The sequence below is a fragment of the Helianthus annuus genome, chromosome 11 (assembly GCF_002127325.2).
Source record: "Helianthus annuus cultivar XRQ/B chromosome 11, HanXRQr2.0-SUNRISE, whole genome shotgun sequence".
In the NCBI taxonomy this organism is placed as follows: Eukaryota; Viridiplantae; Streptophyta; class Magnoliopsida; order Asterales; family Asteraceae; genus Helianthus; species Helianthus annuus.
Window position 1 is genome coordinate 64818857 of NC_035443.2, and position 72089 is coordinate 64890945.

The 72089-nt window shown below is 38.4% G+C and overlaps 1 protein-coding gene and 2 long non-coding RNA genes across 15 annotated transcripts; 2 read left to right on the forward strand and 1 right to left on the reverse strand.

The window, feature by feature from the left end:
* The first annotated feature begins 7353 nt into the window (after positions 1-7353).
* LOC110892162 (glycine-rich RNA-binding protein 2, mitochondrial-like) lies at positions 7354-9430 on the forward strand. Its single transcript, XM_035979737.1, has 4 exons — positions 7354-7774; positions 7860-8316; positions 8636-8742; positions 8814-9430. The coding sequence occupies exons 2-4, from the start codon at positions 8112-8114 to the stop codon at positions 8922-8924; spliced, it is 423 nt and encodes a 140-aa protein (XP_035835630.1). The 5' UTR covers positions 7354-7774; positions 7860-8111; the 3' UTR covers positions 8925-9430.
* Positions 9431-9633: 203 nt separating this feature from the next.
* On the forward strand, positions 9634-11129 carry LOC110888464. Of its 2 annotated transcripts, XR_004872435.1 has the most exons (5): positions 9634-9883; positions 9995-10121; positions 10212-10304; positions 10612-10674; positions 10793-11129. It is a non-coding gene; the product is annotated as an uncharacterized LOC110888464 (long non-coding RNA). The 2 variants fall into 2 exon arrangements; XR_004872434.1 differs by having other exon boundaries at positions 9634-10121.
* Positions 11130-13257: 2128 nt separating this feature from the next.
* On the reverse strand, positions 13258-17292 carry LOC110890566. Of its 12 annotated transcripts, none has more exons than XR_004872439.1 (5): positions 16846-17292; positions 15011-16754; positions 14760-14849; positions 13595-13721; positions 13258-13500 (listed from the first exon to the last, which is right to left on the reverse strand). It is a non-coding gene; the product is annotated as an uncharacterized LOC110890566 (long non-coding RNA). The 12 variants fall into 12 exon arrangements; XR_004872437.1 differs by having other exon boundaries at positions 14741-14849; XR_004872436.1 differs by having other exon boundaries at positions 14930-16754.
* Positions 17293-72089: the final 54797 nt, after the last annotated feature.

A 72089-nucleotide genomic window follows, 5' to 3' on the forward strand; every position in this document is an offset into this window, starting at 1 on the left:
GGGACATGGACTCACTGTGGTGCGTCTCTACCAAGTATACCTCCAATCAAGCAGCTGTGCGACGACCTACATGTACTAACTCTATTAGACGGACGGCCGTGCCTTAGCTTTATGGTTTAGGTTTTAGGGAATAGTTAGGCAACTATTTCGTGTTTACATGCTGTGCATACTTGGTATTCATTTCCTTCCCAAGGATGGGGGATTTAATACATGTGCGTTCGAAATATATTATTAAGTCCCACTTAAAATATATTTTATTTCTAATTTCAAAATATAGATATTTTTCTCAAAAATATTATATTTTCTATTACATAAGATTTTCCCAAAATAGTACTTTAACAAAGATACGCGTTCATAAATATTTCCTTAAAATGCGTAAGTTACGTTTTAACGGTCAAGTGGTAATAATAATTACGGGTGTAACTCATGTATTTATCGTAGAGGCGTTCGTATTATTTTGGATTCGTTAACATTCGATAATATTATTTTTACCCTAAAAATAATATATGTGTACTTCACAAAAATAATCATAAAACTCCACAAGTGTTGTTATGAAAATATATACTAAATATATATTTATCATGTTTAATTTTGTGAAAATCTCACCTCCGATATTTTGTAAATAAAGTCGTGGCCAAACTTATATTTGAAAACATGTCGAAAAGTATTTCTAACACTTATAGTGAAAATAATTCTAAGTGTTAGGTTTTTTTTTTTTTTGAAAAATTTCGCCAGAGTTTCCTCTGTAACTGGAGGTGGCCACGCTTTCAAGCGTATCATTTTCTTTTATAAATCAAATCAACCATTTTCTTATTTAACCAAAACAATATTTAGAACAACAAACTAGTCAATAAACATGTAAACCGCAAAAATTCCATGAACTTGTAGTTTTTTCCAAAACTATGATGTAAATCCCATCACTTTTAGCGGATTTTTATATAAAAAAATCCGATCTCGTAAAAACCTCGTTTTTAGAGAAATTCCGTCTTTACAACTTCTCGTCATCTTTTACAAAAATAGTTATTTTGTCGAATCTTTGTGCTACACAAGTGTTTACACACTTGTGTGTTCTAAATATCATTCTTGTTAGTGTAAGATCCGTCTATAGAAAACATGATTTCTTTGACACTCGGTCCTTTGAAAATACCCCTTGTAGATCCGTAGATCTACTAGTTTTAAACACTATTTCACAAACAAAATCGCTTTTACACAAGTTCATGGTCCGTGTGTGGTAGAGTTTCATCCTTTAACCCTTGTTACTTCCAAAACAACCTTATGTCATGATCCCTGATCATGACCAACCCGGGTTAAATGACGATCCGAGCTACCACAACATAGATCGAGTTCAAATAACCACACAAATCAAATACTACATGATTTACACAACATATAAGCTTTTAACCATCACTTTTAGTGTTTTTAGTAGACTTTAATGCATCAACTTGTAAGATTACGAGTTTTAACCGTTACAACTCATTTTAACCATCTTAAAATAGTTCGAGGAGGTGATTCAAGCAACTAACTACTAGCTCGAGGCTAGGGAAGAATCTAGACGTAAAATGAGAGGATAAAAGCAAGAGAGTGAGGTCCTTCGCCTTCCGATTGCACCAAGCCTCCTTATACGTGATCCTTAACGTTTGAATGGTCTTGAAATGTGTTGAAAGAAATCGAAAGACGGATGGTTGGAGGTGTGGGTGCTCGGCCGAGAGCTCTAGAGGGAGAGAGAGGAGAGTGTTGTGGTGATGAGTGTAGTGAATGATCATAATGTGCATATACTTGAACTTATAGACAAACTTTAGGGTTATGATCCAATGGATCTTATGTTACCAAGATATTAAACATAATTGATTAATTTAATCAACATGGTACAAGGTATGTCCCCAAGGGGACCGAATTCGGTTTGGGGGGGGGGGGGTAGTTTGGTTAATTTTCAACTATTAGTTAGATAATAGTTAGGTTAGTTAAGTGCTTAACCCGGTTAGTAGTGCGTTGTGCTTTATGGCGGGTGTTAGGGTATTCAGGGACCCTAACTGGCTCAGAAAAGGGTAAATATTGTTAATGGCAATATTTTCATGTTCCGGGTAAAGTCCGGTTGTTCGGTTGGATAGTAATCCGTTAAAGCGTTAAACAAAGCTTTAAAGTGTTGTTAATATAAATTTTAGTGACACAACTTATTCCCGACACTTTGGAAAGTGTCTAGTAACATTTTTCTCATGTTTTGGCACTTTATTAGTTAGCTAAAAGCTGAATTGTTAATTAAAGTGCTGAGTTTTGCGCTTTAGTGTACGTTTTAGGCACATCCAGTCATTGTAACTTATTCCTAGAGACACAGTTCTACAACCCTTGTATCCCTACACTCTCTACTAGTGTAGTAACTATCTCTGGCTCGTACAGGCCTTAGAGGCAGTATCTGCCTGGTGCTGGCTATGACAGCACGTTCAATAGGTTATCCGTTCATAGTGCTACTGTGCTTTTGTGCATCATGTTTGTCACTAAGGTTCAGCTTGTAAATAATGTAGTGGCAGTAAATAGAGTATGACGCAAGTATGTACATGTATCAGCATTCAAGTAGCAGTCTATCCATAATTTCAAGTAAGCACGGTAATTAAGCAGAATTCAAATATTAATTAAGTCGTACGGAAACCTGGTTTAGTGAGGGTTGTCACACAGCTGGCTAATCAAGTCATCCACTTCGGCATTAGATTGTGCCAAGGCATTTTCCACCTCCTTCAGTCGGGCAGCAGACGATGTAGCAAGCATGTTGTTCTGGGAAACAAGAGAATCACAATGGCCCTGAAGTTCTTTAACTTTCTCCTCTCGCTCTTCCAGCTCCACCTATAGTAATCGTGATTTGGCATGGGAGGCTTCTACTTCAGCAGTCAATCCCTGGTACCGCTCTTGCACCTGAGACACAAAATCAGTGCCAACTCGGAACTTTTCCAACTGAGTAGATAGTTCGAATCTCACCTTTTGAGCTTCAGCTATAGCCTTACGCTCCAATTCTTCCTGCACACTCTTCGCCTGAGCCAGAACCCGGTCTTTCTCCGCCATATCGCGGGCCCACATTATTCGTTCCTCAGCAAGGTGGGCGGTCACTCTCATCAAGTCATCCTCGACTTTGTTCTTCTCGGACAAAAACCTAGCCTCCCTTAACCCGACGGCCTGAAGTTGACTCTCCAAGCGATACTTGTCATCTTTCAGCTCTTGGATAGTAGACCGCGCCTGGTGGAGCTGGGTGTTATCGTGCATCCACCTGCGCCGGATCTCTGTTAGCCTCCGGGGTTGGCTCACGGAATCCGCTATAGTGGAATTCATCAGATTTTCGTTGTTCAAACCTTCAACATATGTCGCCTCAGCTGGAGGGTACGCCCGTTCAACCCAGTGTTAAATCACCGGGGGAAAAATTAGCCTAGAGGACTCGACGATTTTCCATTGGGGTTGATAGCGTTTATCCCGGGCATTGGGATCCCAGCTAACAGTGTGCAGAAACAAGTCATCAATCAGACGGGCGCCGTCATCAGCAATGCCACTACTTGACCCCCGGCTTCACTAGCGGAAGCACCCCCGACGTTGGTGGCCTCCTGTGCCGCGGATACGGCGGTAACCTCCTTATCAGCAGCAGAAAAAATACTCAGGGGGTGAGTCAAACAGGGACGGATCAATGCTAGAAGTCCGTGGTGTGGAAACGAGATCGACTGTAACAACCACAGAGGCGGTAGGTGTCGGAAGCGGCATGGTACAGCTAATAACAGCGGTAACGCTGGCCTGGGCTTTGGGCTCCGTAGCGCCGCCAGTACCGGAACTGGGAAGCGACACCCCCACAGATGACACAAGGATTGATGTAACATTCTCAGTTTGAGTCCCGCTAGAGATACCTGCATATAAAGCGGCAATGTTTAGCAACATGAGGCTCATAACTCATATTAACGTTTGAGGATGAGCAATACATAGCTAGCGGCAAGGCATAGGCAGCCTGCACAGCCTGGAACGCACTCAGAGTAGGAGCAATAAATGTTTTCCGTTTTTTCGAGGCATGAACAGGACTCGTTATAACGGTGGTAGCGGGAGCATCTCCTCTAGGAAACGCGGTTTCACCAATGGAAGAAACAGCTACACCGGCCGCCATGTACTTCCTCCCAATAAGCTTTATCCGGGTGGGCCTCTTTTCCAAAGCCGGAACACCGGTATTTGGGACAGATGGCAGGGGGGAAATGTATGCAGCAGGGTCCACTGGTATAGCGGGTAAAACAAATTGCTCCAGATGCATCCCCAACACACCCAATTCCCCTTCATCCAGAGCGCGGTCTGCGGGCCTCAACGCAAGGTGCCACGGAGGATCAACAAAATCAAACATGCTCCATTCCCCTGTGAATTATACATACATCATTTCTAAATATGCGACATATATGACCGAAGATAAATAAACATACATGCATCATCCCTCTGAAAAGAAGGATACTGCCTAATATCACGCCACAACAAACTCATGCCTGCCATCACCAAGGCACCTTTAGGGATTACTGTGCACTCGAAAGGACGGCCACATAATTTCGTGTACAGGGCGTTCGACACATATGCGTCCTCAGAAGGACCGTCATCCTTGACCTTGTCCTTTGGCCCCTTTTCCCTCCAGTACATCTCACCAGGAATCACAGAGGCATCAATATAGAAAAATTTCTTTTTCCAATCCTTGTCTCTAGAACTGGCAGGAATGTCTCTAAGACAAGACACGTCGGTATCCCTCCAGTCAAAGGTGAAAAAGGGGGATTTCCATACAAGAACGAAGAAGGCCCTAAATACAACCGGTTCCGGAATATGACCTAGGGCTACACAAGCGAATTCGAATTGGCGAAGTTTCACCAACCCAAGTGGATGTAGTTGGGAAATGTGAATACGGTAATAATCAAGCACCAATTTAAGAAACTTGGTAACAGGCAATCAAAAATTGCAGAATTTGAAGAAATCACTAAACAATGTGATTTTGCCCGCTTTTAATGGAAACGCTGTGTCCGTTTTGGATGGCAACACAGGATTCCATTCAGCCTGGATGCCATAGTCTTGCACAAGGTTGCTGTAAGATGTAACACCCCACTTACAGAAAAGAGCATCGGTGCTGGCGGAAACAGAAGAAGAAGATTCACCGATTTTAGAGGCCATTTTTTATGAATTGAGGAAGTGCAAAGAAAAGGATGTGAGGGAATGGAATTTGAATCCTCACAAATAGAGGTGTTACTTATATACAAAGGTAACTTCTCAAATTCAAAAAGACGTACGGACGGCAATACGTGTCAAAACAGGGTAAATACAGTTGTCATCCCAATGATGACCTAATTGTCACGTCCTATCTTGTCGCCGTCGCTTCCCCACAACGTAACGGCACTACACCCGACGAAATTAGTACCAAACAGGATATACCAACTTTTTTTCTCTTAGTCCGATTTCATGAAATTCATTTCATAACATCGGACTAGGGGGACATGACGAGGTATGACCCGCATCGGCCAACCCGGCCCGGTCATTACCTATTATTTTATTATAAACAGATAATTATAAATGATTATTCTAGAACCTTCCATCTCCGCATGGAAGTTACACAACCAAATCTCCAACTTTTCGGGAAGATCATGCAAATCCCTAACTTATCGGAATCTATCCTAAGTTAGGAGAAACCCTAATGGTAAAACTATAAATAAAGGTAAACGTATAAGGTATAGATCATCTTGTTCTCATACAACTTTCTCTCTTAATCTTTACTCCCATAAACCAACCGAGACTTATTCTCACGCCGGAGGGTGGTTACAGGAATAACCCGATTCTTGTAACGAGTCCTAACGGTGTTTCTGTTTTGCAGCCAACCGTTCGGGTTACAGATCATTAAAGTCCTAGCCAGATACTACCGTGTAGGTCAGTGTTTCTTCAGTATATGTGAGTGTAATAGTTGATGATATATTTTGATAATAATTAACACTTAATATGTGTTGGTAGCCACACTTGGTATTGGTGGGAAATTCCCCCCCCCCCCACCTAAAATTGCCTACACATGTAGCAAATTTTCGTCATGTGTAGCTAAATTATCTACACATATGTAAAAAAAACTAATATATATGTAGGTAAATGATTATGCTTACTGACACATAAGAATTTAAAAAAAATTATGTAGATAAACTAAGTTAATATATACTTTTTTATTTTTGAAAATGAGGTGGCAAATTAAATACCTACACATGAGTAAAAATGTATAATATATGTAGATATTACATACCTATAAAGTAAGTAAATATATATTTTTAGATGATGTGACAAAACAAATATCTATACATATTAAAAATGTACAATATGTGTAGATATTGAATACGTATAAAATAAATAGTTAAATCTTTTTTAAGATGACGTGGCAAAAAATGCCTACACATATTTAGAAATGTACAATATGTGTAGATATTGGACACATAAAAAATAGAGTCATTTACATATATCCCCTTATTAAAGTCACTTATTATATATCTACCCAATCCTTAAAATCAATTACATATTTTCCCTTCCTAACCCAATGTTTTAAAAGCTGGTAAATACCGGCCGGTAATACCGGTATTACCGTTTTCCGATGTAAAATCTGGTCCGAAATACCCCGACAAATAGAAGAAACGGCATAGACTTTGTACCACCAGTAAAACTCGGTATACCGGTTTGAACGGTTATATTGGTACCGTCTCAAGTCTGTTTTTGGGTTAGGATTTACTTTTTATCGTCCCATCTCCATGTTTACTTTTAGCTTTAACCTAATAACTTTTAGTATTTTATCTCCATCGATCAAAATTCAAAACTCGCTTCATCACTACATCATCATTCGTGACTTTTTCAAGACTTCCATCACCCCGTCGTTCGTTCCAGATTTCCATTTTAATCCAATTTTGGATTATTTTTTAACTTAATGTTGTAATTTATTAAATAATACAATTAACTAGTCAACCCGTTTGAACCGCCCGACACAACTCGGTTCAACCGGTTAAACCATTTTTGTGCCTAATCCGGTATGATTAAAAAACCGGATTTTAAAACATTGCACTAACCTGTATATATTACATATATCCCCTCCTTAATCTATACTATCTATACTATATATATAATGCATATCCGAAGGGCAGAAATGGCCATTTGCCACTTTTTCAACATTTAGAAGCCCTTAAAGCATATTGTACAACTCTTTATGCACTCAACTTCAAAGGGACTAGCTGTCTAATTTTGGGCGGGCAAATGTTGTTCCAATTTTTTCACTTTCCGCTCATCCCCACATCCCCATACATCATTCTATCTTTTCATTTGAAAACTCATTTTCAAAATTCAAATCAGTGCTTCTCTTCCTTTCGATCTCTCCCGCTCTCAAAACCATCTCCAACTCTCATTTAGCTTCTTTTGGATCCCTCATCCAATAACCCTAATCCTAATCTCCTCATCAGCTTTCATAAATTTTAAGGGCTTTGATTATGCTTCACTTCCATTCTTCATTCTATCTCAAAAGCTGAAATAAAATTTCTTTTCCTTTGGTTGGAGGAGATTAGGAATTCTCGGGTTTTGGAGATTGTGGCGAAATCATTTAGGAATTATTGGGTTTTGGTGTTGGTGTTGGATTCGTGTGTGTGGTTTAGTACCGATGGGGATTCGGCTTTTGATTCGTGTGTGATTCGTGTCTTGGTGTTGGATTCGTGTGTGTGATGAAGATGGAGCAGTGGAGATACACAATCCTGGGGAACTAACCTCATGAAAGAATGAAACTGTAAGCCTTTGCACATCATGATTATTATATTTGAAGAATTGCATGACCTCGGGTTAAAATATTTGTTGATCAAACTGTTTAACAGTGTTTCAAGTAGCATTGGTTTGTGAAAACAAGCATACGGGCAGAAGACGTTATGAATGGCGGCTTACTTGATAAGAAGACTAATATATAAAGGAGATGGGAGAAATTCGAGTCCGCTTGTACATAGAGCAATGCCTCACGTACGTGAAGCTCTTATCTCTTGCCCCGCGCCTCATCTTTTGGGACCTAAACATCTCAGAGTGCCCCGCGCTTTCCAAAACCAAGTTTATAGTAGTGAAACATGTCTTAATATATGTTTTTAGGAAGCATGACAAATCTGGGAAAAGAGTTTGGGTCTTTGGGATTATTAGATATATTGCAGAACATCATGCTTGTTATCATGTCTTCCTTTTTTTTTTTTTTTCGTAACAATATATGTATGGGCACAGGCCTTTCCTATGATACAAATGAACCTGTGTTGAAAGAGGTTTTTGGGCATTATGGAGAAATTATTGAAGGTATGTTACATCTCTAACGCGCTAAACACTTCAAAAAAAAAAAAAAAAAAAAAAAAAAACTAAGAAGGGATCGGGTCAAGCGTGTTTTAAGTTTCCAATAGTGTATATCAATGCAGATAACCTTTGTTAAAATATAGAACTATTAAAAAGTATTTTACTTTCATCATCATATCTCACATACACATACTGATTGTTTGACAAAATTGAAAATTGTTTCCCGCACCCAACCCGCTCATTTTGCCGACTTTACTTTCTTAATAGACTAGTAGTTAATCCTAATTCCAAACAAAAGGTTATATTAATGTCATCATCTTTGTAGCAAAAGTTATATGTGATCACAAGAGTGGCAAATCAAAAGGATATGGATTTGTGCATTTCATTTATAAAGATTCTGCCAGCAAAGCCTTGGCAGAAATGGATGGTGAGGTACATTGGATTCATGCTCGATACATTTTCTTGCTTGTTATAATGATTATGGTGTTATGTCTTCTTATCAGGTACTTGGCGGTAGAAATATCCGCATCCAAAATGTAAACAAGAAAGAAGGATGCTGCAATTTGAATTTGGAGGTGAGGCCTATTTCTTTGTACACTTCAAACTTTACTTGAATAGTGTCCCATTATTATATATTTTTTCTTGGAATATCTAATATTATATCATATACTTTTTAGTAGATAATTTCCAAATAGAAATGTAATTAACTCAATAATTACTTGCTTGAATCTAACAAACAAAAATATGTAGCAACAAATTCTTATGATACAAAAAACAAACAAAAAGCAAACCAAAAGAATAGCCTATTGGGGAACTCCAAAGACACCAGTGAGGATGATTAAGTCTCTGAGGGTCGTTTAACTTTATCGATATGGATGTTCTATATATAACATATCTATGATCACTGGGCATTGTGGTATAGAAGGCTACTATAAAACTATATATTTAGTATTTAAATAATTTGTTATGTAAATTATTGACATTAAAATGAAAAAATACAAAAGAATGTGTTTTTTTGTAGAATTTTGTCGATCTAGCGGGAAGTGAACGTGCTTCGCAAACCAATTCAGTGGGTAAACGATCGAAAGAAGGCAGCCACATAAACTGCAGTTTACTAACACTAGGCACAGTTATCCCTTTTGTCCCGTAGAAGATTTTCCTACCAGGTTTTGTCCATGAGATAAAGTCAAGGCTGGTCAAATATTTTAAATACATATTTTGATGTTTGCATGTCTGAAATGGTCGGTATTAATATGTTTTTCTATTGACCAGGTTGTTCACTACATGATGTAGAGATTCAAGAGTTGGGTTTTCTAAGTGAAATGATGGTGGGTCTGCAGTTGAATGGAAATAGGGATAAGTGGGATTGGGAACCTGAAGCATCTGGGTCGTTTTCAGTCAGCTCGTGTAGGAAATTGTTGTGCGTTGGAGGGGTCCCCTATTATCCTTTTGAGTGGGTGAAATGGGTCCCTAAAAAGATAAATATATTTGGGTGGCGAGCGGAGAAAAACCGGTTGCCTACGCTAGCGGAACTGTAGAAAAGAAACATATACCGGGGTTTTATTATGTGCAGGTTGTGCAACGAGTTTGAAGAAACCTCAGAGCAGTTGTTCACTTCCTGTTAATGAATATATATTTTCTAACAATTTTGCTGTATTTGTGGCTAACATTTGATTGGTTGTAGATCTTCGTGGGAGGGTTGACCCAACAGTTAGTGACGAGGACCTTAAGCAGCCTTTCTCTGAGTACGGTGTAGTTTCAGTTAAAATACCCATCGGTAAAGGATGCGGCTTTGTACAATTTGCCAACAGGTACACCTTTTGTTATGAAATTTCGTTAGTTCATTAAAAAATCAAATCGTTGACCACCTGTTTTGTTGCCCTTCTAACATATATTGGCAGAAATAATGCTGAAGAGGCACTGCATTAAATGGCACCACGATTGGCACGCAGATTGTGCGGCTTTATTGGGGACGTACCCCAACAAATAAAAAGGTAACTTTCTTGTTGCTCCTATGTAGGTATTATGGATAAGTTATTTGATCTTATGGATAAGTTGTTTTTAGAGCTTAAACTTCTTTTCATACTTCCTTTTGCTGGTGGCTGGAATAGATTCCTACGCACGTGTTGGGTTTATTTTTACTCTGCATTTTGTTCATCCATCATGTTTCACTTGAGCATGATTTCATGGTCATTATATATCCGTGTTATTTCTCTCTTTTGACTGCTATAGAAATTCCATTCATATGATATTTCATATATGGCTGTTTAAATAGTATGTTACTATATGTCAACTCCGCAGGAGGAAGATATATAATTACATATCAACTAAAGACGTGTGGCTACCACAAGCTTCAACCTATTGGTGAGTGCTTATTATGCTATATATGCAATATGCTGAAATACATATTTTGCTTATATACTTATGAGTTTAACACCATATACCATATAAAAGCATTACTATGTTTTGATGCCTTTTGCAGGCCATGGTGGACTTGGAGATGTCGCTATATGCAAGAATAGGTTGGATGGAAGACAATATGATGTTAAGAAAATTCAATTAAAGGGCAGAAGTCATCCTTCAGATGATAAAATCAAGTATTTAGTTGGAATTGCTAACAACCCCGCTTTTCTAGTTCTGTACCCGTCCGGTGGACGGGAATATTAATGGTATAATGACATAAGTTATACCATGATTATGTTTTAACCTCTCTTCTAGTTTTGTTTTGTTTGTTTTAGTATTTAAATTTCTATAACTAGTACTTTTATTTGGTTGTTTGTTAGATTAATGTTTATTAGTTTAATTAAGAATCTTAATTTGTTCACCTATGTTTCCATAATGCTTTGGTATTTGTTTGTACATATTAACCACTTGGGCTAGCTCAAGTGGCCACCAACATCCTTGCTAAAGTCTCTCGGGGACCCTCATTTGGAGAGGTCTCGGGTTCGATCCCACTCACCAGAGGATATTTTCTGCCAGGGATCTTTGTCGGGTAGTGAACTGGGAGGGGAGATCCCCTCCGCGGTCGGGGTTACCGTGCAAATTAACCTTTTTTTTTGTTTGTACATATTGAACATTTTTATCTACATATAGTGTGGTTAATGTCTACACTTTAAAATATATTTACCAACACATCAACGTTTTTTTCCACACAAATTAAGATCAACACCTACACATCTTCAACATTTACCTACCCATAAGATTACTTTTACCCACACATATATTCATGCCACGTCAACTGCCATGTCGGATGCCACGTCAACTGCCACGTCAGATGCCACGTTGGATGCCATGTCATATTCCATGTCAGCTTCCACGTCGGATGCCACGTCAGCTGCCACATCAGATGTCTTCTAAACAAATTGTTGTACTTTTAACCACACATATAAATGGCCTTTAGCCACACATATAAGTGTAGGTACAGCTTGCTATATGCCTACATATAACTTATGTGTGGATAATGACCTATATCCACAGTCATGAGCCTACACATCATTATACTTATTTTATGTGTAGGTAAAGAAAACTAACAACGCATTATATGTTTTTTCCCACATATACTATGTGTTGGTAAAGAACCAAATTTCTTGCAGTGATATCCACATAAATGTTTGTATCCATAAAGCATTGACTTTGCAAAACATAACTTTTGATTTAAACTATGGTTTATTCAAAGACATTGTTTTGTACATGACATTTGGTTACACATTGACGTTATACATATTGTCACACCCGACCACGTAAAACAACAAAATGTGGCGGAAACGTTGGGGAGTGTTGTAACAGAATCATTGTTTCACAACCAGGGAATAAATAATTTTGTTTTATTGAACAAATGAACTCATTGTTTTAATACAACCAAATAAGTGCAACTATTATCTTTCAAGTTTTAAAGTCGCTAAGGCACGAGTCCATCCTAAGTGTAGCATATATCATCAATCATCACAGAGCAGTACAGTACCTGAAACATGTGTAAAAATAGGTACGTCAGCATAAAAATGCCTGTGAGATACATAGGTTTTATTGATTTAGGATTCATGACTTATAAGTTTAAAAAAAAGGTTTTAATAAAAGTAGTCATGATCCTTGTAATAGGTTTTCTTTTAAAAATCATTTATAAGAAATCAGATGATATAAAATAATAATACATAGGAAATTAAATAAGTAAATAGGATAAGTTTGTATAAAAATATATTGTTTGAAAAACAATATTTTGATAAAAAGATTTATAGTATATATAAAAATATACTTCGGTTTTAAGAAAGTCGAATAAGTAGTATATTAAAATATATTTCAGTTCCAAAACTGTTAACCCAAGTGTACTAAATAACGCCACGGTATGTAATGCGATGAAAACACTTATATATAAGAAGTACCAGCGGCGTATCTACCATGTTTTCATCACATTACACCCGTCCCGTTATCTAAACAATAAAAACCAATTGTAAAACAAATAGTATATTAAATTTACTTTAGTTGTTAAAAATAATAATTTTCAGTAGTATATTAAACGTATACTTTGGATTTATAAATAACATATTGAATTATGTTTTTGGTTTGAAAATAACATATTAAAACTATGCTTTGGATTATGAAAATAACATATCAAACTATGTTTTAATGATTAACAAAATATATGTTGGTTTTGTACAATATCTCATATGAGAGTATATCAAACTATACTTTTGGGAGTATAACTTAATATACAAAAACTAGTCGTTTACCCGCGCGATGCGGCGGGAAATATATCACCTAGGTTGGTGAGTTCGGGCTATGTACGGGGCGGTTCGGTTTTGAGCATAAACAAAACCAAATTCGCGATGCAACGGAAAACACAACACTTGTTAGTAATTGTAAGGGTGTGCATGAGAAGGTTCAGTTCAGTTGGGTCATAACTAAAATCTAAATTTTCGGCTAAGGTACTTCAAAACCGGCCATGGGGATTTAAAGAGTTTTAAAAGGATGTAAACAACTGAACTGCGCTAAACCAACAACAGCAAAACCATAAGCTCAAAACTAATCAAACAAATCCGCCTTGGATTGTTTTTTCCTAACATGCTAAAACGTTCAACCAAACTTGTCTTTCTTAACATTTCGTGTACAACTCACAAACATATCAAAAGGTTAAAATTCAGACAAACTTGCACCAATACAGAAGTTCCATGAATAGAATGTTGCTTATTAACGATCCTGCAAAGCAAACACAATATGTTCATCATCGGAAGCCGAGCTTATATAATAATCAACTCTTTCTATGACCCATTTGGAAGTGAGTTAACAATACCTGGGGCCACATAACAACTTGTAAAAGAACCAATAGTGTTCATGGAGCCTAGTGCCACCATTTCTTTGTTTCCATCCAGCTGATAATCTTTCATTCACGTAAATGTTCTTCTAATTGCAACAACTTCCTGAAATTTACACAATGAATATAACTCATGCATATCTCAATGTTTTTAAACTACATGCAACTCGAAGGGGAGAAAATATACCGTGAGTGCGATGGGCTTTTTTTACAAATGGGTCTTTTTTTATTTTTGGATTAGTCGCGGGTAGAGATGGCGACACACCCTGCGACCGTCCGCATGTCCCTCATTCACCCCAAACCCCTCATCCTACTTAGCTTTCTCTTTCTTTTTTAATATAAAGTTATCTTACATTTGAATTTATTTTAACTTGAACTTTATTTGGTTTAGGGTGTCCTTTTAATTATTTTTAACTTGTTTAATATTTAACTTCTTAAATATTATAAATATTTTTTTTTGACGGAAACTTATATAGTAATCTTTGAAGAGAGTGCACAATCAACCATGAAAGGAAATTGTTGGTTAAAGTTCAAAAAGCAAGCCCGCGATCCGTCATTAACCCCTAGATACTATGTATTTACCCATAAATTAAGCTTAGATTACCCAATGGTTTGATTGGAAACAAGTTAATCTAGAGCCCACATTTATACAAACAAGTTTGGACATATTTAAACTAAGCTTAATTGTCAAGCCAGATTAGTGACAAACCAAAAAAGTGGTTCAGTTGATGCTTTTACCAATCAAAACATTAGATATTTAATACATCTCATTAACTTGAGAGTTTAATTTCTCTTTTCAACTCGTTTGAATATTAATGTACTACTATTTTGTGACTTGATTTATTCGTGACAACTTTTTTAATTTATTAACACAATTTTAAAGTTGTTTATAAGTATAAAACTATAATCAAATTGTTGTTAATTTCTTTAAAGGGTCATCGTTATTAAACACAATCAAGATGATCTTTAAAGGGGCATCGTTATTAAAGGGGTCTAGATCAGCTTTTTGCCTCATCAAAAGCATGTTTAGCCAAATGGCAAGCCCTGTAAATTAGTTTACAGTCAAACTCATGCACATTTTTATCAACATACAATGATAAGTTACATTAAAAAAATGAAAAACACCTCTAGAATGAATTCATACTTGGCTCCATCTGTCTTCTTTCCGACATGCGTTTCTTTTCATTTCTTTCCACATTCATTTGTAGCGAATCAACTGCAGGTAACTTTTGACCTGTTCAACCCACTTAATTTATTTAGTTAATCAATATATAAAACTATAATTATAAAAATATATTTCAGGTCACATCTGACCGTTCGACCCATTTGACATGTTCCATTTTTACCCAGTAGACCCATTAGATTTCAGATACAACCATGTACTCCAAAACTGACCAAAAAAGTATATAAGCTCGTCATGGGTGATGCAATGGCACTTCCTGTCCTGCACCCGTTACTGTCACGAATGTTAACCATTATATATTTGTTGAAAAGAACGCCATGAGTGATTGGAAACGGCTACAAGCACACCCAATTATAAGTCAAGATTAGAAAAGTCTATAAAACATGAAAACAAATAAATAATTAGTAATTATAGACAAGCCTAATTATGTGACCAAGGTAACTCCAATCCACCAGTAAGAATCCCTTATTCAGCAGGTTCCAAAGAACAAAACTAACATGTTACTTCTTTTAAGAATCTTTTACTAATGAAAGGGTGAGTTCGAGTTATAATGTTAGTAGCTAATCTCTGTGTAGAATAAAGTAATATAAATATAACTTAAAAACAATTGGATCAGGCAGATTGCAAGTAGTCCAAACCCAAATCCTTATATTTAAAAAATCCTACAGAATTGAATAGGGATGAGCATTTGGTACCGGGTATCGGTACCCACGTTCTCCATTTTTTGGTACCGGTACCGTGCTCATCCCTAAATTGAAATACTTTTTGTAATCACATTTGACCCATTAAACGTATTTGAAAATTGCTTTTTTAATGTTTACAGTCGGTCAGTCAGTCAAACCCACAACCTGCATAAAAAAATTTACGAGTTTGGCATGTTATCAAACCAGCCAATTTTACCCTTTCTACTACCATGCACATTGTTTTTCCCCAAAGACATTTTAGGAACACATGGTTGGTACAGATAGAAGAAGAGAACAAAAGATAGTTGAACGTAAGATGAAATTGGCATTTGATTTCCATGTTAAACATGCATCATTTTGTATCTTCCAAAACTTTATAGCTTCCTGTCAGCAGGGCTACGATTCAGAGTAAAATATAAACTATCAAACATATGATTTATTTTTGAAAATGATTTAGTATTTTGTGATTACCTTAAGTCTTGGTAAAGACATAATTTTGTAACTAAAATTCCTATTTTCTGAAAAAGTAGAAAGGTACAAAGTTTTTATCTCCTGTTAACAACCAACTACCCAAAACTTTTTCTTGAATCCCCTTTTGTTCATGTTAGCTTTCGCCAGAGTTGGATAATTACCACAAAATGCTTTTTAATCCTCCAATCACCTTTAAACCCTTATAGAAAATCAGAAATATGATGAACTTGAATTTTAAACCTTACCTTGATAACTTGGTTCTTAGTGACTGGATCTACAACTCTACCCAGATTAGAGTTTTGGGACTTTATTCTCTTAGGCATATTTGGCAGCTAGTATATCTAAGACATGACTTCTTAAGCTACATTTAAGACATGAATAATCATAATCAAACAAAAATAAGATATAAAGTCCTCCCGGAATGGCAAAAACAACAGAACCCTAAATCCCCAAATCTTCCATTGCCGGAATCCATAGCCATCGCTGTGTCAAGTTCGACTCGCCAGAACCCCACCCATGCTGTTCGTAGAACACCGTCAGCCACCATATGTGCTGCTCTGGGTACTTCGTACCCTAGCCCAAACATTAAAACCTAACTTCAAAAGTTCCCTGCATAAACCATCCGTCATTTAACAGTTCTGAAAATCAAGTGCAAAAAGCATCAGTCATTTAACAGTTCTCAAAATCAAGAAAGGGGAAACAAAAATCATAACATACTAGAAGATTAAACCAGAAATCTGAGATTTTAAAATGGATGCTTTAATCCATTATGAAATTAGAACGTGGATGGATGAGAGATGAACTGCAGACACAAGACAATAGGGATTAGGGTTCAAGTTTGACAGAAATGGCTACCAAATCCTAAACAACAAAATTCGAAAATTTTAACTTACTTGAACGGCAGATCTGAGATAGAAACGTGGATGATTGACTCTGTGATGGTAACGAAACAAACGTGGATGATTGATTCAGTTAGGGTTTCTTCTAATCTGTGTGTTTCTGGTTCTTCGCGTGCAGGGGAAGAGACCGGATGGAGAATATTGGAGATGTGGAGGAGGCTAGGGTTTGAGAGAATAGATTGTTGTTTACTGAAAAGGTGGGTTTGAATTTTGGGGAGGGGAGAGATGTAGGTTTTGTTCGGGATTTGAAAAGTTGGGGCTTTTGAAATTTGAAAAGTCCGCCCAAGATATTTCAAGGTTTTGAAAGCCAGCCCAAGTTACTTCAGGGGTGTTGAAAGATTCAAAATCATTCATGCATTGAGCAATTGTACAATGTGCTTGAAATGCTTGTAAAGTGGCAAATGACATTTTTGTCCTTCCTATATGCTTATTAAAGTAGTATAGATAATGTGATTTAAGAATTCATTCAGACCTAGGGCATCAAAATATACCTTTGAGACTATAGAAATACCACAAAGGCAATCCCTATTTGGATGGAGCAACAAATTGGTTTCAGACATTCCATGACAACAGGAATGGGGTGTCAAATCCTATAGCGCTATATCATACTACCAACCGGTCTGGTGAATAAAATAAGTACCATTCCAAACATTTATTTTATAATCTTTGAAAAATTAGAGTTTAAATCATAAATAATCATCCAGATTATAAAAAGATAAGTAAAATATGTATAATCAATTATACTTTTGAAAACATGAAAATAACAGACAGGTATACATGCTTCACCCCAAAACAGTTTGAAAACAGTAAAAGAGGGGACTATGTACTCCCTTGAGAGTGCTTAGGAGTCTTGAACAACTACCAAGCAAGCTAGAGGGAGCACAGAATCAAACGGCACCTAATATTGATAACTACATAAATAAACCAGACCTAAATCGGAAGATTGGATAGGATGAGGTCTCGTGAACCAAATGAGCGTGGGAACTCATATGATATGGTCTAAGAAGGCCTACACACTAAAATGAAACCTATCCTAAGTGCTTCGACCCATTACGACCCATTAAGGTAGCTTACACTACTTTAACGCGTCGCGCGCGCAATGCGCGTTCGAGACGTCTAACTAGCCCTGTGACAAGTATTATATGCCAAAACATGTTTAAATATGTTACCTAATCAGTTATGTGACAAAAATTTAGGTTACATATGCTTAATTACCAATTATGTATGAAAAGGGCATTTTGGTAATTTACCTAAGGCATATAAACTACTTATCATACAACTACTTAAACTAGGTGACCATAAGGTATAACCTCGGAAGCTTATTCCCTATGCAACTATGGTCACCTAATGTGCTTGGTCGGATCCTAATGATCGACCAAACGGGTCTAGTTCGAAAGTCTAAGCGGGTGTTTAGTCCGCTTTACTTACGACTCTACACAAGCACTAATCTAAAAAGTGACGAGCTAAACATGCTAGAACATGTTTAGTTAAGTTAGAAAACAGGTTTTGATATCAAAACAAACGGTTTTGATATCCTAGAGTAGTTTGGTTACAAAATACGCGTAAATACGCATTTTGTCCGAAACTACGACTCGTCACTGAGCCTAGATAACGTGGTAATCAGTAGGTATAGTCACTCGGGACTATAATCATCGTGATTACGCTCACGTTATGAAGTTCAAACGAACTTCGTATTGACCATAAACTGGTCAATGTAGAAAGTCAAACGCAATTTGACTTTTAAGCGAAAAACGAAGGAAAAGAACGAAAGAATACTTACAGAAGGTCCCCGCAAGATTTGAACCCGATTCTCTCTCAGGAAGGCAGCATATACTTCCACTTAGAGAGCTTGAATCAGATTCAAATGTGAGGAATGAATGAAAACATGGTGGGTATTTATAGGAAATCTAGAACCGTTAGCATCGTTTATCAGGAAACGAGCTTCGATCCTAGCCCTCCATGTGTGCCCTTTGTTTTGTAATACCATTAGAGCCCCTAGAATGAGCCCATGGTGTCCAAAATACGATTTGCAAGAGGTAAAACCAGGTGCAACAGCTGTTAACAGGCTGTAAATTGATTTTTGCATATCTGACATGCTCTCGCGCCCCGTGTAAGATTCTATGGGGGCTTACACGGTCCGCCTGAGGTCCCTGATCTGCACATAAGTTTCAGAAATTGCAGTTTTGGTCCCTGCATGCTTTTAAGGCCATTTTTGACACGTTTAAGCCCCGTTAACCTTGTTTCAAGGCTCTAAAATGAAGTTAAAGTATTGGGAACTCAAAACATGCTAAAAAATATCTTGGATGTTGGTTCGTTCGGTCGTACGGTTGCGTTATTCGCTTAATTATGACGGAAGTCGTAACGAACGCAAAAACGATCCAAATTAAGCGACGAATGGAATTTTATCATGACAAACACTAAAATAAAATATTTTAATGCTTACATAAATTTTTGGATGTCCGGATATATTCAGGACGTAAGATATGCGCGAAAATGCAAACTTGTGCACTTTTTGACGCTTTTAGTCCCTTTTGATCAAGAAAATTTATTTTTGCGTACCAAACACCTCAAAGCCTATTTCTAAGCTATATAAAGGATATTTAGGGCATATTTAACTTATGATCAAGTTCCGGAATGTTCGTTACTATACGAATCGGTATAGTTTCGTAGTTTGACACAAATAGTCCCTTCGATCGAACAAACTTGATTTCAACACACCAAACCATCCAAAACTTATTTCTAAGTTATGTGGAGGTTATTTAAGGTATGTTAAGCCTTTTTCACTATTCCGGAGTGTTTGTTGCGTTAAACTGGTTATATTAACGCATTAGTGCGCGTATAACCTTCCAGAAAGCGATTTAGAGCTTGAAATCGGACAAGAATTGATATGTGCAAATGATACACATATTTTTACAAATCCCAAGTATGAAATACAATATTTCATTGGTTTGGCATTTTTTTGATGGTTGAAGTGACACAGGTGTCACAGTCTCCTCTACTTTAGGAAATTTCGTCCCGAAATTTAATTTTAGAGGAAACTTGTGAAGACAGCTGTGACGGTTTCGCTTTCAAATAAATCCATCGAACACTAAGTAAAACTCTGGGCAATGTTAGGATTCTTAGCGAAATTGCCAACTCTCAAAGTGAAGTCCTTGTAGTAACAAAACATGGAGTTTCGAACTATGAAGTCTTATCATAGGAAACTTGTGTATGCATGAAATCAGAATTGGGGAGTGTAAGATAAAATGACATCGGTCAAGGTCTAAGACTTCTCCCGTATCATTTCTCTTGTCACTAGAGGTCTTAACACATGATAAAACTTCCTGTGGTTTCTGTGCACTGAATTCCATAATTGTGTAGGCCTTCATAATTACGTAATTCCTTGCACAGTCCGCACAGTTCATTTCATAATGCGTAGGGGAAGAATCAATTTAATAAACATGAAGCGACTTGACTAGACCACCAAAGGATCTTTTTAACTAGATCAACGAACTACCCTTTTAACTAGATCAACACATGATCTTCTTAACTAGACCATCGTACGATCTCCTTAAATAGACCACTTAAGGGATCTTTTCAATTATATCATCACATGATATTCCTATCCAGATTTTCAAATCAATCTGTTTAATTAGACCATTCAAGGGGTCCAATATTTGAATAGTACTTTAAAACCCAAGGGACTTTAACTACAACGTAGAAGTCCATTAAGGATTTAAGATAGTACCTTTAAATATCCTACTATGAATCCCTCATATGAGATATGGAAGATTCTATGAGGATTTGGATAACAAAAATTTGGATCACACAAAAGCATAAAAGGGAATACATAAGCACATAATCACATAATTGATTAACTTGATTATTAATTTGTTATCTTTGGATACGGATATATAAAGCACACCAGGAATCCAATTCGTGGATTTCATTTGGCACTTTAAACATAAGAATCTAACTATGGAGAAAAATAGGAATTCGGATTTATCCTTATTGAATCATAATATACATATTAAGGCATACGAATAATTCAATTGAGGTCTCCGTTTTGATTGATAATCATCCATAAGGATCTAATTATGAGGATAGAAAGATCCTATTTTGGAATTTGGAATTCTGTGTAACAAGAGGTGTTTCGGCACCTTGCACTAGGCGTGCTTAAGTCGATACACAAGGTAGAAAATTCAAGAGGTTGAGGTGCTAGATATGCCAAGCGACATATGAAGCAGAGTTTGAAGGTTTGAACAGCAGCAGGATTTGTATCAGCTCTGCTTTGGATTGCAAAGCGGTACATGTTAATCAAATGTCCCCATCGTCCACTGTGGGTACATTTGAAATAGAGTATCTGATTCGGATGATGACGGTTGCATTGATTGCTCTAAGGAGCGGTTCCCTTGTATGGCTTCATCCCTGAGACGAGTCACGGTGATAGCTAAATCAACGGCCTTCTGGTAGTACGACGCCTAATTGATGGACAATTGCAGCACCTAGTTCGGACATTGTTGTTGCGATAAAGAGGCACCATGAATAAAATGGGAGACATGGGAGGAAACAAGGGAAATGAAAACAGAATAACAATGCATAAAATTGCGATCATTTGTTTCTTACCTAAGGCAAACAAATGAGATGGTGACTAATCAAAGTAAATGGGTCAATATAATGTATCGCGAAGACATGCTCGCCTATAAGTGCACACTCACCCCAAGAGTTCCCAGGTAAGAGTGACTGGTCCGATACTGCGGATTTGTACGAACACTCTAGCCATACACAGAAGACCCAGGGTACAGGCACCCACCCTTCCAGTTTGCACGTGTTCACATTATTTAGACCAAACTTTGATGAGATTTTGAAAACTTAAAGGGTTCAAAACCTTATAATAAATCATCCTAGAACAGATGATTAGTTTTCAAGATGGAAACGAAATTTGTGTTCTTATTGTGGTTGTCACCTAAGAATAAGTGACGGTATTGTTTTAAAACTAAACACAAGATAACTTGTGTTAGGGTCCTAGGAAGGTTATAGTCTAGGTCAAAGCATTAATAATAACCTAATTCCCTATAACCATTGGCTCTTATACCAACTTTTCTGTCACACCCCGACCACGTAAAACAACAAAACGTGGCGGAAATGTCGTGGAGTGTTGTAACAGAATCATTGTTTCACAACCACGGAATAAATAATTTTATTTTATTGAATAAATGAACTCATTGTTTTAATACAATCAAAAAAGTACAACTATTACCTTTCAAGTTTTAAAGTCGCTAAGGCACGAGTCCATCCTAAGTGTAGCATATATCATCAATCATTACAGAGCAGTACCTGAAACATGTGTAAAAATAGGTACGTCAGCATAAAAATGCATGTGAGATACATAGGTTTTATTGATTTACGATTCATGACTTGTAAGTTTAAAAAAAAGGTTTTAATAAAAGTAGTCATGATCCTTGTAAAAGGTTTTCTTTTATAAATCATTTATAAGAAATCAGATGATATAAAATAATAGTACATAGGAAATTAAATAAGTAAATAGGATAAGTTTGTATAAAAATGTATTGTTTGAAAAACAATATTTTGATAAAAAGATTTATAGTATATATAAAAATATACTTTGGTTTTAAGAAAGTCGAATAAGTAATATATTAAAATATATTTCTGCTCCAAAACCGTTAACCCAAGTGTACTAAATAACGCCACCGTATGTAATGCGATGAAAACACTTATATATAAGAAGTACCAGCGGCGTATCTACCATGTTTTCATCACATTACACCCGTCCCGTTATCTAAACACTAACGAAAAACCAATTGTAAAACAAATAGTATATTAAATTTACTTTAGTTGTTAAAAATAATAATTTTCAGTAGTATATTAAAAGTATACTTTGGATTTATAAATAACATATTGAATTATGTTTTTGGTTTGAAAATAACATACTAAAACTACGCTTTGGATTCTTAAAATAACATATCAAACTTTGTTTTAATAGTTAACAAAATATATGTTGGTTTTTGTAACAGTATCCCATATGAGAGCATATCAAACTATACTTTTGGGAATATAACTTAATATACAAAAATAATGTGATTTAAGAATTCATTCAGACCTAGTGCATCAAAATACACCTTTGAGACTATAGAAATACCACAAAGGCAATCCCTATTTGGATGGAGCAACAAATTGGTTTCAGACATTCCATGATAACAGGAATGGGGTGTCAAATCCTATAGCGCTATATCATACTACCAACCGGTCTGGTGAACAAAATAAGTACTATTCCAAACATTTATTTTATAATCTTTGAAAAATTAGAGTTTAAATCATAAATAATCATCCAGTTTGTAAAAAAGATAAGTAAAATATGTATAATCAATTATACTTTTGAAAACATGAAAATAACAGATAGGTACGCATGCTCCACCCCAAAACAGTTTGAAAGCAGTAAAAGAGGGGACTATGTACTCACTTGACAGTGCTTAGGAGTCTTGAACAACTACCAAGCAAGCTAGAGGGAGCACGGAATCAAACGACACCTAATATTGATAACTACATAAATAAACCGGACCTAAATCGGAAGATCGGATAGGATGAGGTCTCGTGAATCAAATGAGCGTGGGAACTCATATGATATGGTCTAAGAAGGCCTACACACTAAAATGAAACTTATCCTAAGTGCTTTCGACCCATTACGACCCATTAAGGTAGCTTACGCTACTTTAACGCGTCGCGCGCGCAATGCGCGTTCGAGACGTCTAACTAGCCCTATGACAAGTATTATATGCCAAAACATGTTTAAATATGTTACATAATCAGTTATGTGACAAAAATTTAGGTTACATATGCTTAATCGCAATTATGTATGAAAAGGGCATTTTGGTAATTTATCTAAGGCATATAAACTACTTATCATACAACTACTTAAACTAGGTGACCATAAGGTATAACCTCGGAAGGTTATTCCCTATGCAACTATGGTCACCTAATATGCTTGGTCGGATCCTAATGATCGACCTAACGGGTCTAGTTCGAAAGTCTAAGCGGGTGTTTAGTCCACTTGACTTACGACTCTACACAAGAACTAATCTAAAAAGTGACGAGCTAAACATGATAGAACATGTTTAGTTAAGTTAGAAAACAGGTTTTGATATCAAAACAAACGGTTTTGATATCCTAGAGTAGTTTGGTTACAAAATACGCGTAAATACGCATTTTGGCCGAAACTACGACTCGTCACTGAGCCTAGACAACGTGGTAATCAGTAGGTATAGTCACTTGGGACTATAATCATCGTGATTACGCTCACGTTATGAAGTTCAAACGAACTTCGTATTGACCATAAACTGGTCAATGCAGAAAGTCAAACACAGTTTGACTTTTAAGCGAAAAACGAAGGAAAAGAACGAAAGAATACTTACAGAAGGTCCCCGCAAGATTTGAACCCGATTCTCTCTCAGGTAGGAAGCATATACTTCCACTTAGAGAGCTTGAATCAGATTCAAATGTAAGGAATGAATGAAAACATGGTGGGTATTTATAGGAAATCTAGAACCGTTAGGATCGTTTATCAGGAAACGAACTTCGATCCTAGCCCTCCATGTGTGCCCTTTGTTTTGTAATACCATTAGAGCCCCTAGAATGAGCTCATGGTGTCCAAAATACGATTTGCAAGAGGTAAAACCAGGTGCAACAGCTGTTAACAGGCTGTAAATTGATTTTTGCATATCTGACATGCTCTCGCGCCCCGCGTAAGATTCTATGGGGGCTTACATGGGCCGCCTGAGGTCCCTGATCTGCACATAAGTTTCAGAAATTGCAGTTTTGGTCCCTGCATGCTTTTAAGGCCATTTTTGACACATTTAAGCCCTGTTAACCTCATTTCAAGGCTCTAAAATGAAGTTAAAGTATAGGGAACTCAAAACATGCTCAAAAATATCTTGGATGTCGGTTCGTTCGGTCGTACGGTTGCGTTATTCGCTTAATTACGACGGAAGTCGTAACGAACGCAAAAACGATCCAAATTAAGCGATGAATGGAATTTTATCATGACAAACACTAAAATAAAATATTTTAAAGCTTACATAAATTTTTGGATGTCCGGATATATTCAGGACGTAAGATATGCGCGAAAATGCAAACTTGTGGACTTTTTGATGCTTTTAGTCCCTTTTGATCGAGAAAATTTATTTTTGCGTACCAAACACCTCAAAGCCTATTTCTAACTATATAAAGGATATGTAGGGCATATTTAACTTATGATAAAGTTCCGGAATGTTCGTTACTATACGAATCGGTATAGTTTCGCAGTTTGACACAAATAGTCCCTGCGATCGAACAAACTTGATTTCAACACACCGAACCATCCAAAACTTATTTCTAAGTTATGTGGAGGTTATTTAAGGTATGTTAAGCCTATTTCACTATTCCGGAGTGTTTGTTGCGTTAAACTGGTTATATTTATGCATTAGTGCGCGTATAACCTTCCAGAAAGCGATTTAGAGCTTGAAATCGGATAAGAATTGATATGTGCAAATGATACACATATTTTTACAAATCCCAAGTATGAAATACAATATTTCATTGGTTTGGCATTTGTTTGTTGGTTGAAGTGACACACGTGTCACACATATGGTTTGAGTAAATACTTTTTACTTGGCATACAAGACATTTGATTATACAAGACATGGCTTACACTTGACATTGGACATTGTTTACACATAACATTTTGGCATTGGTTAATGATGTGTGTCGGGTGAATATATTTTTTATGTATATTTTAAGCCCTTTTTAACACTTTAGTCAAGTTTTAAATTTATAAAACACGATATTTTACTCACACTAAACACACATATGGGCAAGTGCACCCATCATGAGCGTAGTATAGCGTTGGTAAGATACCGAGGTCGTCCAAGGACACAAGAGCTTTTAGTACCGGTTTATCCTAACGTTTAATCAAATCAAAAGTTTAGAAAAAGTTTTTAAACATGAAAATAAAAACTAAAAATGTCGAAAAATAAAATAAAAATAAAAACAGATAGACAAGATGAATCACTTGGATCCGACTCACCTTTAGTGTAACCTTTGATGATTTCCTCACGTTTGCACTTTTTAAGAGATTATCTTAGTTATAGTAGTAGGCCCCTCTTTTGATGGTGACGTTACCCTCAACCTAGTAGTTTGAGTCAGCAAGGATACAATCCTAAAGGGTCGGAATATTAAAAGATAATTAATTAAGTTATTAATGCGTAATGTGGTAGGCCCCTCTTTTGAAGGTGACGTTACCCTCGGCTAAGTGGTTTGAGTCAGCGGGGATACAATCCCAAGTAGCCGGGTTAATGTATTAATAATAGTTTACATATGAGGGGATCAAGCTATTCGCACCCCCGCCATCCAATACCAGTGGGTATTGAAGAAGGTCCTAGTAAGCTTGACCCAGGTCCTTGCAGGATCTATACACTGAACATGGCAAGAACCTTACCAAACCATTCCCTTAACCCCTGACCAGGTAGTGAACATATCTCTATATAGGCTGTAGAGATATGAATGGTGTAAATCTTTTATTTTATATAGACAGTAAAATAACGCCAAGACACCACAGACAAATGATAAGGAAGTTTCACCTTCAACATAAGAAACTAGTTATAAAAGTCATTAATACAAAACCAAATAAAAAGTGCGAAAAGATTAAAAATCAAAAGTATTACACTAATTGCTTGTCTTCACCAAGTGATGTAAGAGACTTAGGCAAACATGGCCTTTGATTTTCAAGAACTCTTACTATCAATCTTGGATCCCGAGACTACTACACACACTCTATGATGGATGATGGATGATGGTGGTGGATGTGGGTTGTAGTGGTGGTGGAGTGTGGGTGAAGTGGGAGAGAGGTGGTTTGCCAAGGGATGCCTTTGAAGTGAACCAAGCACCTCTATTTATAGCTTGCACAGAAGCCCGGACACGGCCCCGTGTCCATCCACTTTCTGTTTCTTCATTAATTGCAATTTGTCTGCATTAGCTCCACACGCCCCCGTGTACGCTGGGCACGGCCCCGTGTGCAGAAGCGTATCTGTACTATCAAGATTTGCTTGGATTCTACGAATCTTAGCGTTGACCATGGCCGTGTTGAGCTGGGCACGCCCTCGTGTCGGGAAATAGAAGCTTCTATAGCTTTGTCCTTTCTGCAGACACCTGGCCACGCCCCCATGTCCGCTGGGCATGGGGCCGTGGCCAGCCATCTGTTCACTTGTTTTTGCTTGGGAAGATGCAGTCGAGGGGTCGGGCATGCCACGTTTATTCCTTTTCTTGTAATTATGTTAGATTTTGCTGCATATTTGATCCTTTTGTTCATTTACGCTCATTTAATCCTGAAAATACAAAAGGAAGACAAAAGCATACTTTTTCCAACATTAGTATTAAAAAAAGGGTTAGTTTTATGCCTCATTTGATGTAATTTATATGTTGCATTTTACCACATCAAATACCCCCACACTTGAATCTTTGCTTGTCCTCAAGCAAAACTCTTTATAATGTGGCTTACACTCCCAAATGGAATGGGTAGAAGAGAAGTTTTTGGGCTTGTCTTGAGTGTTCGGAATCCAAGATCATTACTAGGATTTATTTTTATGTTATTTACAATCCTATTCGTTATGATTTATTTTGAACGTTTCATAAGAGAAATTACTTATTTGGGCATAACATGCCTTTTTAAAATTCCATTTATATACAAGGTCACATACCTCACGGGAGATCACTCAACACTCGGCCGAAGATTTATTTTTGTGAAACGCTCGAGACCGGTATGGAACTTACTTCTACCATATGCTTGCCAAGCAATCAATCCTCCTCCTTTTTAACTATACACCTTTGTAAATATCAAGAGGACTTGGGGAAGGGTTAGGCTTGGGTCAAAGGTAGGTGGTTTTGGGTTAGTGGTTAGTAAAAGGGCTAAAAGCGTAAAAAGCGTCGGTCGTCGTAAAACTTTTTGTTTTTGTGACTTTTTTCAAACGAAGCATTTTCAAACAAAGTTTCTTTTGAGGAACTTGTTTGTTTATTGCTATGCTTCATTTTTTTTTCATACAGAATGTCACATGAAGACCGAGATTTTTACTAAAATAAAGGGTTTAAAAATAAAAAGGTTTTGGGGGGGGGGTAAAGGGTGTTTGTTTTGTGGGTTTAGAAACGAAAAGGTTTAGGCTCAAAGGGGTTAACTAGGGGGATTTTGGGTAGGTGGTAAAAAAATGAAAAATAATGGTGTTGAAAAGAAAAAGGGTTAGTCCTAATTCCCCCATCATTTACTTACTTGGGTTTAAGTTGGTAAGGACCGGGAATGTATCGTCATGGCAAGTTCTAGAGTCGTAAGAAACCAAGCGGCTATTCACACAAGAAACGAAAAATGAGCGTTTAATCTAAAGATGTGTATTTGTATGCACAATAAAGGCTCAAAACTCACTTTTTGTGGGAATGGGTTTTTAATGTGATCAAGTATATATAATCAAATTTTAACTAGATTTGTCATGCCGTTCCATAATTTTCTTATGTTAGTTCTTTTTATCACGACGTTATCGGTTGTAAATTTGTAAAACATAACCTTTTTAGAACTTGTTCCCAACTTAAACCAAGACAAGTAAAAAAAAGAAAAGTTTTTGAAAAAAATTTGGGTTGATTAGCGGTTCCAATAGAGTTTTGTGTAAGGCTTGTTATTAGGACTTGCAAAATTCAAGGTTTTAGCATCCCCTGTGACAACCCGAGTTTCCGCAGGTCTTTTCCGACACATTACTTGTTACAATTCTGTTTGATAATTTGTTGTGTTGTATCATGTGAATAATTAATTAAGTTAGTGGATGTGTGGTTGATGTATATAGACCTGAGAACTAGTCCTTATTGCAGGAAACCCTACTCGACATAATGCTGGGTTTCGTCCTCATCCTTGCCTGACGAAACCTCCACTTTGTCCGACGAAACCTTGATGTTTCGTCATAACCCTGCACGGCGAAACACCAGTTGGGCTGTCGGCCAAAATAAAGCCCGCACACGACTCAGGTATATGTTATTTGTGTTGCTTGTATGTGCGGCAGTTATCATTTAGCAAACCCTAAACTCCGTATCATCTTTCCTCTTCTCCATTGAAACCAACGGCGAAAAACTCAAGTATATTTTATTTGTGTTGCTTGTGTGTTGCTTGGTGTGGTTTTAGTGTGTAAACAATATTCATGATTAGATCGTATGTTAAGGATTAACCTGTTAACTGTATTCATGATTAGATCGTATGTTTAGGATTAACCTGTTAACTGTACTCATGATTAGATCGTATGGTAAGGATTAACCTGTTAACTGTATTCATGATAAGATCATACGAGAAACTTGTGTATACATGGGTGAAAAACGAATTCTGGTAGAATTGACGAATTGATGATGATGTGACTGGATTGATTATGATTCATAGTGAATGATTGGGGTTAATGAATAGATGATGATTGAAACTCTGTGCAATAAAGAATTAGGGTAACTATTATGCATGTGGCGAAACATCCTCTTCCCATGAAACTTATATGTTGACGAAACATGAACCTTTCGTCGACAGGTTTCACAGCGAAACATGGGTCTTTAGCCAGTAGAGTGAACGAACACTATAACTAAGTTGATCTTGTTGAGGACTGATTATGTTTCATGAAACCATGGTATCTACTGCTGAGGATGTTTAATTATGATCAAGTGACATGAGTAGGCTTTTACATCTAGCACACTTAACTGTTAAGTATTATTACGGAACATACATACGAACTGGGGACTTGATGAAGTTATGTAACTGCTGTTGTTATTCAGAAACTATTACTTGAATGCATGCTACGATTATAAACGTAAAGTTGTACATTGTGAACGCAAACTGATTACGTGTACGTGAACACCATAGGCTTCGAATAACTGAGTGTGAACAAGTAATTAATCAAACCCAGCAAACCAAGGTGAGTTCACTGCTCTTTTCCAAGCACGCATCCCGGGGAGGGATATTAGGTAACGTTCCGGGGAGGAATGTCAGGTTAGTGGGATGTTTGTTATTACTCATTTCTATCATATAAGACCCCTTACATCTACCGATAGTTACCGGGGAGGCAACGAGGTTATTAGTTGATAGCGCTATTAGGCTTGGCACCCTCACACCGTATCGGGGAGGATGGGCGTGAACTAATTACCTTAAAGCATGACCAATGTTTTGATAGAGATATTGGGTTTGGGCAAATACATCTTGTAGCCATTGTGATAATCGAGTTAATAACAACATCAAATCTAATCGTTGAACTGTTTTATACACATATCTGGTAACTAAACACGTTAACAAAACTTTGAACTCACCAGCGACGTCTGACACACTTGTCTGCATGCTTGCAGGTCATTAGATTTCTGATTATGGACTTGCTATCTGGGAGCGCTGGAGTGGTCATGGATCGAGACTCTCGGATACTTGTCACATAGGTTCTTGAACATTTGTTTTGAAACAATTGATTAACTGTTACTATATGCTTCCGCTGAACATGTACCTTGGTTTGAACTTATGACTTGGATTTATATTTTGGAATGGAATGTTTTATTTAAATTTTATACGTAGTTCAATGTGATTGGTGGCTTGGATCCTTGTACGTCACACGTCCCGCAGTGATTCTTCATGTGGTATTTTGGGGGTGTGACAGTTTGGTATCAGAGCCACTGATTATATTGAACTAGGCTATAAAACGTTTTTATAAAACCAGACTATAACCGAACAACTTCGAAAATCGACCATGACACTTAGCTCCAGATTGCAAGGGTCGTCTTCAATTTACTTTATGCATTACTTGTTTAGTAATCACACACTCACAACTTGCATGAAACGATATATTAGATACTATGGTGATTTGATAGTGTGACACTACTTTTCGACTCTTGTGATTCGTAATCCAATAATACCTTCTGTTTTACTACTTGAATGCGGGGGAAACATTTAGCGCAAGTTAAGAGGCACTGAAATGAGCATGCAAGTTGCCTTATTATTATGGGTGCACACATAATAATAACACGAGGTGCATGTAAGTCCCAGTGAGGCTTAACGAGTGTGAGAAGCGTTCTGCCCTATTGTGTGTAAACTTGGTGGTTTGTAGATTTCAACGTGATACTTGACTTTTACCTCATCTCGACTCCTAAATTTGTTCCCTCTCCTTATATAGAATCATGAGCGGACGAGTTCATGGACGTGGTCACATCACAATGACCCAGGCTGAACTGACTAATTTAATCAACACCTGTGTGGCTGAGGCTTTGGCAACCTACCAAGTTGGTACGATATGTACCAATTATCTTTTGTTCTTGTGTCGCGTACACAACTCTTACCTCTGTAATATGTTTTCCTTCGTCCATTAGGTCAGCAAGCGTAGAACCAAAACAATCCACCTGCTTGTACGTTCAAGATGTTCATGGATTGTAAACCACAGACCTTCAGTGGGACTGAAGGGGCTGTAGGACTCCGGCGATGGTTTGAGAAGGCAGAATCAGTATTTGCAATGTGTAACTGTCCTGCTGGGGACAGAGTGAAGTATGCTACGAGCACACTTGAGGATGGTGCTCTGACATGGTGGAATGCCTAGGTTCAGATGTTAGGCATCGAGGTGGCAAATGCCACTACTTGGGACGATTTTAAGGAGTTAATAATGGAGGAGTATTGTCCTCGGGATGAGATTCAGAAACTGGAGAATGAGTATTATGATCTGAAGATGGTGGGATCCGAGATTGAGGCATACGTGAAGCGGTCTCATGAGTTGGCTATCATGTGCCCAAACTTTTCCCGACCTCCACACCGAAGAATTGAATTGTTCATCAAGGGATTAGCTCCATGGGTGAAGGGTTTGGTTACTGCAGCTAACCTCAACAACTTACCTCAGAATGTCCGTCTGGCTCACAAGATCACCGATCAGGAGGTGGAGAGTGGTTCACTACCACCGCGCGTTTCTGCCACTACTGCTGCTACAACCACAGCTACTACACCTGCTAGTGACAACAAGCGAAAATGGAACGACGCTGACAAGGCAACCAGTGCCAGTCAATTGCAGAAAAAGAACTGACAGCAGCAATAACCGCAATTTCAGTCAGTCGTCCGCAGTTAATCAAGGCCAGGGCAGCAACCAGAATTAGGGCTCTTATGTTAGGAAGAAGCCACAGTGCAACAGGTATGGCTATCATCACTATGGGTAGTGTGTCCGAACATGCCATAGGTGCGAAAAGTTGGGCCATGAGGCCAAAGACTGTAGAGCTCCGCAGCCAAAGCAGCATCAACAACAAAATCAGAGAGCATCAGCGACAACAAAGGCAACAACCCCATCAGAATCAGGGCTTTAAGAAGGGGTGTTTCCAGTGTGGGGATAAGGGCCACATCAAGCGGGATTGCCCTCAGTTGAATCAGAATGCCAACGACAACAACCTCCAGAACAATAACGATGCTGGAAACAACAACAATAATGGTAACAATGGGGGCAATGGTGCTCGTGGAAGGGTGTTTACGATCGGTGCTGGTGATGCTAGGAACAATGGCAATGTCGTGACTGGTGCGTTTTCTGTGAACAAACTTATTGCTTCTGTGTTATTTGATTCTGGTGTCGACTGGAGTTATGTGTCCCTAGAGTTTGGTCAACGATTAGGGTTAACCCCAACGCCTTTAGAAGTTAAGCATGTGGTAGAGTTAGCCGATGGTAAAACGATTGAAGCTTCGCATGTCCTTTTTGGGTGTAAGTTAGATCTTGTAGGTCAAGTGTTTGATATTGATCTCCTTCCTGTTACCCTCGGTAGCTTTGATATAGTGGTTTGTATGGATTGGCTGTCTAAGCACCAAGCTGAGATTCTGTGTAAGGAGAAGATTGTACGTATTCCTCTCCCTTGTAGAGAGTCATTATCGGTTCAGGGGCATCGCAGTGGTGCGATGCTTGGTATCATCTCGGCTATGCAAGCGCAGAAATGTCTACGAAAGGGGTATCCTGCTATTTTAGCACTTGTTACTGATACTTCATCAGGAGAAAGAAAGATCGAGGATCTGCTAGTTGTACGCGAATTTACCGATGTGTTTCCTGAGGAACTTCCTAGTTTACCTCCTCACCGGCAAGTGGAGTTTCAGATTGATCTTGCACCAGGAGCGGCCCTAATTGCTCGTGCTCCCTATCGTTTGCACCTGGAGAGTTGCAGGAGTTGTCTAACCAGCTACAAGAGATATTGGACAGAGGCTTTATTCGACCCAGTTCTTCGCCTTGGGGAGCCCAACTTTTGTACGTAAAGAAGAAACACATGTCCTTTCACATGCGCATCGATTATCGGGAACTCAACAAAGTGACTATCAAGAAAGGTTATCCATTGCCACGCATCGGCGACTTGTTTGACCAGTTGCAAGGGTCAAGTTTTTATTCGAAGATCGACTTAAGGTCGGGCTATCATTAGGTGAGAGTCCGGGAGGAGGATGTTCCAAAAACGGCTTTTCGAACGCGTTATGGGCACTATGAGTTTTTTGTTGTGCCATTTGGGTTGACTAACGCGCCAGCGGTCTTCATGGACCTCATGAACCGTGTACGCAAGCCGTATCACGACGATTTCGTTATAGTATTCATCGACGAGATTTAGATCTACTCGAAGAGCAAGGAAGATCATGAGCGACACCTGCGTCTTATTTTGGAACTTTTGAGAAAGGAGCAACTTTATGCGAAGTTTTCTAAGTGTGACTTCTGGATTCGGGAGGTACGCTTTCTTGGACACATTGTTAATGAATTGGGGATACACGTGGATCCTGCAAAGGTCGATGCTGTTAGAAATTGGGCGACACCAAAGAATCCTTCGGAGGTACGACAATTTCTTGGTCTCGCTGGGTATTATCGAAGATTTATTAAAGACTTTTCGAAGATCGCTCAACCTCTTACCTTGCTGACACAGAAAGGTATTGTGTATTCTTGGGGATCGAGGCAAGAGGGTGCTTTTCAGTTGCTGAAATAGAAACTCTACAGTGCACCGATTTTGTGTCTACCTGAAGGTACCGAAGATTTCGCGGTATATTGTGATGCTTCTATTCAGGGTCTTGGATGCGTGCTGATGCAACGCAACAATGTGATAGCTTATGCTTCTCGACAGTTGAAGGTTCACGAGAAGAATTATACGACACACGATTTGGTGTTGGGAGCCGTAACATTTACGCTTGAAATCTGGAGGCATTACCTGTACGGTACTAAATGCCCTATTTACACCGACCACAGGAGTCTTCAGTATATTTTCGACCAGAAGGATTTAAACATGCGACAACGTCACTGGGTAGAACTTTTAAACGATTATGATTGTGCAATCAAGTATTATCCGGGTAAAGCTAACGTTGTAGTTGACGCTCTCAGTCGAAAGGAATCGAAACCCAAACGTGTTCGCGCCTTGTAGCTCACCATTCACTCTAACCAGCCTGATCAGATCCGTTCGGCTCAGGCCGAGGTGTTTAAGGAAGAAAACTATGAAGCTAGTACTTACGGTGTATGGAGAAACGACTCTAGCAGAGATCAGATGGCATTTACTATTTTATGGAGCAGATATGGGTTCTGTTGTTTGGTAACCTTAGAGAACTTGTGATGGATGAAGCGCACAAGTCTCGATACTCTTTTCACCCAGTTTCAGATAAGATGTATCAGGATCTCAAAGTCATGTATTGGTGGCCAAAGACGAAAGTTCACATCGCGACTTATGTAAGTGTCTGACCTGCTCGAATGTTAAAGTGGAATATCAGAAACTGTCTGGATTGCTGCTACAGCCAGAAATACCCATGTGGAAATGGGAGCAAATTGTAATGGATTTTTGTTACTGGGTTACTGAGAACTCAAAACGGGAACGACACAATTTGGGTGGTCGTTGATGCTCTCACGAAGTCAGCACACTTTCTAGCAATCAAGGAAACAGATAAGTTCTCGCAACTAGCTGCTGTCTACCTAAAGGAAGTGGTTTCTAGGCACGGGGTGCCGACATCTATTATTTCTGACCGTGACCCGCGTTTCATCTCAGATTTGTGGCAGTCGATGCACAAATCATTTGGTTCGCGTCTCGACATGAGCACAACTTATCACCCGCAGACGGATGGTCAAAGTGAGCGAACCATCCAGACACTTGAAGATATGTTACGAACATGCGTGATTGATTTTGGCAAGGGTTGGGAGAAACACTTGCCTTTGATAGAGTTTTCGTACAACAATAGTTACCATACCATTATTCAGGCAGCCCCATTCGAAGCATTGTATGGACGAAAGTGTCGTTCACCTCTCTGTTGGGCTGAGGTGGGTGACAGCTAGGTCACAGGCCCTAAACTTGTGTTGGAAACTTCAGAAAAGATTCTTCAGATCAGGAACCGGATGGCAGCAGCACGCAACCGTCAGAAAAGCTACGCTACTAAGCGTAGGAAACCTTTGGAATTCGAAGTTAATGATCGTGTCATGTTGAAGGTCTCACCCCGGAAGGGCATGGTGCGTTTTGGGAAACGCGGCAAGTTAAACCCTCATTATGTAGGGCCATTCAGAATTCTTGAACGAATCGGTAATGTGGCATACAAGCTCGAGTTACCTGCTGAGTTGCGTAACGTCCACGATGTTTTCCATGTTTCACAATTGAAGAAGTGTTTGTCGGATGAAACACTAGTAGTACCGTTTCAGGAGCTCAAAATTGACGACAAGTTGCAGTTTATCGAAGAACCAATTGAAATTATAGACCGGGAAGTTAAGATTCGTAAGCACAGCCATATTCCGATCATGAGAGTTCGTTGGAACTCAAGACGTGGACCGGAGTTCACGTGGGAGCGTGAGGATCAGATGAAGCTCAAGTACCCACATTTATTCCCAGATGACAAGTCCAAGTCTGGCAAATCTAAATCTAACACAACTAGCAAATTTCGGGACGAAATTCCCATTCAAGTTGGGGATGATGTGGCACCTGAGGAAAATCCACAGTCATCCTGATTTGACACCTTGCCGCTTTCGGACTACTTATCAAATTTCGGGACGAAATTTCTTTCAAGTTGGGGATGATGTGACAACCCGAGTTTTAACAGGTCTTTTCCGACACGTTACTTGTTACAATTCTGTTTCGTAATTTGTTGTGTTGTATCATGTGAATAATTAATTAAGTTAGTGGATGTGTGGTTGATGTATATAAACCTGAGGACTAGTCCTTATTGCATGAAACCCTGCTCGACATAATACTAGGTTTCGTCCTCATCCTTGCCCGACGAAACCTCCACTTTGTCAGATGAAACCTACAACGAAACCTTGATGTTTCGTCATCACCCTGCACGGCAAAACACCAGTTGGGCTGTCGGCCCAAATAAAGCCCGCACACGACTCAAGTATATGTTATTTGTGTTGCTTGTGTGTGCGGCAGTTATCATTTAGCAAACCCGGAGTTTCATCTTTCCTCTTCTCCATTGAAACCAACGGCGAACTTTTACCCTTCTCAATTCGGGTTATCTTTCATCTCTCGATTTTCATCTTAACTGAGGTTAGTTTATGTTTCCCTAATGTTCTCTCAAACTGCTTGTCATACGTGGTGATGTGGTTTTAGTGTGTAAACAATATTCATGATTATATCGTATGTTAAGGATTAACCTGTTAACTGTATTCATGGTTAGATCGTCTGTTAAGGATTAACCTGTTAACTGTATTCATGATTAGATCGTATGGTAAGGATTAACCTGTTATCTGTATTCATAATTAGATCGTATGGGAAACTTGTGTATACATGGCTGAAAAACGAATTCTGGTAGAACTGATGAATTGATGATGATGATGTGACTAGATTGATTATGATTCATAGTGAATATTTGGGGTTGATGAATAGATGATGATTGAAACTCTGTGCAATAAAGAATTAGGGTAACTGTTATGCATGTGGCGAAATATCCTCTTCCCACGAAACTTATATGTTGATGAAACATGAACCTTTCGTCGACAGGTTTCACGGCGAAACATGGGTCTTTAGTCAGTAGAGTGAACGAACACAGTAAACTAAGTTGATCTTGTTGATGACTGATTATGTTTCATGAAACCATGGTATCTACTGCTGAGGATGTTTAATTATGATCAAGTGACATGAGTCGACTTTTACATCTAGCACATTTAACTGTTAAGCATTATTACGGAATATACATACGAACTGTGGACTTGATGGAGTCATATAACTGTTATGTCTTATTCAGAAGAAACTGTTACTTGAATGCATGCTACGATTATAAACGTAAACTTTTACATTGTAAACGCAAACTGATTACGTGTACGTGAACACCATAGGCTTCGATTAACTGAGTGTGAACAAGTAATTAATCAAACTGAGCAAACCAAGGTGAGTTCACTGCTCTTTTCCAAGCACGCATCCCGGGGAGGGATATTGGGTAACGTTCCGGGGAGGTATGTCAGGTTAATGGGATGTTTGTTATTACTCATTTCTATCATATAAAACCCCGTACATCTACCGACAGTTGTCGGGGAGGCAACGGGGTTATTAGTTGATAGCGCTATTAGGCTTGGTACCCTCACACCGTACCGGGGAGGACAGGCGTGAACTAATTACCTTAAAGCATGACCAATGTTTTGATAGAGGCATTGGGGTTGGGAAAATACATCTTGTAGCCATTGCGGTAATCGAGTTAATAACAACATCAAATCAAATCGTTGAACTGTTTTATACACATATCTGGTAACTAAACGCGTTAACAAAACTTTGAACTCACCAGCGTCGTCTGACACACTTGTCTGCATGCTTGCAGGTCGTTAGATTTCTGATTATGGACTTGCTATCTGGGAGCGCTGGAGTGGTCATGGATCGAGACTCTTGGATACTTGTCACATTGGTTCTTGAACATTTGTTTTGAAACAATTGATTAATTATTACTATATGCTTCCGCTGAACATGTACCTTGTTTTGAACTTATGACTTGGATTTTTATTTTGGAATGAATGGAATGTTTTATTTAAATATTATACGTAGTTCAATGTGATTGGTGGCTTAGATCCTGGTACGTCACACGTCCCGCAGTGATTCCGCATGTGGTATTTTGGGGGTGTGACATCCCCCCACACTTAAATTACACATTGTCCTCAATGTGTCCCAAAAATAAGTTTTTAGGTTGATTGAATGTGTAAAAAGGTGTTTAAAAACAAAAATTCGTGTTACTGGGCGTCTGGACACGGGCTCGTGTTGATCCAGGCACGGCCCCATGTTCAGATTGCCAGTATCATAGTTTACAGAAGGCTGGGCACGGGGGCGTGTTCAATGAACACGGCCCCGTGTCCAGTTACCTGAACTGGGCATTTTCTGCAGATCATCGGGCACGAGGCGTGTTGGCTGAGCATGACCCCGTGCTGAACTTGCTGTAATGAAGAAAAATTGTCGGGTGGCTCTGATTTTGTGCATAGGGTGTGGGTTCAAGTTTCCCTTAGTAACCTCCATCATCCCGAGTCTGACAACTCAAACTTTCAAGATCAATATCATTTACTTTCGTGATTCTAACTTTTCCTAATTCTCTCATTTCCCGTCTTGGATTTATTAAACATTATGTTAAACGTTTCATTATGATAAAATGGTTATGTGTAATCATATTTGGGGTATGTTTGATTGTGTAGTTGGGTCAGCTTGGACCGCGACACACATATTAGGCCACACATGTATTTGGGTCATGAAACACGTAGTGGACCACACATGCATTAGGATCGTGACACTTGTAGTCCGGCTAGCACTTGTACTTGGGCTGAGACACTTGTAGTCCAACTAGGATCACTTGAGCCCAACCTCACTTAAACCCAACCCATCTGAGGTTATATATATTAATAAGGAATAAGGGATATGTAAACCTTATGTTTTTAACAAAAAGGAAAACCCTAGGGCATCATATTCTAGTCGACAACCAGCCCCCCACCCCCCACATCGAAGCATATCTTCACTCTCATATCCGCCTCTCTTGTCTAGCAACACTCATATTTCAATTAGTATGCTTGTACTCGTTCTAAACTTGATTGATTGTTCACAGTTACGTGCGATTTGCTATGAGATTTCAGTGATGTTCATGAGTTCCTGTGTGAGCTAGGGTTGCTGGAATTATGTTTTCTTATGGTTATGATAGTATGAATATGGATTTCTAACCAATCTGATATAGTAAACTGATGAGCCCATGTGACTCAATATGGATGTTTTGATTTTGGTTAATTGATGATTCATTATAAGTAAAAATCATTAGATCGATGTCAATTGTGGTTGGTTCTGTTAAATTAGGATTTTATGTTTAACATGAAGACTTGTAACTATCAATTAGGTCCATATGGATAAGTGGGAGGATTGGAATTCCAACCGAGTGTTAGGGATTGCATAAGGGATAAGCCATGGAATTATTGTTATGTTCTTGTGATTGAACATGGAGCATGATCATGAAACTATTAGAAAATAATTAGAGTTGTGCACATTATGTAAACTGGTAATAGTTGCTTTTACAAAGAGGAAACTACTATGAAATTGATAATGAGAAACCGTCATAATGGTTGTATTATTTGATCAGACGAAAGTCAAGGGTTATGCTAAATTAAGTTAATTAGTTAATGGTAAATTAAAGTTGCAAGGTGATTTGGAAAAACCTGATTTGGGCCGGTGATATATAAACAAATTTGGGCTATTAAAGTGAACTGATAATTTACTTGCTGGGTTGGGCCACATATGGGTAACAGGGTCGTGTGAATAAAAAGGCCCATCATGTTATATTGGGCTACAATGGGTTCGGGTAAGAGGGGTATTGTGCAGCCGCAAAAACATGGGCCGCACCCTTCGCAAAACATCTCGTTTTTTTATTTTGGGCCCTCATACACCTTTACGTGATAACTAGATTTCATGTTATTGGGTTGATGAGTGAACAGTTAAGGTATTATTTGAAATAGGAAATGGATAATGTGAACCTATGTGTAACTTGAATACCTACGAGGTAATGACGACTAACAGATATGTAAAAGAGTAAGTGTTAGCTAGTAGTACGTTATGTGTATTTCTAGTATGCTAATGGTTTGATGACGTGTGTAATACTTGAACGCTATGTGTGTACAGAACTGACTATCTTTCGTAACCACGGTAGGGATTGGTTGATTATCTGGAACAGGTACTTAATCTTACCGAGCAAACCACAGGTGAGTTAACTACTTTGAGCATGCGTCCCGGTGGTTTGGGACAGTCAGTGGGTATCCCGGGAAGGGATAAGTCTTTTGGGTAAAACTGGGATGTTAGATAATATTCTCACTCTCTATCTCTTAAGCCCCATCTTTTGCTATCGTGGGTGGTAGCGGGGTATTAGTTGGTAGCGCTACTTAGGTTTGGCACCCTCACCCCGTTCCTGAGAGAGGGCGGGTGTGAACTAATGACCCAGTCGGGCCCAGTGCTTTGATAGGAGCACTGGGGAACGAGCAAAACATACATTAGGAGCCGTCTTGTTCATTATCGAGATATTATCAACATTACTTTCGGAATTAAATTCAATGGATTAACTAAACACTTGGTAACCAACGTTTTCGTAAAACTATGAACTCACTAGTGTTGTCTGATACACTTGTTGCATGCTCGCAGGGCGTTAGATGTTTTGGATTGGGACTTGCTGTCTGGAGTAGCTGGAGTGGTCATGGGTCGAACTGGATAAATACACACATTGGAATTATTGATATGGCACATTGGTTTTGAAACAGTTAACTATGGTTTCTTTTATTTGCTTCCGCTGAACATGTTGGTTTACATTTAAACTTATTGATGTTACTTTTCAATAATAATTGGCATTTTCATTTACAAACTTATTATGAGTTCAACATGATTGGTGGCTCGTTATTGGTACGTTGCATACCTAGCAGGGGTATTCCCTAGGTGGTATTTGGGGGTGTGACAGTTTGGTATCAGAGCCACTGGTTATAGTGAACTTGGTTTTAAAACGCTCTTATAAAACCAGACTATAACCGAACAAGTTCTGAATACGACCATGACACTCAGCTCCAGACTACAAGGTTTGTCTCTCATATACTCATGGTACTGCGTAACTAGTGAACGCTTACATATGATATTGCATGTTTAGAACAACAGTATGAATTCATGTATTACCTGCTTGTGTTTTGTGATTATTAGGGTGGTATTTCCCTAAACATTCATGACTTACATTTCGTAATGCTGTTTGTTTGCTACTCGAGTTTGAGGAACCATTTGACATGAGTTAGGAGGAGCTGAGATGAGCATGCAAATCACAAAATTATTGTGTGTGCACACATAATAATAATGCGGGGTGCATGCGAGTACCAGTAAGGCTTAACAAGTGAAAAAAGGGGGTTCCGTTCCGTTATTTGATCAATGTGAAACATAACATTCTATAGGAATCATAGCAGTGATTGTCTCTTACTCGAACATGATCCTTTCACTCCTTTCTGAGCCCTTATGAATCTCGATGCTATCGAGTACTACTTGAACATCCTTGAGTTAGGTGCTTGCACGAACGTCCTTGAGTTGGTTTATACCTTTTTCGCTTCTCTATGTTTGATGGAACTCTATGTATTGATGTCTTAGACTTCGAAGTGTGATCACTTCTGCAACACTCTCGCAGCATACCGCGTATTACCCAATCGACTTGCTAGATCGATGGACAAAAGGGTGAACGTAGTATCTTACTGACCTCAATAATTGGACAACCCTGATTACCGGCAGCGAACACCAGCAAAGTGACTGCCATCGAATCTCCAACCCTAGTCAACGACTAATGGGAGTCAACCTTTACAAACCAATCAGGACATGAGCAATGACAACTGACTGTAGAATGGAATGTGAAACTCCCCGCATAGTGAGTAGTGCCTTAGCGCGTACCATGGAATGTGAAGAGGTGGACCTTGTCAGTGAAAGATTATAGGGCTCCGTTTCAAACAACAACATTAGAGGCAACAGTCATGGTGACATCAAGGTACTCGTAATCGTAGCCTACAGTATAGAAATGATATTGACTTTGACAAGGATTGACTGTTAAGTCAAAATGTCAACAACCAAGGGAACAATGACAGTAATTGGGAATCCACGTGATAGTAATAGCAACACTAGAAATGGTGCTCGTGGAAGAGCATTTAGGATCGACATGGACGATTCCAGGATTATAACAACATGGTGGCCTACATGTTCTTGGTAACTAATCACTTCATCACTGTTCTGCCTAACCTTGATGCTTCTTGAAACCAAACCTGTTGTGGAATCAACTAAGGGTGAGTCAAATGAAACCTTATATGTCCGTTGGGATGTAAACTCGACCATGTGGGACAAGTGTTCGACTTTGACCTTCTTTCTGCCGTCCTCGATAGTTCGATGCAGTAGTTAGTATGGATTGGTTATCTTGATATCGCGCAGTTATATGTGGTGTGAAGGTTAGCATCATATCAACAATGAAAGCAAGAAAGCGTCTACAGAGGGACTACCCCGCTAAGTTGGCAACTGTTACTAATGTTTGGACTAAGAAAAGAGGATCGGGGATCCACCAATTGTTCGTGATTCCACTCAACATGCTACGGGAGGAACTATCAGGTTTACTTCCACAACTATTAGACAGACTCTCAATTTGATCTCACGCTAGAGGCAGCCCTGATTCTTCGTATTTCTTACCGTTTTGCACCAGGAGGGTTGCTAGAGTTGTCAAATCAACAACAGGGACTGTTGGACAGGAGCCTTGTCGGACCTAGTTTCTGCTTTGAGGAGCCCCAGTTATATCCAGGAAGATAGATTGTATCGTTGGATATGTGTACTGATTATTGAGAACTTAACAAGGTAACAGTTAAGAACCGCTTGCTTCGACCATGTGTTGAAAACCTATCGACCAGTTGCGAGGGACAAGCTTCCATTTGAGGATTGACTAACAACGAACTACCGTCAGATGGAAGTCCAAGGGGAGAGTGCTCTTAGAACGGCATATCAAATGCAATGCGGCCATTTCGACTTGTACACCATGATCATTGAGTTGATCAACATACTAGCAGCTTTATGGACCACAAGAATCAACCGTGTTTGTTGATGATGTTTTGAATCATTGCCAGGAGGAAGGAACAACATGGGCGGCATATGTATCCTATTCTAGAGCTCCTGAGGGAGGAGTCACACCAGGCGAAGTCTTGTTAAAAGGTAACTTCTGGATTCGAGAGGTACATTTTTGGCCATGACAACAACGAAGTGGGATACACGTGGAAACAACAATCTCCTTAGTCTCGCTAGATACTATCGTAGACTCATCAAGGGATTTTCGAGGATCGCGCAACTCTAATCTCAAACACAGCAAGGTGATGTGAACTCGTGGGAGATAAAAACATGAGGACATTTCTTCAGCTTTAGAAACTCAACTTGTCACACCCCGACCACGTAAAACATCAAATCGTGGCGGAAACGTCAAGGAGTGTTGTAACAGAATTATTGTTCCACAACCATGGTAATTAAAATAATATTTTATTCATCACCCAAGGGTGGAATACATCGTTCAAAACAAGAACCAAAATGTTACATTGTCTTAAAACTACTGAAATAAAGAGTACATAACGTAATTAAACTAAGTCTAGCTCTGCTTTATGTCACTAAGGCCCGAGTCCACCCTAGCGTGTCATGATCATCCTATGCATTAGCTCCTGAAACACATGTGAAAATAGGTACGTCAGCATAAAAATGCCTGTGAGATACATAGGTTTTGTGAAAATAAGATTCATGATTTGAGTTTAAGAAAATGTTTAATAAAAGTTAGTTATGAACCTTGTAAGTTGTTTTGTTTAGTAAATCATTTGAAAAGCGATAACATCAGATGATATGTATAAATAAAGAACAAAGTATGGTTAAATGAATAACCAAGTGAAAATAAATTGTATAAAAATAAACTGTTTTGTAAAACAAAGTCTTGTGAAGAATATGTTATTTGTGTAAAATGTACAAGTCCAAATTGAATGACTTAAATAACGCTACGACATGTAATATGATACAAGCACTTATATATAGGAAGTACCAGCGGCGTATCCACCATGCTTGTATCATACTACACACATATCGTTACTTAAGTCACTTAAACAAACCACCAATGTATAAAGTCCATGTTTAAACCAACCATCAAATGTTCTTGTCTAAACCATTGTCGTATGTTTAAAGTCCAAAATGTAGTCATGTATGTGTAACAAATGTCATGTATGTTAAGTAAAATGTGTTCACTTAAACCAAATGTAAGAATGTACAAAACAAAGTATTTTGAGTATATCAAAAAGTTAAGTTTTGCAAAGTAAAAGCATGTTTTAAATGATACAAACATTTATGTGGTAAGTTAACGCATACATTCAAGCCTTGAGACAGACGGATAACCTTAAGTAAAGGTTATCAAAAGAAATGTTTTCGGATTCAGTCATTCCTTTCATCCAAACCAACCCAGGATGTCAGGAACGGGATTTGTCAAGTCCAATGGTACCATTACTTACTACCGAGCGGCGTAGCTAAAGTTAATGGATGTATATAAGTCCTGTTTATGCAAACCAAATGTCATACCAAATGTAAACATGTTATATGAAAACAATGTACTAAGTATGCTAAGTTAACATACAAAGCAGAAAAGTCATGTAAATCAATGTGCTAGCATGCTCAGTCAACATACATAGCAGAAAATGTAATGTAAAACAATGTGCTAATATGCCAAGTAAACATATGTAGCAAAGCAACGTAATGTAAATTAATGTGCTAGCATGCTTAGTCAACATACATAGCAAAACAATGTAATGAAATCATGTACTATAACCGTACTAAGAACATAGCAAGCATATGATGTGAAAACCAGAAAGCACGAAAGTAACAAGTAGGCACATGTGTTTCACCCCAAAATGTTTGGAAAACAGTAAAAGAGGGGTACTGTGTACTCACTTGAGATTGCTTAGAAGTCGTAGGATAACCACCAAGCAATGCTAGAAGATCACGGAATCAAACGGCACCTATATAGGTATCTACATTAATAAACGGACCTATCGGAGGATCGGGTAGTACGAGGGGTCGTAAACCAAATAAGCATGGGAACTTATGTAATATGGTTTGACAAAGCCTATGTACTAAAACGAAACCTATTCTAAGTGCTTTTGACCCGTTACGACCCGCTTAGGTAGCTTTTGCTACTTTAACGCGTCGTTCGCGTAAAACGTATTTGGAAAGCTTAACTAGTCCTATGACAAGTAAGATATGCCTTAACATGCTTAATATTGTTTCTAAATCAGTTTAAATGTCAAAAATTATGTTACATAGGTTTAAAATGAATTTTGGCGCAAAAAGGGTATTTTGGTAATTTACCTGTAACAACTCTCATTAAAATTTAAATAATTAGGATAGTAATTAGCTATTAAGAAAACCCTAATTGAGACACCCAAGTAATTCTGCACTAGCCCTAGAATTTCCAGAACAATCAGAATCAGGATCAGGGGCCCTAAAACTCAGGGGGGGCAAAACCCTAATAACGATTATCTTCATAACTCATTATAAAATTCGAAATTAACAAAACCGTCGACACAGCAAGCCTACATGCACGAAGGGCTACTCTATGAAAATAGGGTGGTCACTCGCGTAGCGCGACGCCTAAGGGGGTACCCCCTCGCGCTACGCGACGGTGTCAAAATTTCAGTATAAATAGCAGGGGTTGGGACTTGAATTTTGGCACTTGAACGACGAAAATCGGAGTTACGTAGGCCGAGTCATAAGCAAAACAGTCCAACACACACACACAATTATCGAATCGCTGCCGCAGAACAGGGTAATTATTCAATCGCTATTACGATTCAGTTTCCAGGATCAATATACCCAAAGAATGTCTAAGTGCCGCCCACATTGGGCTATGCTTTGTCGTTGTCGATAATTCGATAATGAGTTGAAGCATTGTACTTTGTCGTTGTCGATAATTCGATACACGAGTTGAAGTATCGCACTGGGTCATTCATTGTGAATATTTGATCTCGGGAAATTATCGTAACTGCTGTATTGATCACTAACTCTGTTTTGTGTGCATTATTGTGAAATTAGGTTAACAGGGATAAAATCATATTCTGTCAGTACTAAATCTACAATGTGAGTCATTCTCTTTTTATTAACTGTTTTACAATACTCCAAATCATTTTTTCAGAGTTATAATTACAGTGATTAAGTTTATGTAATCACCAAATTACAGCCGGTATGTGGGGTATTGTGCACAGTATTATTATTGTTTTAATCACATTAGGTGGGCGAGCCTAAAAGAAAGTGATATACGTCACTCATTGGGCCAGCCAATGGTGATATGACCACAGTCACAGAGCTGGTCTGTGACAAATACCTATTCTTGAAATGTTGGTTGATAATAAACATATGTAAAAACTCTTAATACTGTAAATTATAACAAATGTGTCATTTTCAGTAAAATGAATGATTCACTCAGTATTTCCCGGCTGACAAAATCTTTTTCAAACATGTTTCAGGTGATCTGCTGTAAATCAGGAAAAAGTGCTGAGGAGCATTTCCAAGCTTAAAATAGTGGCTCAATGTAAAAAGAATAAAGATGTTTTAAATTAAGAATTTATCACTAAACTGATGTATTGTAAATTATCGGGGTTTTATCCCGAATTGTGAAATAAAAATAATCGGGAAAAAAATTTAGCTTTACAACGATCCTGATGTTCAAAATTTTCCGCTGCAATAACTCAATTAAACGAATATCACGGGGTTTCTGTTCCGCGGCTCCGGAAACAGGTAAAACCGGGTCGGGGGCCGTGACATTACCTAAGGCATAAGAACTACTTATCATACAACTACTTAAATGTCGTGACCATAAGGTATAACATCGGAAGGTTATTCCCTATACAACTATGGTCACCTAAAGTGTTTGGTCGGATCCTAATGATTGACCGAATGGGTCGGGTTCGTAAGCATAAGCGATTGATTAGATCGCTTACCTTTACGACCCTAAACAAGCACAAATCTAAAAGCGACGAGCTAAACATGCTAGAACATGTTTAGTAATGTTAGAAAACAGGTTTGGTATTAAAACAAACGATTTTAATACCCTAGAGTAGTTTACTTACAAAATACGCGAGAAAACGCATTTTGGCCGAAACTACGACTCGTCACTGAGCCTAGATAACGTGGAAATCAGTAGGTATAGTCACTAGGGACTATAACCATCGTGATTATGCTCACGTTATGAAGTTCAAACGAACTTTGCGTTGACCATAAACTGGTCAATGCAGAAAGTCAAACACAGTTTGACTTTAACGCTAAAATGAACGAAAAACGCGAAAGAATACTTACAGAAGGTCCCCGCAAGGTTTGATTCCAAGTAATCTCAGGTAGGAAGTGCACAAACACAACCACTTAGAGAAAACTCAGATCAAATGTGAGGAAGATGGGCAAATGGGTTGGGTATTTATAGGAAAGGCACAACCGTTAGGATCGTTTCTCGATAATCGAGCTTCAATCTTGGCCCTCCACTTGTGCCCATTGTTTTACAATACAAGGGGTGACTAAAAACCATCAAAATCAGCCCCTAGATTGATAAAAAACATGTCCAAGTTCAACGAATACAAGCTGCTGTTTCAGAAAATGATTTTTCTGTTACTAGGCTTCTCAAGCGGCCCACGTCAGCATACAGACAAAACTCAGGCGGGCCGCCTGGCCTTGTCTGATCTGCACAACTTTCAGAAATGGCAGTTTTAGTCCCTGTTGCATATTTAAGCTATTTTCAACACTTCTAAGGCCCGTAAAGCCAACTTTAAGGCCCTAAAATGATGCCTAAACATTGTGGACCTAAAACATGCTCAAAAATATCTCGGATATCGGTTCGTTTGGTCGTACGATCGCGATGTTCGCTAAATTATGACGGAATGCGCAAAAGCGCGAAAAACGATCCAAATTGCGCGACGAATGGATTTTTCTCATGCCAAACATTAAAACATAATATTTTAATGCTTACATAAATTTTTTGGATGTCCGGATGTATTCAGAACGTAAGTTGTGCGCGAAAATGCAAACTTATGCACTTTTTGACGCTTTTAGTCCCTGAATGAGCGTAAAGTTTATTTTAGCACACCGAACCCCTCAAAGCCTATTTCTAAGCTATGCAAAGGATATTTAAGGTGTGTTTAACTTATGATCATGTTCCAGAATGTTCATTACAGTTTAGATTGGCATACTTTCGCAGTTTGTCAATTTTAGTCCCTGTAAGCGAATTAACTTGATTTTGTCATACCAAAGCCTTCAAAACTTATTTCTAATTTATGTAAAGGTTATTTAAGGTAGGTTAAGCATAAATTGATGTTCCGGAGTATTTGTTGCATATAATTGATTACGTTTACGCACCAGTTTGCGTATAATTCTCTAGAAAGCGATATAGAGTTTGAAATCGAATAAAAGTCAAAATATGAAAAACATCAAACACAAATAAACAAACATTGGTATCAAATAACTTTATTTCATTGATAACAGAACTGTTTACAATGATTACAAGCACATATGTCACAGTCTCCCCTACTTGTGGAAATTTCGTCCCAAAATTTGTTTAGAGGAAACTCGTGGGAAAAGATGTGGATATTTCGCCTTCATTTGATCTTCACGTTCCCAAGTAAACTCAGGTCCATGTTTAGATTCCCAGCAAACTTTAACCAACGGAATGCGCTTGCGTTTAAGCCATTTGACTTCACGATCCATAATTTCCACAGGTTTCTCAACAAAATGAAGTGTTTTATCAACACGGATTTCGTCAAGCGGTATATGGAGGTTCTCATCAGCTAAGCACTTTTTGAGATTGGATACGTGGAAGGTTGGATGAACATTACCAAGTTTAGGAGGTAATGCAAGTCTGTAGGCTACCTTACCGATTCTTTCGACGATCTTGAATGGTCCAACGTATCTAGGTGCAAGTTTTCCTTTCTTTCCAAATCTGATCACACCTTTCCAAGGTGAGACCTTATGTAATACACGATCACCGACTTGAAATTCCAAGGGTTTGCGTCGTCGGTCCGCGTAACTCTTTTGACGGCTTCGAGCTGTCTGTAAGTTATCACAAACTTTCTTAATCTTGTCAGTCGTCTTTAGAATGTGGTCAGGTCCAGTAAGCTGAGCCTCACCTATTTCATTCCAGCAGACTGGTGAACGACATTTTCGACCATAGAGAGCCTCGAAAGGAGCCATGTTGATGCTGGAGTGATAACTGTTGTTGTAGGAGAATTCGATCAGTGGAAGATGTGAATCCCAACTACCACCAAAATCGATCACACAAGCTCTATGCATATCCTCCAAAGTCTGGATTGTTCTTTCAGTTTGGCCATCTGTTTATGGATGATAAGCGGTGCTCAGATTGAGTTGGGTCCCCATAGCAGATTGCATGGTTCTCCAAAATCGATAAGAGAAGCGAGCATCTCTATCAGAAATAATGTTCAAAGGAACACCATGTCGAGATACAATTTCATCCACGTAGATTTTGGCCAGTCTTTCAGCAGAAAAATCGTCACGGATTGGCAAGAAATGCGCTGACTTAGTAAGACGATCAACAACTACCCAAATGGCATCATGACCTTTCTTAGTGCGCGGGAGTTTAGTAACGAGATCCATGGCAATGTTTTCCCATTTCCAAACTGGAATCTCTGGTTGCTCCAGAAGACCATAAGGATGCTGGTGTTCAGCCTTAACCTTAAGGCAAGTAATTTGAAACGTATAAGGCAATGTCTTTCTTCATACCAGACCACCAATACTTAATCTTATCTGAGCCAGGATGAATAGAATAACGAGACTTATAGGCCTCATCCATAAGCAAAGTGCGAAGATCATCTTGGCTTGGGACCCACAAACGGTCCAAGAAATAATATGATCCATCTTCCTTCAGAACAAGATCAGGTTTAATGTGATAGGGTAATTCCTTACCCATCAAATCTTGTGAAATACAAGCCTGTTGAGCCTGAGTAATGCGTGCTTGGATATCAGATTGAGCTTGAATAGCAGATTGAACACGAACACAATGAAGCACAGTACGTTCCTTACGACTTAATACGTCAGCCACAACATTCGCTTTACCATGATGGTAGCGAATTTCGCAATCATAGTCATTTAGGAGTTCGACCCAACATCTTTGCCTCATGTTGAGTTCTTTCTGATTGAAGATATGCTGAAGGCTTTTGTGGTCAGTGAAAATCACGCATTTTGTGTCGTACAAATAGTGTCTCCAGATTTTGAGAGCAAAGACAACTGCACCCAACTCAAGATCATGAGTGGTGTAGTTTCTCTCATGTACCTTCAATTGTCTAGATGCGTAGGCTATGAATTTGTTCCTTTGCATCAAAACACAGCCAAGACCCAATTTTGATGCATCACAGTAAACAACAAAATCATCATTGCCCTCGGGCAAAGTCAGAATAGGTGCATTACAAAGCTTCTGCTTCAAGGTCTGAAATGCTTCTTCTTGTTTGGAACCCCATTCAAAGGGTTTGTTCTTCTGAGTTAGAGCAGTTAGAGGAACTGCAATCTTTGAGAAGTTCTCGATGAAGCGATGGTAATAACCCGCAAGACCAAGAAAAGAACGAACCTCAGTAGGAGTAGTAGGCGTATCCCAATCCTTAATCGCACTGATCTTGGAGGGATCTACATGAATACCTTGTTCGTTGACAATATGTCCAAAAATTGAACTTCCTTAAGCCAAAATTCACACTTGGAGAATTTGGCAAAAAGTTGCTCTTTCTTTAGGAGTTCCAGAGTAAGACGAAGATGTTGCTCGTGATCAGCTCGCGTCTTAGAATAAATCAAGATATCATCAATAAAAACGATGATGAACTTATCCAAATAAGGCTTGCAGACCCTATTCATCAAGTCCATGAAAACAGCAGGAGCATTGGTCAAACCGAATGGCATGACTGTGAACTCATAATGCCCATAACGAGTGCGGAATGCTGTTTTGGGAATATCCTCTTCATGCACATGAAGTTGATGATACCAGAACGAAGATCAATCTTCGAAAAGCAAGTAGCACCCTGTAACTGGTCAAAGAGGTCATCAATGCGAGGTAGGGGATATCGATTCTTAATGGTAAGCTTATTCAGCTCACGATAATCGATACACATTCTGAAGGATCCATCCGTCTTCTTGACAAAAAGAACGGGAGCACCCCAAGGTGAAAAGCTAGGACGGATAAAACCTTTGTCAGAAAGCTCCTGAAGCTGCTTAGATAGCTCTTGCATCTCGGATGGTGCAAGACGATATGGAGCTCTCGCAATAGGATTTGCACCAGGTACAAGATCGATACGGAACTCGACTTGGCGTGCTGGAGGTAGACCAGGCAACTCTTCAGGAAACAATTCCGGATAATCCCGAACAACAGGAATATCTTGCATAGACTTACCTTGGCCTTTATCTGCTGCAACATATGCCAAGAAGGCCACATAGTTCTTTCGCAGATACTTCCGAGCTTGAAAACAAGACATAAGCTTGAGGCTACTAGCAGGTTTCTCACCACGAACCTGTAGTATCTCACCTGACGAAAGCGGCACACGAATGATCTTCTCAAAGCAAACTACCTCTGCGTGATGCTTAGCTAACCAATCCATACCCACAATAATGTCGAAGCTTCCAATTTGCAAAGGCGTGAGGTCAATAGGAAAAAGATGGTCGCTAAGGTTCAACTGGCAGTTACGAAGAACAGAATCAAGAACAACGGGTTCACCACTCGCAACTTCAACTGTCAGAGGCTTACCTAGTTTCGTTCTAGACACGCGAAGCAAGGGCTCACAAGATAACGACACAAAACTCTTATCGGCCCCTGAATCGAAAAGTACAGATGCAGGTTGATTATTGACAAAGAATGTACCGTTCACCACCTCGTTGTCTGCTTGCGCCTTTTGTGCATTCATGTTGAAAGCTCGTCCTCGAGCCTGAGTTTGAACCGGGTTCGCATTCACCAATCTTGGGCATTGATTACGGTAGTGGGTCAGATCCCCACAGTTGTAACAAGAACCTAGTGGGAAGTGAGGTCGTGCTGCTTGACCTTGTTGCTGAGTAAGAGGCTGAGCAACTTGGTGAGCCGGGTTCTGAGCTGCCTGATTTAAATTAGCAGGAATGCGGCAGGTGGCAGCAAGATGACCAGGTCTTCCGCAGTTAGTGCATTGACGGCTCTGAAGGTGTGGCTGGTGATGGCCGTTATACCTGTTGCACAATGGTGCGTTACCAAGATAAGGCCTCTTGGCAGGTTGTTGTGCAGGCTGATTCGTCTGTGTAGTAACGGCAAAATTTTGGGAAGCCTTCCGCTTCCTAGACCCCTTCGAAGAACCCGCATCACTCCCCTTCTTGTTTTTACCTTTCTTGCTATCCTTCTTGTCAGAATCATGCTTCTTACCCTTCTTGTCACCCTTTCTATGCAACTTACCCTTTCGAATCTGCGACTCAGTCAACGTTGCAGATAGTTCGATTGCCTGACGAACAGTGGTAGGTTTACTACCAGTAACGATGTCTTTCACAGAGTCAGGTAGACCATCGATGTATCTTTCGATAGCCTTATCAAGTGGGGTAACCATTGTTGGGCATAACAAACTCAACTCTTCTTACCTATCAGTATATGCCCGGTGCTCGCCACTAAACTGCTTTAGATCGTCAAACTCCCTTTCCAACGCTCGCAGTTCATGACGAGGACAAACCTCACTCATCATGAGAGTCCTTAACTCAGCCCATGTCTGTGCTAAAGCAACTTCAGCACCACGATCTCTCATAACCCCATTCCACCATGTAAGCGCTCTCTTTTGAAAAACACTAGAAGCAAACTCGACTTTGCGATTATCAGGACACTGAACGTGACGGAAAGTATTCTTAATGCTCTCAAACCATTGAAGGAGCCCAGTTGCCCCCTCAGTACCACTGAACTTGAGTGGTTTAGCCAAATTGAAGCTCTTGAAGTTACAAGGAGCATTGTTGTTATTTGCTTGGTTTAACTGAGCAATAAGATTTGGGAACGCAGCAGCCATTTGCTGTGCGATGATTTCTGCCAGTTCGGCATTCGAGAGGAAACGAGTGAGACGATTAGATGAAAAGAACGATAGGAAACAAAATCAACAAAGCAAGGATGGTGGTCATTCGTCCGTATCACAAAGCAAACAAATGACACACAGTGACTAATCAAAGTAAATGGGTCCATAAATAATGCTTAGCGAAGACATGCTCGCCTATAAGTGAACACTCACCCCAGGAGTTCCCAGGTAAGAGTGACTGGTCCGATTATGTGGATTTTTACGAACACTCTAGCCTTAGACAGAAAACCCAGGGTACAGGCATTCACTCTTCCAGTTTGCACGTGTTCACACTATTTAGAACCCAAAACTTTGACGAGATTTTGAAAACTTGGAAGGCACAAGGCCAAAAATCAAACTGGAAGGGTTCAAAATCATATAATAAATCATTTGAAAACAGAGGATTGTTTTTCAAAAAATCGTTTTAGAAAACGGGGTTCTTGTTTTGGTGATCACCTAAGGATAGGTGAAGTGCATGTTTTAAAATCTAAACACAAGACAACTTGTGTTGGGGTCCTTGAAAGGTTATAGTCTAGGTCAAAGCATTACTAATAACCTAATTCCCTATAACCATTGGCTCTGATACCAACTCTTCTGTCACACCCCGACCACGTAAAACATCAAATCATGGCGGAAATGTCGGGGAGTGTTGTAACAGAATTATTGTTCCACAACCATGGTAATTAAAATAATATTTTATTCATCACCCAAGGGTGGAATGCATCGTTCAAAACAAGAACCAACATGTTACATTGTCTTAAAACTACTGAAATAAAGAGTGCATAACGTAATTAAACTAAGTCTAGCTCTGTTTTATGTCACTAAGGCCCGAGTCCACCCTAGCGTGTCACGATCATCCTATGCATTAGCTCCTGAAACACATGTGAAAATAGGTACGTCAGCATAAAAATGCCTGTGAGATACATAGGTTTTGTGAAAATAAGATTCATGACTTGAGTTTAAGAAAATGTTTAATAAAAGTTAGTCATGAACCTTGTAAGTTGTTTTGTTCAGTAAATCATTTGAAAAGCGATAACATCAGATGATATGTATAAATAAAGAACAAAGTATGGTTAAATGAATAACCAAGTGAAAATAAATTGTATAAAAATAAACTGTTTTGTAAAACAAAGTCTTGTGAAAAATATGTTATTTGTGTAAAATGTACAAGTCCAAATTGAATGATTTAAATAACGCTACGACATGTAATATGATACAAGCACTTATATATAGGAAGTACCAGCGGCGTATCCACCATGCTTGTATCATACTACACACATATCGTTACTTAAGTCACTTAAACAAACCACCAATGTATAAAGTCCATGTTTAAACCAACCATCAAATGTTCTTGTCTAAACCATTGTCGTATGTTTAAAGTCCAAAATGTAGTCATGTATGTGTAACAAATGTCATGTATGTTAAGTAAAATGTGTTCACTTAAACCAAATGTAAGAATGTACAAAACAAAGTATTTTGAGTATATCAAAAAGTTAAGTTTTGCAAAGTAAAAGCATGTTTTAAATGATACAAACATTTATGTGGTAAGTTAACGCATACATTCAAGCCTTGAGACAGACGGATAACCTTAAGTAAAGGTTATCAAAAGAAATGTTTTCGGATTCAGTCATTCCTTTCATCCAAACCAACCCAGGATGTCAGGAACGGGATTTGTCAAGTCCTATGGTACCATTACTTACTACCGAGCGGCGTAGCTAATGTTAATGGATGTATATAAGTCCCGTTTATGCAAACCAAATGTCATACCAAATGTAAACATGTTATATGAAAACAATGTACTAAGTATGCTAAGTTAACATACAAAGAAGAAAAGTCATGTAAATCAATGTGCTAGCATGCTCAGCCAACATACATAGCAGAAAATGTAATGTAAAACAATGTGCTAATATGCCAGGTAAACATATGTAGCAAAGCAACGTAATGTAAATCAATGTGCTAGCATGCTTAGTCAACATACATAGCAAAACAATGTAATGAAATCATGTACTAAAAGCGTACTAAGAACATAGCAAGCATATGATGTGAAAACAAGAAAGCACGAAAGTAACAAGTAGGCACATGTGTTTCACCCCAAAATGTTTGGAAAACAGTAAAAGAGGGCTACTATGTACTCACTTGAGATTGCTTAGAAGTCGTAGGATAACCACCAAGCAATGCTAGAAGATCACGGAATCAAACGACACATATATAGGTATCTACATTAATAAACGGACCTATCGGAGGATCGGGTAGTACGAGGGTTCGTAAACCAAATAAGTAAGGGAACTTATGTAATATGGTTTGACAAAGCCTATGTACTAAAACGAAACCTATTCTAAGTGCTTTTGACCCGTTACGACCCGCTTAGGTAGCTTTTGCTACTTTAACGCGTCGTTCGCGTAAAACGTATTTGGAAAGCTTAACTAGTCCTATGACAAGTAAGATATGCCTTAAAATGCTTAATATTGTTTCTAAATCAGTTTAAATGTCAAAAATTATGTTACATAGGTTTAAAATGAATTTTGGCGCAAAAAGGGTATTTTGGTAATTTACCTAAGGCATAAGAACTACTTATCATACAACTACTTAAATGTCGTGACCATAAGGTATAACCTCGGAAGGTTATTCCCTATACAACTATGGTCACCTAAAGTGTTTGGTCGGATCCTAATGATCGACCGAATGGGTCGGGTTCGTAAGCATAAGCGATTGATTAGATCGCTTACCTTTACAACCCTAAACAAGCACAAATCTAAAAGCGACGAGCTAAACATGCTAGAACATGTTTAGTAATGTTAGAAAACAGGTTTGGTATTAAAACAAACGGTTTTAATACCCTAGAGTAGTTTGGTTACAAAATACGCGAGAAAACGCATTTTGGCCGAAACTACGACTCGTCACTGAGCCTAGATAACGTGGAAATCAGTAGGTATAGTCACTAGGGACTATAACTATCGTGATTACGCTCACGTTATGAAGTTCAAACGAGCTTCACGTTGACCATAAACTGGTCAATCCAGAAAGTCAAACACAGTTTGACTTTAACGCTAAAATGAACGAAAAACGCGAAAGAATATTTACAGAAGGTCCCCACAAGGTTTGATTCCAAGTAATCTCAGGTAGGAAGTGCACAAACACAACCACTTAGAGAAAACTCAGATCAAATGTGAGGAAGATGGGCAAATGGGTTGGGTATTTATAGGAAAGGCACAACCGTTAGGATCGTTTCTCGATAATCGAGCTTCAATCTTGGCCCTCCACTTGTGCCCATTGTTTTACAATACAAGGGGTGACTAAAAACCATCAAAATCAGCCCCTAGATTGATCAAAAATATGTCCAAGTTCAACGAATACAAGCTGTTGTTTCAGAAAATGGTTTTTCTGTTACTGGGCATCTCAGGCGGCCCGCGTCAGCGTACAGACAAAACTCAGGCGGGCCGCCTGGCCTTGTCTGATCTGCACAACTTTCAGAAATGGCAGTTTTAGTCCCTGTTGCGTATTTAAGCCATTTCCAACACTTCTAAGGCCCGCAAAGCCAACTTTAAGGCCTTAAAATGATGCCTAAACATTGTGGACCTAAAACATGCTCAAAAATATCTCGGATATCGGTTCGTTTGGTCGTACGATCGCGATGTTCGCTTAATTACGACGGAATGCGCATAAGCGCGAAAAACGATCCAAATTGCGCGATGAATGGATTTTTCTCATGCCAAACATTAAAACATAATATTTTAATGCTTACATAAATTTTTTTGATGTCCGGATGTATTCAGAACGTAAGTTATGCGCGAAAATGCAAACTTATGCACTTTTTGACGCTTTTAGTCCCTGAATGAGCATAAAGTTTATTTTAGCACACCGAACCCCTCAAAGCCTATTTCTAAGCTATGTAAAGGATATTTAAGGTGTGTTTAACTTATCATCATGTTCCGGAATGTTCATTACAGTTCAGAGTGGCATACTTTCGCAGTTTGTCAATTTTAGTCCTTGTAAGCGAATTAACTTGATTTTGTCATATCAAAGCCTTCAAAACTTATTTCTAAGTTATGTAAAGGTTATTTAAGGTATGTTAAGCATAAATTGATGTTCCGGAGTATTTGTTGCATATAACTGATTACTTTTACGCACCAGTTTGCGTGTAATTCTCTAGAAAGCGATATAGAGTTTGAAATCGAATAAAAGTCAAAACATGAAAAACATCAAACACAAATAAACAGACATTGGGATCAAATAACTTTATTTCATTGATAACTGAACTGTTTACAATGATTACAAGCACAGATGTCAGACAACTCTACAATGCACTGAGTATTGTCGTTACCCGAGGGTACGGGTGATCTAGTGGTATACCATGATGGTCCGGATCAGAGTCTCAGTAACACACCGATGCAACACGAGAGGGTGATGGCTTACGTGGAGGATTAACAGGTAGAATTACACGACTCACAACCTGGGGTGGAAGCCACAATCTCGGATTTGAGCTGGAGGTGTCACAACCCCCGATCCCTAGTTTCCGGGGAACGGGCGGTCGTGAGCCAGTTTCGGTGGTATCACGTTTATTTATTCAATTTGGCAGCGGAATTTTCATCAGGACCGTAGTTAGGAAATGTTAAATCAGAGTAAACCACCTCGTTTAAATATATTAAACATATGGGTAAAACCCAAGTTTTCAATACACACGTTTCATAGGAATGAATCCTATTTATTTATTAAAAACATCTCTTTTATTCTTAGGTAACTTTATTGCCACTTTTCCAAGCCTTCAGTGCTGTCAAGCTGGCTTCTATTTGGCTTTCACATATTGTTACTTGAAACGCGTTTTAAAAACATTTTGTCAGTGGGAAATACTGGTGAGTGAATCCCAGTTTAATCAAGTTTATATAAAAACAATTTCACAGTGAACAGTATTGAGGGTGCATCCGCAATTACATTTGTTTCCAAGTTATATCAATTACCACCACACGGTAATGTCGTTCCGACTTATGGTCATGTTACTCCTTTACCAGGTGGTAACAAATTTTGTATACAAAACCCCAAATTTACCGACTGTAATTGTATTCTTACAAATACTCAATAACTGTCATTCGCATGGAAAGATATTCAAGGTTTTGTAAAAACAGTTTTCAAAAAGAAGATTACTCACATTGCTGTCTTAGGTTATTCTTTAGGGTTTCCTGGTGAATATCTATAAATTACACAAATGCACGTGTGTTTGTACAATAACCCTTTTTAACATTAGTAATACCCTCCCCGAGACGGCGTTCCAACGACTACGTCGGGCAGAACCACGACAGCCGTTACGGAACCCTAGATCAATCGGGCAGCGTATCTAATACGTCTCCAGGGGTTATAATACTTACATCGTAGCAGAACCTCGCTATTTAGGGGGTATAATGCCCGGGTATAGTAAAGCTACTTCAGAAATTAAGAGAAAGAAAGAAATTTGAACGATCGGAAAGTGAAACTGATGCGTTCTATTTATAGTTGTGAAATCGAACTTCCTCGCGGCCCGCGTTAAATAAGGCCAGGCTTTACGCGGCCCACGTCAACATGCGGTCAATGCGTAGCTTGGCCCGGTCATCGCATAGACTCGCCACGCATCGGACACATGGCCACACCGGGCTGTGCCAGATTTTAGGACGCTCGCGGCCCGCATAAACTTAAACGAACTTGTATGCGGCCCGCATGAGCTAAAGAATTCAGCGGAGTCCGGTTACATCCTAATGCGGCCCGCGTTAAGTTGAGGTGAGGTCATACGCGGCCCGCCTCAACTTAAGATTTAGAGTTTTTAATTTATTTTATGTATTATATTCTACTTTGGGCTCGGTTTTCACATACGGGGTGCATATAAAAAAACATATTGAGACATTTTAAAATATATTAGGGTGTCGAAAATTTATGAGGGTATCAGTTTTACCGAGGGTTGTTATATCCTCCCCACCTTGTTTTAGAGCTCGTCCTCGAGATCTACTGAAACAAGTGTGGATATTTCTTTTGCATTTCTGATTCAAGCTCCCATGTGTATTCAGGTCCTCTTTTGGAGTCTCACTTTACTTTGACCAGAATTAATCTCTTATGCTTGAGATTTTTAATTTTCCTATCTTCAATTTGTAGAGGCCTCTCTACAAATTTGAGTTGTTCATTAACCTCTATATCCTTGAGAGGTACTACGAGTGATTCATCAGCTAGACACTTTTTGAGATTAGATACATGAAATACATCATTTATTCCTGCCATTTCCTCTGGCAGTTGTAGCTGATAGGCTACAGGTCCTATTCTTTTAAGAATTTTGAAAGGTCCAATATACCTGGGACTAAGCTTTCCTCTTTTAATGAATCTTACCACTCCTTTCCAAGGAGAGACTTTTAATAATACTCTATCTCCTACTTGAAATTCTAATGGTTTGCGTCTGTTATCACCATAGCTCTTTTGTCGATCACGTGCTGCTTTCTGTCGTTCTTTGATTTGAATGATTTTGTCAGTTGTTTCTTGTACTATTTCAGGTCCAGATAACTGTTTTTCCCTAATTTCTGCCCAACAGACTGGGGTTCTGCACTTTCGTCCATAAAGTGCTTCGAATGGTGTAGCATTGATACTTGTGTGATAACTGTTATTATAAGAAAATTCTATTAAAGGTAAGTGTTCGTCCCAATTACCTCCGAAATCAATTACACACATTCTAAGCATGTCTTCCATCGTCTGGATTGTCCTTTCGCTTTGCCCGTCTGTTTGAGGATGATAAGCTGTGCTTAAATTCAACTTGGTTCCCATTGCTTTTTGGAAACTTGACCAAAAATGAGAAGTAAAACGGCTATCTCTATCGGAAACAATTGATAAAGGAATGCCATGTAAAGAAACGATTTCTTTTACATACAATTTGGCTAATTGTTCCATACTAAAGGTTTCCTTCATTGGTAAGAAATGAGCTGATTTGGTTAGCCTATCTACAATCACCCAGATTGTATCATTACCTTTTCTTGTTTTGGGTAATTTGGTAACAAAATCCATTGTTATCAATTCCCATTTCCAGACTGGCATTTCTAATTGTTGTAACAATCCTGAGGGTTTCTGATGTTCAGCTTTAACTTGCGAGCAAGTTAGACATTTAGAAACATAAGCTGCTATATCCTTTTTCATTCCTATCCACCAGAAATTTTTCCTTAAATCCTGGTACATTTTATCACTTCCTGGATGCATTGTATATTTAGACTTATGGGCTTCTTCTAATATATGGTGACGTAAATTTCCTAATTTAGGTATCCATATTCTCTTTTTATGGAACCTCCAAATTCCATCTGTTCCTTGTTCTAATTCTTTAATCATTCCTTTTAATCTTTCAGTGTCCTCCTTGATTACTGATTCTTGCGCTTTTCTAATCTGATCGTTTAAATCTACTTGTAGATTTAATTTAAGAGAACGTACCCTTTTTGGCTTTTCGTGATACTTTCGACTTAAAGCATCTGCCACTACATTTGCTTTTCCTGCATGATACTGGATATCACAATCATAATCACTAAGTAATTCCATCCAGCGTCTTTGTCTCATATTCAACTCTTTTTGCCCAAAAACATACCTTAAACTCTTATGATCTCTGAATATGGTAAACTTACTACCATAAAGATAATGTCTCCAAATTTTAAGGGCAAAAATTATAGCTCCTAGTTCCAAATCATGGGTTGAATAATTTTCTTCATGACTCTGAAGTTGTCTGGAGGCATAAGCTATAACCTTTTGACGTTGCATTAATACACATCCATATCCTAACTTTGAAGCGTCACAAAAGACTACAAAGTCTTCATTTCCTTCTGGTAACGCTAATATGGGTGTATGGGTTAATCTTTGCTTAAGGATTCTAAAGGCTTCTTCTTGTTTTAGTCCCCATTCAAATTTAACAGATTTACAGGTTAACTTTGTTAAAGGGATGGCTATTCTAGAAAAATCTCAGATAAATCTTCTATAATAACCGGCCAATCCTAAGAAACTTCTAACCTCAGTTGGTGACTCTGGGGTTTTCCATTTGGTAATTGCCTCGATCTTTGTTGGATCTACATGAATTCCTTCATGGTTAACTAAATGTCCGAGGAATTGCACCTGTTCTAACCAAAATTCACACTTTGAAAACTTAGCATAATGTTTTTCTTTTCTCAATAAACTTAAAAGTAATTGCAAATGCTTTGCATGCTCCTCTTTACTTTTAGAGTAAATTAGAATATCATCTATGAAGACAATTATGAATTTATCCAAATATTGCTTACATATTCGGTTCATCATGTCCATAAATGCAGCTGGGGCATTGGTTAAACCAAATGGCATGACAGTAAATTCATAATGACCATATCTCGTTCGGAATGCGGTTTTAGGAATGTCCTCTTCCTGTACCTTTAATTGATGATACCCTGATCTTAAATCGATTTTAGAGAAAAATCGAAGTCCCTGAAGTTGATCGAACAAATCATCGATCCTTGGTAATGGATACCGATTCTTAATCGTGACTTTGTTTAATTCACGGTAGTCAATGCACATACGCATTGATCCGTCCTTCTTTTTAACGAATAAAATCGGTGCTCCCCATGGTGATGAGCTTGGCTGTATAAATCCCTTCTCCAACAATTCGTCTAATTGTTTCTTCAGTTCTTGCATTTCAGCGGGTGCCAAACGATAAGGTGCTTTGGCAATTGGTGTTGTTCCTGGTAGCAGGTGAATTCTGAATTCAACTTCCCTGTCAGGTGGTAGTCCTGGCAATTCTTCTGGAAAGACATCTGAAAACTGGGACACTACTGGAATGTCTTTTAATTCTTTTCCTTTCGTGTTAGTGATTATAGAAATCAAATACACTATAGATCCTTTCCTTATATGTGTCACACCCTGGCTTTGCGGAAGCGTGGTTAATTTGGTGTGACTTCTTAATACCATAGCTTAATCATAACAAAGCTATATGAATTAAAAATATGCAAGATCATCCATTAAAATAAAAATACCTTAACATTGTCTTAACGGGATAACACCCTATCAACCATAAACTTGTCTAAACATTACAAATTCAAACATAAACACGAATTCAAGGACTGTGACTTGTCCAGGTAAGAGTCACATTCCCCGAACCCTGGATGACCTTGAGCCTAATGCAGCGGAAAACAAGCCATACCGCGCCAGATCGCTAGTTTCCTGAAATACATGTAAGTTGAAAAAATCAACAATAATGTTGAGCGAGTTCATGCGAAAGTGAGTATATAAACCTTTATCTTTATCAAAAACCTGGTATGTAGCAAATAAGGAAAAAGAGATCACCAATGGTTTGCAAGGCCATTGATATGTGTGAAGTGCAAGTAGGAAGACTCAAACCTAGCGGATTTCGCGTCGGGCACAAAGTCACCCCAAGGCCCGTTATGCTGGACCTGGAGTTGGGCTCGCTACACCCAGATAGATCTACCGCTTACGTCCCTCGGTCCTACCATGAGGATTAATGGCCTCCAGTTCCCGCCTACCCACTCACATGATCTAAGTAATAACCCTCCTTACGCTAACCATACCATGTATCAAGTATTTCATAATCATAGTAACATGTATTTCACCCCCGCAGTTTATAAAACTGAAAAGAGTTAAGAGAAAAGGGGGGACATGAACTCACAGTCAGTGCGTCACTAAATCAAGCACTCCAAATGTCCGAAAGCTGTGCAACGACCTACATGTGCTAATTCTATTAGACGGATGGCCGTGCTTTAGCTTTATAGTTTAATTTTCGGGAAACAGTTAGACAACTGTTCCTTGTATATATTTGGTAGTTAATCTCCTTCCCAAGGATGGGGGAATTAATACATGCGCTTTTATAATATTAAGTCTCACTTAATATATTTTACTTCTCATTCCAAAATATAATTATTTTTCTCAAAAATAATATATTTTCTCTTTACATAAAACTTTCCAAAATAATACGTTGACAACATACGCGTTTATGAACATTTCCGTATAAAGCGTAAGTTACGTTTTGGCGATTTAGTGGTAATAGTAATTACCATTGTAACTTATATGTTTGTCGTGTAGGCGTTGGTATTATTTTGGGTTAGACAAAGTTTGTAAATATTATTTTTACTCTAAAAATAATATTTATATATTTTCACAAAATAATCATAAAAAGTGTGGTGAAAAATATATTTATCGAATAAATATTTATCACGTTTAGTTTTTGTGAAAATCCCACCTCCGATTATTTAGTAAATAAAGTCTTGGCGAAATGTATTTTGAAAACATTTCAAAATAGTTTAACACTTGCAAATAATTCTAAGTGTTAGATTTTAGAAAAATTTCGCCAGAGTTTCCCCTGTAACTGGAGGTGGCCACGCTTTCAAGCGTATCATTTTCTTTTACAAAATCACTTCAACAATTTCTTTAAATCAACCAATCAATTTCCGATACTTCAAACCAGTTTCAATACATTAAACTTGTAGACAAATATGTAAAATTGCATTATTACATGAACTTGTAGTTTTTCCGAAAGTCATAGTGTAGATCACCTTATAATTAGTGGATCTATGTATAAAATAGTTTAGTCTTGTAAAAACCCCGTTTTTAGAACAAATCATCCTTTACAACTTCCCGACATCTTTTGTAAAAATTGTTATTTTGTCGGATCTTTCGTTTCACAAGTGTTTATACACTTGTAGTTTGTAAAAATCATATTTGTTAACATATCATCCAACTTTTATAAACATGATTTTCTCGACACTTGGTTCTACGAATATACCACTTGTACATACGTAGATCGGCTCGTTTTAAGTACTATTTTACAAGTCAAAATACTTTTACACAAGTTCATGTTTCTCGTGTGGTGGAGTTTCACCTTTTAACCCTCGTACCGATAGAAACAAGCGTATGTCAAGATTCGTGATCTTAACAAAGTCGGGTTAAACGATGATAAGAGCCACCACAACGTAGATCGGGCCTCGATAATCAACATATTCAAATACTACGACTTTTACACATGTTATGAGCTTTTAACCAACAATATTCGAGTTTTAGTAGACTTTAAAGATTCAAAACGCATGATTCCGACTTTTAACCGTTAAAAATCATATTAACCACTTTAGATACGATCGAGAGTGAGTTTTAAACATTATACCTCTAGCTCGGGGCTAGGGAAGAATCTAGTCGAAAATGGCGTGGATAAAAGCAAAGAAACGAGGTCCTTCAACTTCCGCTTGCTTCAAGCTTCCTTATACGTGATCCGTAAGCCTTGTATAAGTTTGGAATGGAGAGATCAAAAGCCGACAATGGATGTGTGTGGGTGGGGAGTTACGGCCGAGAGTGGGGAGGCAAGAGAGAGAGCAAGGTGTGTTGGTGAAATGTGGTGACAAGTCTTGTGTGTTTAGTGTGGATTTTATAGACAAAACTTTGATTATCGTCCAACGGTCACCATGTCCTCTAGATATCCACAACATCAAATAAAATAATTAAAAGGTGTACTCCCTAGTTACAAAGGGACCAAACCGGCCCAAAAAGGGGGGGGGTCACTTGGTTCGATTCCAAATGTTCAGTTAGTGTTCAGTTACATTAAGTTGGTTAACTTTAGGGATTAACCCCGTTAGTTGCATGACGCGTTATAAAGCGGGTGTTAGGGTAATCAGGGACCCTAACTGGCTCAGAAAAAGACTAATAATATTTTTGACAATATTTTTATGTTCCGGGTATAGTCCGGTTGTTCGGTTGGATAGTAATCCGTTAAAGTGCTTAAGTAATCTTTTAAGCGTCGTAATTAATATTTTTAGCGACACAATTTATTCTGCAAAGTGTCAGGAATATTTCCTCATGTTTTGGCACTTTATTAGTTAGCTAGAAGCTAGTATGCTGATAAAAGTGCTGTGTTTCGTGCTTAGAGTACGTTTTAGGCACATCCAATCATTACATCTTATTCCTAGAGACGCAGTTTAACAACCCTTGTATCCCTACACACACTATGGGTGTAGTAAAATATTTCTGGCTCATTCAGGCCTTTAGAGGCAGTGTTTGCCTGATGCTGGCTATATCAGCATGTTCAATAGGTTATCCGTTCAAATGCTACTGTGCTTTTGTGCATCATGTTTGTCACTAGAGTTCAGTAAGTAAGTAATGTAGTGACGGAAATCAAAGTATGATGCAGATATGTACATGTATCAACAGTCAAGTAGCAGTTTATCAGTAATCTCAGTCAAGCACAGTAATTAAGCAACAATTAATAATTAATTAAATCGTACGGATACCTGGTTTTGTGAGGGTTGTCACATTCTCCCCCCGTTAAGTAAATTTCGTCCCGAAATTTTAAATTCTGCTTGTAGAAGCAGGGTTCTCAGGAAATAAGTGGGGGTATTTCTCTTTCATTCGGTCTTCACGCTCCTAGGTGAATTCAGGACCATGTCTAGCATTCCAACGAACTTTGACGAGCTTGACACTGCTCCGGCAGGTCTTATTCACTTTCCAATCTGTGACCTCGACAGGTTCTTCAACGAAGTGGAGCGTGTCATCAACATGAATTTCGTCGGTAGGAATGGCTGTCACACCCCGACCACGTAAAACAACAAAACGTGGCGGAAACGTCGGGGAGTGTTGTAACAAAATCATTGTTTCACAACCATGGAATAAATAGTTTCGTTTTATTGAATTATTGAACTAAATGTTTTGATACAAATTAGATAAATACAACTATTATCCTCCAAGTTTTAAAGTCGCTAAGGCCTTGTCCATTCCTATGTGAGAATACACCAATATCATCATCAAATGCCATCAACTAATGTACCTGAAACACATGTGAAAATAGGTACGTCAGCATAAAAATGCCGGCGAGTACATAGGTTTTGTATGAGTTTCAGATTCATGGCTCGTTTTACATATTGCAATACTTATTTAAAAACCTTGTTTTGAAAAGTATAGTATTGCGACACAAATAACCAACTCAAATCAAATTGGTTATATTTCATAAAAAAAATCTCGTAGCCATGATTCTTAACCCCAAAACATTTGTTTAATTAAATCCAGATTTGTAAATCGTTTATGGAATAAAACTCGAATAGTATAATAATTTGTTGGAAAACCTTGTATTACAACTTTGTTTTGTTTACCATTGCCCAAGTGATCTAGATAACGCAACGATATATAATGTATTAAAAGCACTTATATATAGGAAGTACCAGCGGCGTATCCACCATGCTTTTAACACATTATACCCGCCCCGTTACCTAATCACTTCCCTAACCCAACGGTTCAAACAGATTCAAACAGTTCGTGTCAATCAACGGTTACAAACGGTTCACATAGTCAAATAGTCACAAACGGTTCACATAGTCAAATGGTTACAAACGGTTCACATAATCCAACGGATCATCTAGTCAACGGTTACAAACGGTTCACATAATCAACGGTTACTAATGGTTTACATAGTCAAATGGTTACCAACGGTTCATATGATCAAATGGTTACAACGGTTCAAAATGTAAAACAATGTGTCCATATGCTGGATGAGCATATGCGACAAAATGTAGTATATGGAAATCAATGTGCTAGCATGTTACGTGAACATACATAGCAAAACATAATAAAATCGTGTACTAATAATGTACTATTGAACATAGTAAGTATATGATATAAAAACATGGGAAACATGAAAGTATCAAGTAGGCACATGTGTTCCACCCCAAAACAGTTTGAAAACAGTAAAAGAGGGGACTATGTACTCACCTGAGGGTGCTTAGAAGTCTTGAACAACAACCAAGCAAAGCTAGAGTGATCAGGGAATCAAACGGCACCCTATATAGGTAACTATGTAAATAACCGGACCTAAATCGGGAGATAGGATAGAATGAGGTTCTATAAATCAAATGAGTAATTGAACTCATATGGTATGATTTAATAGACCCTACATTCTGATTGAAAGGCCTACCTAAGTGCTCTTGACCCGTTTCGACACATTATGGTAACATAAGCTACTATAAGGCGTCGTTAGCGTAAAACTATGTTCGGATGGTTAACTATGTGCTATGCCAAGTCTTACATGCCCAATTATCCCTAAACATGTTACAAAATCAGATTACTTGTCAAAAATATGTTCACATAGGCAAAATACGGATTTTAGCTTCAAAAGGGCATTTTGGTCATTTCCTATGGGCATACAAGCTAACAAGCAAATGACTAACCAATCCTATGTGATCATAAGGTATAACCTCAGTGGTTATTCCCTATGCAACTATGATCACTAACTAAGCTTGGTCGGATCCTAAAGATCGACCAAACGGGTCGGGTTCGAAAGGCTAAGCGGTGGTTTAGACCGCTTACCTCACGACCCTAAACAAGCACAAACTAATAGTGTCATGTTAGACATGTCAAAACATGTCTAACCTACTGATTTGGTATCAAAACAAAGTGTTTTGATACCCTAAAGTAGTTCCGAGGCAAAATGCGTGCTAAAACGCATTTTGACCGAAACTTTGACTCGACACTACAACTAGATAACGTGGTAATCAGCGGTTATAATCGCGAAGGATTATAACTATCGTGATTACAATCACGTGTCAAAGTTCAATTGAACTTTGACTTGACCAATTGATGGTCAAAACCGAAAGTCAAACTGTTGGCCAAACTGTTTGACTTTCTGCACTATATAAGGAAAAAGCAAGAAAAAGAATGAAAGAAGGCTCACAATAGTCCTTGCTATCTTTTCTACAAAGAAGACAAGTCCCAAATGCTTGAGAGAGAGCTCCAAAGCAGATGTGAAGAGAAGAATGAGAAGAATGAGCAAGGAATGAATGAAATGGATGGGCTATTTATACTTGTGGTGATGCTCTAGGATCATCACAAGTGGTTTGTTTAGCCATTAAGGAATAAATCTCATCCATACAAGTGTTAGGAGCAGGTGCAAAGCCTTGGAGAGCACTTAAACTTGCTCAACACACCAAGAATTTACCAAAACAGCCCCTGAATTTGCAAACAGATGCTGAAAACACACTTTCTGCCCAGATGAGGTGCTCGCGTAGCGCTAGGGCATAGGCCTTAGGGCTCGTGCTACGCTAGCATGTATCAGGTTCAGCAAAGTTTCAAAATTGACAGAAATGGTCCCTGCACGTGTTTAAAGCCTTTTTCGATGCGTTTAAACCCCGTTAACCTCATTTCAAGGCTCTAAAATGAAGTTAAAGCATAGGGGACTCAAAACATGCTCAAAAATATCTCGGATGTCGGTTCGTTTGGTCGTACGGTCACGTTGTTCGGTTATTTACGACGAAACTCGAACGGACGCGAAAACGATCCAAATTAAGCGACGAATGGAAATTTTTGCATGGCGATCACTAAAACAAAAATATTTTAGTGTGTACAAAAATTTTGGATGTCCAGATGTGTCCAGAACGTAAGATATGCGCGAAAATGCAAACTTACGCCGTTTATGACACTTTTAGTCCCTGTAAGATCATATAAGCATGTTTTCACACACCGAACCTATCAAAGCTTATTTCTAAGCCATATTTAGGTTATATATGGTATGTTTAACTTATGATCAAGTTCCGGACTGTTCGACACCATACGAATCGGTATAGTTTCGCAGTTTGACACAAATAGTCCCTGCGATCGAATAAACTTGATTTCGGCATACCAAACCATCCAAAACTTATTTATAAGTTATGTAAAGGTTATTTAAGGTATGTTAAGCCTATGTCACTATTCCGGAGTGTTTGTTGCATTAAACTGGTTATATTTACGCATCAGATCGTGTATAACCTTCCAGAAAGCGACTTAAAGCCCGAAATCGAACAAGAATTGATATGTGCAAATGATACACATATTTTCACAAATTCCCAAGTATGAAATACAAAATTTCATTGGTTTGGCATTTGTTTGACGGTCACAGTGACACAGGTGTCACAGTCTCCCCTACTTTAGGAAATTTCGTCCCGAAATTTATTCGTAGGAGTCTGTCTGTGACTTTGTGTCAAATAACCCCTAGAGATATGCAAAGCATAATCCTATCATTTCCTTAACGGACATTCTTCAGAAACGAAAATGAACAGACGGAGTCATTTTCAACAGATGTTTCCTCAGAAACGGAAATGAAAAGGATAATCAGACGGATATTCATTTCCTTCAACGGATATTCTTCAGAAGCGAAAATGAATGGATGATCCATTTTCAACAGATGCTTCCTCAGATTCAGAAATGAAAAGGATAATCAGACGGATATTCATTTCCTTCAACGGATATTCTTCAGAAGCGAAAATGAATGGATGATCCATTTTCAACAGATGCTTCCTCAGATTCAGAAATGAAACGGATATTCAAACGGATATTCATTTCCTTCAACGGATATTCTTCAGAAGCGAAAATGAATGGATGATCCATTTTCCTCAACGGATTCTTCATCAGAACAGAAATGAAAAGGATATTCAAACGGATATTCATTTCCATCAACGGATATTCTTCAGAAGCGAAAATGAATGGTTGATCCATTTTCTTCAACGGATTCTTCATCAGAACGGAAATGAAGGATTAAACAAACGGATATTCATTTCCATCAACGGATATTCTTCAGAAGCGAAAATGAATGGTTGATCCATTTTCTTCAACGGATTCTTCATCAGAACGGAAATGAAGGATTAAACAAACGGATATTCATTTCCATCAACGGATATTCTTTCAGAAGTGAAAAATGAGTAGCTAGTTCATTTTTCTTCAACGGGTGCTTCATCAGAATTGGAAATGAACAAGGTTCACTCAAGGCACATGACAAAACTCGCTGTGGTTTCTGTGCACTAAATTCCATAATTATGTAGGCCTCCATAATTACATAATTCCTTGCACAGTCTGCACAGTTCATTTCATAATGTGTAGGGGAAGAAAAATCAAACTTGTGATGAGTGTGGCTAGACTACCATAGGGTCCTTTTAATTAGATCAACAAAAGATCTCTTTAATTAGACCACTCAAGGAGTCTTTTCAGCTATATCATCACATGATATTCCTAACCAGAATTTTGGATCAATCTGTTTAACTAGACCACTCAAGGGGTCTAATTATGGAATAGTACTTCATAACCCAAGGGACTCAACTCCAACGTAGAAGTCCATTAAGGATTTAAGATAGTACCTTTGGATATCCTACTATGAATCCCTTATACGAAGATATGGAAGATTCTACGAGGATTTGGATAACAAAATTGGATCACAAAAACATAAAAGGGAGAACATAAGCATATAATCACATAACTGTTTAATTTGGCCTTTAAATTGTTATCTTTGAACGCGGATACTTAAAGCATACTAGGAATCCAATCCGTGGATTTCATTTGGCACTTTAATCATTTTCAAGAATTTATCTATGAAGATAGGAAAATCTTAATAGGAATTCGGCTTTGTCCTTATTGAATTGTAATGTACGTATTGAATCATACAAAGAATTCAATTAAGGGCTCCGATGAACGATACCCATCCACAAGGATATAATTATGAGGATAGAAAGATCCTACATGGATTTTGGAATTTGTGTAACGAGAGGTGTTCCGACACCTAGCACTAGGCGTGCTTAAGTCGATACACAAGGTAGAAAGTTCATGAGGTTGAGGCACTAGATATGCCAAGGCGACATATGAAGCAGAATTTGAAGGTTGAGTAGCAGCAGGATTGGTAACAACTTTGCTTTGGATCGCAAAGCGGCAGATGTTAACCAAATGTCCCCATCGTCCACCGTGGGTACATTTGAAACAGGGTATTTGATTTGGGTGATGACGGTGGCATTGATTGCACCAAGGAGCAGTTCCCTTATACGGCTTCATCCCTGAGGCGAGTCATGGTGATAGCTAAAACAACGGTCCTCTGGAGTACGACGCCTACTTACTGGGTAGTTGCAGCACCTGGTTCGGACATTTGGGTGTTGTTGCGATGAAGAGGCATCTTGAAGACAATGGAAGGCATAGGAGGAAACAAGCAAAAGACAGCCAAAAGAGAATGACAACACATGAAGATTGTGACCATTTGTTTGTTACCAAAGGCAAACAAATGAGACAGTGACTAATCAAAGTAAGCGGGTCAATATAATGTATCGCGAAGACATGCTCGCCTATAAGTGGACACTCACCCCAAGAGTTCCCAGGTAAGAGTGACTGGTCCGATACTGCGGATTTGTATGAACACTCTAGCCTTAGACAGAAGACCCAGGGTACAGGCATCCACTCTTCCAGTTTGCACGTGTTCACATTATTTAGACCCAAACTTTGACGAGTTTGAAAACTCAAGAGGCACTAAGCCAAATATGAGTCAAATTGGAAGGGTTCAAAACCTTATAATAAATCATCCTAGAACAGATGATTAGTTTTCAAGGCAGATCAATTTATGTTCTTATTGTGGTTGTCACTTAAGGATAAGTGACGGTATTGTTTTATGACTAAACGCAAGTAAACTCGCGTTAGGGTCCTAGGAAGGTTATAGTCTAGGTCAAAGCATTACTAATAACCTAATTCCCTATAACCATTGGCTCTGATACCAACTTTTCTGTCACACCCCGACCACGTAAAACAACAAAACGTGGCGGAAACGTCGGGGAGTGTTGTAACAGAATCATTGTTTCACAACCATGGAATAAATAGTTTCGTTTTATTGAATTATTGAACTAAATGTTTTGATACAAATTAGATAAATACAACTATTATCCTCCAAGTTTTAAAGTCGCTAAGGCCTTGTCCATTCCTATGTGAGAATACACCAATATCATCATCAAATGCCATCAACTAATGTACCTGAAACACATGTGAAAATAGGTACGTCAGCATAAAAATGCCGGCGAGTACATAGGTTTTGTATGAGTTTCAGATTCATGGCTCGTTTTACATATTGCAATACTTATTTAAAAACTTTGTTTTGAAAAGTATAGTATTGCGACACAAATAACCAACTCAAATCAAATTGGTTATATTTCATAAAAAAAATCTCGTAGCCATGATTCTTAACCCCAAAACATTTGTTTAATTAAATCCAGATTTGTAAATCGTTTATGGAATAAAACTCGAATAGTATAATAATTTGTTGGAAAACCTTGTATTACAACTTTGTTTTGTTTACCATTGCCCAAGTGATCTAGATAACGCAACGATATATAATGTATTAAAAGCACTTATATATAGGAAGTACCAGCGGCGTATCCACCATGCTTTTAACACATTATACCCGCCCCGTTACCTAATCAC

Coding starts and splice junctions, on each gene's coding strand:
- LOC110892162 (XM_035979737.1), top strand. CDS start 8,112: ATGTTTTTAGGAAGCATGACAAATCTGGGAAAAGAGTTTGGGTCTTTG. Junction 8,317..8,635: donor TTATGGAGAAATTATTGAAG/GTATGTTACATC, acceptor TCATCTTTGTAG/CAAAAGTTATATGTGATCAC. Junction 8,743..8,813: donor TGGCAGAAATGGATGGTGAG/GTACATTGGATT, acceptor TCTTCTTATCAG/GTACTTGGCGGTAGAAATAT.